Consider the following 71,797-nt stretch of genomic DNA (forward strand, 5'->3'; position numbering starts at 1 on the left):
AGCAGGCCATGTGGCGGCAGGCAGTGGGCTCTGGGAGCAGCCAGTCCCAGGCAGAGACCGCTGCTGGTCCCAGGCAGGGAGACACATGGTGGTCGGGCAGAAGACAGAAACATGGATAGACACGACTTGCAGAGTGAGGTTGAATGTTTATTTAGGGGGTTATGGAGGAGGAAGGGTGAAGGGGGAAAGAGAGAGGGAGAGAGAGAGAGAGAGAGAGAAGAGGAAAAAGAGACAGAAGGGGGGAGGTGGAGAAGTGGGGAGAGAGGCAGAAGCGAAGCTGTCTCTCTGGGAGGAAGATGGAAAAGAGAGAGAGCTCAGGCCGGAAGCTGGAGATCAGCCTGCCTCAGCGGGTGGCGGAGGGAGTGGGCGTGGCTTGTCTCTTAAAGAGACAGAAAACTATAACACTAGCGATCTGGATTTCCATAGCTTCAGAGATGACCTGGGGGGAGGGGTTACTCCTGAGGGAGGAGATGGGTCAGCAAGCTGTTCTTGGGAGATTAGTCTGTGGTTTGAGAAGAAACAGCCGGCAACTCTCTCGGTTGCCAGACACACAGCAGGTTTCTGTAAACACTTACCATCTGGATGAATGTGTGTATAAGTGATGGGCTTTACAAAAAGAGAACTACTTGCCAGCACTTAGAACTGTTTGTAATATTGTGTTCATGTGGGGTACAATGACTTATATTAAACTTAGTTCATCTGGAAAATATTTATAAAGACCAATTAGTGACTTTCCCCTATGTATTCCGTATCTGCTATACTTTTATGAGTATTTAAATGTTTGAGGAAACCTTTGAAGACTTATCATTTTGGCAATTTGATTTCAAGTGTGATCTGTATCAGAGACTGGAAATCTACATTAATATCTGATATACTTACTTATCCGATTTTATATACACACACACACATCATCTGAATTTGCATTCGTCGGGGAGACATTGTTAAATAGTGTCACGCCTGGCAGTGGGCATGCTGGGTAGTTCCTTTAAAAATGAAGTTCTCAAGCACAGAGGTCATAACCACACAACTACAAACATCTGGAAGAAAAACCAAGCCAAACAGAGATTTTCCACATCACCAGTTTTAATACAGGGTAGGCAAAATTAATTAAAAGCCTCTCAGGACCGTCTAGCATCTCACCGTGGAACCATGGTGACAAATCCATGGTCCCGAATCTTCAGAATTCTGCCAACTAACTAACTCTATATTTAAATTTGTGAGGACTTTTAATAATTATCAAGTGTTTCTTAAATTGCTTAGTTTTTTTTTAAATTACAGACTTGATTCTTTAATCAGTTTGCTTGTTCTTTCTACTCTGGTTTTATATGAGTGACGGGCGTGTCCAGTCATTGTGGTACCCCTTTGTCTTGGCTGTCATGAATGCTTGGTTCCCAGAATTCAAGGTGGAAGTGTGATCCTGTAAATAATATTATGCTGATGCTATCTGGATTTTGGATCTTCGTGACTTAGTCATGATGGAGCCATCCATGGTTTAGATTAGTGGGGTTATCTAAGGAGTGATTTATAACAAGACCATGAGATGCCCCTCGTCCAATGTGTCCTTTCAGCTTTGGACATTCTCTCTCTCTCTCTCTCTCTCTCTCTCTCTCTCTCTCTCTCTCTCTCTCTCTTTCTCTCTCTCTCTCACACACACACACACACACAACTGTCTCTCTCACACACACTGTAAGAAATTTCTCTATAAATTATTTTGTTATAGCAGCGGAGAACGAAGTTGCTTTTGTTTCTCCTGGGTGACATGGGAAGTGCAGGTGGTAACTGGGGGAGCACAGGTTCTGGGGATGAAGGCAAGGTCATCAATTTGTGCACTTTCACTATACTATAGAATGTTAAATACATTCCTGGTGTTGGCCTGCTTGTCGCAAATGTTTGCTGGCCCAGCCATGCTGTCCCCATCTTCTGCCATACCAGTGTTCCCTTAGGACGCTGGCTATGGACTCACCATCCCTAGACTGGGGCAGGGCCCCAGGTCAGCCACTCTGGGTCATTGCCCCCTCCAAGGGGCTTTACCAACTTACTGTGTACCGCGTGTGAATAATATCTCACACCATTTTCCTCTATGTCTGCTTTTCAGGGTTGTCAGCCTTTAACCACTTCACAGCCCGAGCCTTAGCGTTGCACCCTGGGTACTTACAGTTGATACCGTCTGAAAGCATCCCCAGGGCAGGGGAGAGCTTTCTTCAGAGGTGCTGGGGTAGGGTGGGAATAGAGGCTCGTGTCTGTTCCTCCATGCTGAGATGCTGGAAGAAGCAGGGTTGGAGGAATTTTTTTTTTTTTTTTTTTCCGAGACAGGGTTTCTCTGTGGTTTTGGAGCCTGTCCTGGAACTAGCTCTGTAGACCAGGCTGGTCTCGAACTCACAGAGAATGAGTTTATAAGAAGCGTGACCATAAGCTGAGTCACAATGCAGTCCCCAGCACACTTACAGAGAAGCGTCCCTCATTCATCACTGTCCTGGTATCGCTGGACACGCTGCAGAGCGAGAGCTTGTCACTGACTTCTTACAAGTCACGGGGAAGGTGGAGGCTTTGTGCGACTCTTGAGACAGAATGAAGTTTGATTTCTGTCATTGTGGTAAACCAACTTCAGGTAGGAAAGTGTTTAGTTTAGCTTATAGATCACAGTCCATCAAAGAGGGATATCAAGGCAGAGGCTTGAAGCAGAAACCGTGGAGGAACGCTGCTTACTGGCTGGTTTCCTGGCTCACATCCAGCTACTTCTCTTATACAGCCAGGGCTGCCTGACTAGAGATGATACCGCCCAAGGGGAGCTGGGCCCTCTTACATCGGTTATCAAGAAAACGCCCCGCAGACATGCCACAGGTCAGTCTGATGGAGGCGACTCCTCAGTAGAGACCCAGATAACGGGCTAAGACTCAGGAAGTGTGTTCTGCAGACAGAGTGACACTGAATGACACTCTTTTTCCTGTTACAGGACAGGCTCGGGCTATGGGAGTCAAAGAAGACTCAAACGTGGGTGGGGGCTGAGATCACGTGACTCCTCGTCCTCTTTCTGGGCAAGACCTTCTGTTTCTTAGCAAGTTGGGCCACCTGGTCGGGATAAAGCACTTGGTTAGGATAGCCACAGTCAGCAGCTGCACTTGCTAAAACCTGCCCTGTCGGCCCTAAAGCTGGGGAGGGGCCACAGATGTTTGGAGGCTCAGAGAAAGACTTGCGGGAGGCCACGCCCACTCGAGCAGAGTGACAGCTTTACCAGGAGGGATCAGAAGTACTCTGATAATGCTAGTCTTCCCTGAGATCTGCTCTCTCTGTCTCCGATTCTTTCTTTGTCTCCGTCTCTCTCTGTCTCTGTCTTCCCCTCTCCTTTCCTGCTTTGGCTCTGACTTTTGTCAACTCTCTAAGTCTTTCTTCTTATTTTTGTTTTTTTTTTCCGCATTTTTTTTTTTTAAATAAGAATGTAGATTGCTAAACTGGGCAGTGGTGACCACCTTTAATCCCAGCACTCCGGAGGCAGAGGCGGGTGGACCTCTGAGTTAGAGAGCGAATTCTGTGACAGCCAGAACTACACAAAGAAACCCTGTCTTGTAAAAACTAAAAACCAAACCAAAAAAAAAAAAAAAAAAAAAAACCAACAAAAAACAGCCAAACAAGCAAAAGAATGTAGATTCATGGGGTTGGATGGCCCAGGGGTTTCCAGCACATACGCACATAGAGTCTTACAGAGGTTCCCAGTGCCCACATAGGCCTTTAACTCCAGCTCCGGGGAATCCAATACCCCTGGCTTCTGTGGGCTCCTGCACTCACATGCACACACCCCCCCCACACACACACTTAAAAGTTATTGATAAATCTTTTTTTCAAGGAAGGAAGAGCTGGAGAGAGGGCTCAGCTGTTGGGAGCACTAGCTGCCCTCACAGAGGACCTGGGTTGGGTTCCTGGTCTCACATCTCACAACCGGCTTCAGTCTCCAGGGGATCTGACAGGGTCTTCTGGCCTCCACAGGCACCGGGCATGCTGTTGGTGCACATACATACATACAGGCAAAACACAAAATAAAATTTTTAAAAATTAAAAGAAATGTAGATACTGAGTTTGAGAGAGTCCAGTTTTGTTTTGTTTGTTTTGTTTTTGTTTTTCTCTCTTTTTTCCCCCCATATCTTCTCTCTGGAGATGAAGTTGGTAAAAAGAAAAGGCCAGCGAGCCACTGGCTGCTCACTTGTACAGCATTGATTTCTGTGGGTGTCTGTACCCCCTGGCACCTACAGGGCAGTTAATCCACTGTGAGTCCCTCCCCCGCTTGCTTTTCTTGTTTTGTTTTTCTCTTGAGGTGTAAAAAAAATGGAATAATTTATAAAGCAAAAGCAACAGGAAGAAGGGAAGATCCCAGCTCCAATTCCATGCCTCAGCGGTGAGCACTGGCATGGCTTCAGCCAGGGGGTGTACATAACTGATGGAATTTGCCTTACTGATGGACAATGCGGCTTTCTTGCTCTTGTCGCAGAAGGAACGTTTGTGCACACACGTCCTTATGCATTGGCAGCCGCGGGTGCTGTGGGTTAGGTCCTAGTTGTAAGAAATGCGTCTGGATCGTAAGGCATGAGCGTGTGAATTTTTCTTAGTAAGAGCAGGTTGCTCTCCCTTAAAGTTGTCGGATTCAGGATTGCCGCGTTCCCATGTGTGCACGCCTCCCTGCCCCTAGCACTTGATGTCAGTCCTTTCTTGGTTCCACCTTGGTGCTGTCCGAGGTTTTATCTTGGGCTAAAACACAGCTTCTCTCCCATGATTGCTATGGTTTGGGAGGCTTTGCTGTATTTACAGCTTTTTTTCCTCCTTTCCCTTTGCAGCTCGCCTGACAGAATCTTTTGGTGATTCACACAATGAATTTACTTATTTATTATTTAGCAGAAGTCGTTATGGTTGTAGATGTTAACCTTTACCGGCCGCCAGTGCTGTCTTGTAGCCAGCTCTCTCAGCAGCGCCTTTAACTACCTCTCATTTGAAGAATTAGGTTTTCCAGGTTGCTTCTGATGCTCAAAAAGGCTTTCTATAACCAAAGGTTGTAGAAGCATACCATTGTCCCCCTGCTACTTTTTTTGCACTTAAAATTTTGCTTCTCCGGTCCAATAGAGATGCTTTCATTGGTATGTGAATTTGAAATCCAGTTTTGTTTTATTTTTTTTTCTTAATGAACAGCCATTTTCCTTTTTCCAAAAGACATTCCCTTCCCACGTTTTCATGAACACTAAATTACTACTTATCTCTCTAGAGCTCTTTTCAACATTATATTTTTTCTGTATTTTCCCCCACTATTTCTATTCCAGGAATGCAGCTTTCATTCTGTGATTTTCTAGACTCTTTAGTACAGCTCCTATCATCTCATCGCTGATCATGTCTCTTTGTACCCATGTGATGTTCTCCGGTGACTTCTGCGTACGCGTTGTCAATTAAACCTGTTGGCTCTAATGGAGGCTTGAAATGTTCCAGGCAAAATGCAGGGCAGATGCAGTCGTTTATATTATTCCTTTAAAAACGGCGGCGGCGTGGGTGTGTGGACAAACACAGGATAGACGAGACGCAAAAGGAAGAGACGGACGCGAGGCTCCCACGTGGGTGCGCTTTAATGGGGAGAGGGGAACACAGTAAGGGGTGGGACGTGCAGACACACAAGGGTAGGGGGAAAAAGGGCCAAGAGAGAGGCCAAGAGGGCAAAGCCTCGTGGACCTTCGCTTTTAACGGGGGGCGCAAGGTTATCTGGGAGGAATGGCCTTCACCTGGGCGCGGCCAGCGCGCACACAGGTGACGGTAATCCAGGAGAAGTCTGGGAGCTGTAGTTTCCAAGGAATAACAGTTTAAATACATGGCTCACTCTCCCAGGTGAACTCGAGGAGAAGCTGCTCCCAGAAGGAGAGAGCTAAACAGAGGGTCAAGGTGAGGCGACGGGGACAATAAGCAACGGGAAGACAGTCAAGCCGCAACCCCAGCGCTAGGTGTAGAAGATACGCTTTCTGCTAATGAAATGTACTCCAAATAGTCAGTTCGCCTTCTGTTCCAGCCAATGCCCTGATGACCCAGGGTACCAGTTTCAAAACAATGGCAGGTACAGGGTGATGATTATGAGAAAGGGCCTGATGGATGTGTCGTAGAATACTCCTTTACACTGTGTTAAGATGTGTCTGCTCTAGAATAATCCTTCTGCACACTCTGAAGACGTGCTGCTCTCATTGTTACTAAAAAGCTGATTGGCTGATGGCTAGGCAGGATTTTCAGGGCAGTGAGAATGCTCGGGAGCTGGGGAGCTGAGGAAAGAAGGGCAGAGTAAGAGGAGATGCCATGAGACGCAGAGCGAGTGGGATGGGATGTGTGAGGTAAACAAGCCTCCGGGTAGCACATAGATGAATAGAAGCGGGTGAATTTAAGTTACAAGAGCTAGCTAAAAATAAGCCTAAGCTATCGGCTGGGCTTTTATAATTAATATTAGGTCTCTGTGTGGTTATTTGGGGGAGAGGCTGATGGGACAGAGCTGGTCAGTAGTCTAGACAGAAAAGTCCACCTACATGTGTCATGTGACTGGTTTAATGAAGAGCTGAATGGCTAATAGCTGGGCAGAAAGAAGTTAGGCAGGACTTCTGGGGGTAGCGAGGTGTCAGGAAAGGGGAAGTCACCAACTGGATGGAGAGGGAGCAAGGGAGCAAGACATTCAGGAGGACAGGTAAAAGTCATAAGTCCCATGACAACACATAGATGAATAGAAATGGGTTAATTTAAGTTACAAGAGCTAGTGGGGTAAGCCTAAACTATAGGATGAACTTTTATAATTAATAAGTCTTTGTGTCATTTTTTCTTTTTGTAAGCTGGCAGCCCAAAGAAAACATCTATTACATGGATGTTCGTTAGACTGTATAAATAATGAACTACTGGCCTTAGTCCTAAGCATCAAGACACCAATGATATCTGAGGGAACAGCAAATTTGTTGTTCAATCACATGAGAAATATGGCTGTATCATTATTTCAGTGAGCCTACAAAATAGTGGATTTTAAACAGCACACATAGAGGGCCTGAAACAGCTGAGTAAGGGAATTGAACTAAATTGGTTTATACAGAGAGATAATTTTAATTTTTTGAAGATTTGTTTTCATTTTATTTGAATGAGTGTCTACATGTATGTATGTACTCCATGTGTATGCAGTGCCTGTAGCGGCCAGAAGAGGGCGTTGGATCCGCCAAAATTGCAGTTACAGATGGTTGTGAGCTGCCATGTGAGCCATCTCTCCAGCTCCTAAGAGATGATTTTAAAACGAGGCCCTGAAGCCTCGGTCTTGCTCCTCAGTGATGCTTCAGTCAACGTCACAAACTATGAGGGAAATTAGCTGTGCTGGCTTCTTTTTCATACGTGGCTGTCCCTCAACACAAGCTGAAATGTCAGATAGTGTTGAAAGGCTTAGTAAAGGTCACCAGGTTTTATAGCTTTTAAAAAATATTTTTCCTTGAGATTTTCTAACGACTCCTGAATCTGCTTTTGTTCCAGAAAGCCCCGCAGCATCGCCCTCCTGAGAAGCCTTTTGCAGCTGCCTTGCACTTTCTCAGGGCTCTTCTCTGTTCCCATGGCAGCTTTCTCTCCACCCCCTTATTGCCTCCCTGGTGCCATGCATTCCAGCTGTGCACGCCTGGGTTTCTGCTCTTTTTGTTATTTCCAAAGGGCTTTAAAACACCACAGCTGGTTTTGCCACGCTGTCTTGTTTCACGGTTCTCCTGAAATTCCCAGATCATCTTCTCCTTTGCCCTCCTTGATCCGCACATACTCATAGCAAGTTTGTTATTCGAAATGTTTTTCCTGCATTCTGTAGTTCCCCAAGTGACGTAGTTGCTCTTTCTTCCACTTCCAACCTCTCAGAGGACTGTGTTGTTCTGTGGTCAATGTTTTCTTGCCTCCTGTAGATTCTCATTAATGCCTTGCAATGTGACCTGGCTTCATTCCACCACAACCGATAAAAATCTTTCCACAGAGTCACCAAAGGAGCTAACCTCTAGATCAGCTACACTTTATCAACAAGTGTGATCATGCCTTTTTGTTTGTTTGTTTGTCTAATTTTGTTTTTTTTTTTGGGTTTTTTCATTGTTCCCTTCTAAGCTGCAAAAACCCTTCATCCTAGGATTCCTGGTCCTTCTCTGTGTTTTATTTATTTACTTATTGTTTCCCATCTGTCAAAGTCAGGGGTTTTATTGACATGATATAAACACCAAGACCAAAAAGGTGTTTTGTTTTGTTTTGTTTTGTTTTGTTTTGTTTTTTGCTTACAACTCTCAGATCATGTCACTGAGGGAAGTCAGGTCAGGAACTCATGCAGGGCATGAACTGGAGGCAGGAGCTGATGCAGAGGCCGTGGAGGGGTGCTGCTTACTGGCTTGCTCCTCACAGCTTGCTCAGCCTGCTTTCTTATACAGTCCAGGACCACCTTCCCATGGGTGTTACCACCCACAGTGGGTTGGGGCCTCTCACATCAATCATTAATCAAAAGATGCCCCCACTGACTTGGCCACAGGCCAATCTTATGGAGGCATTTTCCCAAGTGAGAGTCTCTCTTCTCAGAAGACTTTAGTGTGGGCCAAGTTGGTGGAAAAAGAAACCCGCTCACTGTCTCTCATCCCATCCATCTTCTCAGATGAAGACACAGACCAGCATTTAACCCTTGGCTTTTAGTTGTTTCTCATTTTCTACCCTCATTTCATCCTGTATCTTGGAGTCAAAATTTCTGGTTCTTCAGTCTCTACCTTGAGCTTTGATTGTATATCTCAATGGGTATCCTTGACAAACACTCGCCAGGCAGTGGTGGCACACACCTTTAGTCCCAACACTCGGGAGGCAGAGGCAGGCAGATCTCTGTGAGCTCAAGGCCAGCCTGGTCTACAAGAGCTAGTTCCAGGACAGGCTCCAAAGCTACAGAGAAACCTTGTCTTGGAAAACAAAACCCAACAAGCAAACAAAAAAGACAAACACTCAACACCCTACTTAACATTGAATTCATCTTTTTCTATATAAACCATACTTTATGTACTTAAGTATAGTTGTGGGTCTGTCTTTTTTTATCTTCAGTTAAGCAGTTCTTAGTCTTCTATTCTCTCCAGACGTCCATATTCAGGTGATATTCCTCAGTGTCTCTCCCTTCTTCATTTTTGCGTTTTTTTTACCAAGTGAGGCACGAGGCTTTCTTAATCTGTTGTCCAGGTTACTATGGCTTCTTTCCAGATGATCTTTTAGACTCGGGTATCGTCTTTTTCAGCTAACTCTGTAACCCACTGCCAAATTAATTGACTGGCTACTTAAAATTGTTGTCTCTATTAGAAAACTCAAAGCAGGGCAATTTCTCTCGTCTCTTAACTTCTCGGTGTCATTAACAAATTAAAGAACTTATTTTAGACTTGGTCCTGATTCTCTATTGACTTTAAGAACAGGGATGCATCTGCCTTAATGATGAGCGCCTCCTGGTCGCATGACTTACCACTGACTCTGTGAGCTTGCTGCTGTGGACAGAAATGCATTCCCATGGAGGGTGAAGGTCTGTGATTGGTGAACTGGGAACTTGTGAGGATGACATCTTGTTAGAATCAAGACAAAAAGCCTTATGTTCCCTTGGCTGTAGGGCCCCTGCCGTCCCAGGTCTGAGGAGACTGGCTGAAGGAATGGGGATGGTGGAGAAGCAGATGGTCAGGCTGTTGACCAGGTTTTCCAGTTTCACGTGTGTGCTGTGTGATGTGTACGTGTGCATCAGGCAATCACCCTCCATCGCTCTCCCACCTTATTATTCATTAAGACAGGGCTTCTCAATAAAGCCCAGGGATTTGCGCAGTCTTCCTATCAGCTTGTTCCGGCTGTAATTACAGGCAGGCCATGATGCCCATGTGGCATTTATGTGGGGCTTTTGGGGATTCAAACTCGGGTCCTTGCACTTGTAGAACAAGCCGTTTAACCACAGAGCCACCTCTCCATCCCCCTACTGACCTCAGTTTGCCTGTTGAAAATAATCTCATCACCATGACCAAAATCAATGAGCAAAATTTACTGCGTCTTTTCCTTTGCTGTGGTTGTAACATTTTCTTTATATTCAAAGAAGAGTAATAGTCTCTTGCAGCATTTCAAAATGCAAGGTATTTGAAGTCTCCATGTTACAAAATTAAAATAAAGTATGATTGTATCTCCATTTTGTCATTCTTGTCTCCTAAGCAGAAAAAAAAACACCCCATCTTAGCCTGGATTTCTGTGCTTCTCTGATTGATTGACTGATTGATTAATTGATTGATGGATTTGCTTCCTGTTTTCCTTCACCCACCAATCTCCCCAAACATGAGAAGGAACATAGGAGTCTTTACTCATACTATGGGAGTTCAGAACTTAATAGGCACAAGAATAAACTCAATAGACAGGAAATTCTGGAAATCAAGGGTTGGAGAGATGACTCAGCAGCTGTGGGTGCTTGTTGCTCTTACAGAGGACTCAGGTTCAGTTTCCAGCACCCACATGGCTAATAGCCAGCTGGAACTGTGGCTCCAGGGGGTGTGGTGCCATCTTCTGGCCTCTGTGGGTAGCGACACATGTGGTGTACATACATACATGCAGGCAAACACATCCATGAAATAAAAATAAATCTGAAAAAAAAATCTTTAAAAGAAAATTCTGGAAATCAAGATTAATTACCACAGAATGGCATTTGTTTGGTTGAATTAACTGTGCTGTGGAAGCCCCGCTATCAAGTTTGGTAGCCTCGGGGTTCATCTATGTATATTCATAGACCACATGTCTCCCTTGCTGATGAGTTTCAAATGGGAAGCTTTTAATCACCGCTATGAGAGAATTTCCCTTTTCTTATATTGCTGGTAAAAGCTTTCTTTTTCTTTTTAAACCAAACACAAACAATAGATGGAGTCTGCTCTGAGCAAGCAGACTAAACTTCAGCCCCAACTGTTTTCCTCAAGACTCATGAAGCCGTGGGTCTGGATGCTGCCGGAAGACCTGTGCTGCTTCAGCATCGGGTGGGAGGGGGTGAGTGGGAAGGCAGTAAGTTATCTTTTTTAATTGCTCAGGTGTCATTGTTTGTTCATGTCACATTTATTGAGATATCAAAATGCCACACTGAACAGATTAGCAGCGTCTTTGTTCCTGTCGGGCAACTGCATCTCACTAAGCACGGACGCTAGCTGGGGTTGAGAATATTCCATCGAATACGGGAATGCATTTACAGTAGCATCTCAGCTGTAACACTTCAGCTTCCTCTGACTTTCGGTTTGTATGGATTTCCGAGACCATAGCTCTCAGGGTGCTTGTACTCTGCCAGGATGTTACTCATCCCTCTGTGGGCGGGTGGCAGAGGCTGAGTTGTAACTTACTGAAGCCGAGGGTGGGATCCTTTGTTTTTCTGGGCTTCCCATTATGAACCCACCTTCGCGCACATTTTTCCTTTGAGTTTTATGATGCTCCGTCACAAACACATGTTCACAAATCACATGTATGCATATGTATATGATGCATGTATACATACATACAGAGAGGCATAATAGAGACTATGGCTTGGAACTTCTGTGAAAAGGGCTTTGCGAGAACTGGGAACACTGTGCTGTCTCGATTTCATTCTAGGCATGGGGATGGGTGGGGTAACTTTGCCTCCACAGTGTGCATGTAGGGGGGCTAGAGGTCTCCCACCCAGCATTCCTGCACAGGGACCCCACTTGCTAAGTCAGGACGGGAAGCTGAAACGTGGATAGTCATAAGAAAGATGACAACGGATAATAAATGGGATTCGGTGCAGTGGCAGTTGAAATCTGAATGGTTTCGAGTTTTCTTTTTCTTTCAGAAAACAAACCACTGCTACAAATTCACCAGAGAATTCAGTGGGGTCTACTTAAGAAACTGATGATATAAAGGGTTAAAAGATAACGAAGAGAGGGGAGGAGAAGGGAGAGGGAAGGGAAGGAGAGGGGAGGAGAAACAGAAGTCCTATTCGACCCATAAATCTAAGACCCACTGTGTGTTTTTGAAGGCTTCCCAGGTTGGAGTCCGAGGCCGGGCCAACTCTTGCCTTCTCGGATGGGATGGGGGGAACTCCCGCAACAGAAGAGACCGCCAGAACTCTCTCAGACTCAGCAAAGTTCCAACGTGAATTCCCCACCCGGCGTTCCCACTACCTTCAGACACCAGCAACACTTTCTAGGGATGTCATCTGGAAGCTTCCCCAGGGTAGAAAACTCAGAATGGGAGCGATGGGAAAGCAGGTGTTTCCCCTGTGATTCTAAACGCCGTGGAAAGTTGGGCAGTCGCCTCTGTTCGCCATGAACACCAGTCCCAGAAAGGCAAAGGGAGTGGGCATGGGCGAGTGGGCGACGTGGGAGCATCCCAGGTTGAAGGATATGGGATTGTAGGATGCAGGATGTGGGATATGGGATGTGCGATGCGCTGCTTCCGGAGATGGGTGCAGCAGGTGCCTATTCTCCGACGTTCCCGAGGACACCAGCGGTGCTCTCTCTGGCACCCTGGCTGTCTGAGCCCCTGCCCACCCCCGCCCGTACCAGACCTGGGGGGCGGCGCCTGCTCAGGGTAATCATTGTCCGCCGGGCGGGGGGAGCGGGGGTGGGTACCGCGGGGGGCGGGCAGCGGGGCGCGAGCATAAAGGGGCGCGGCGCGGTGCCCTCCCGTCTCCCTCAGCATGCCAGCCCGCGCCCCTCCTCGCCGCCTGCCGCGGCTGCTGCTGCTCCGTCTGCTGTCGCTGCATTTGCTGCTGCTCGCACTGCGCGCCCGTTGCCTGAGCGCTGAGCCGGGTCAGGGCGCGCAGACCTGGGCTCGCTTTGCGCGCCCTCCCGCCCCTGAGGCCGCCGGCCTCCTCCACGACACCTTCCCCGACGGCTTCCTCTGGGCGGTGGGCAGCGCCGCCTACCAGACCGAGGGCGGCTGGCGACAGCACGGTAAAGGCGCGTCCATTTGGGACACGTTCACCCATCACCCCCAGGTCACCCCGGGCGATTCCCCGATCGCCGTGGCGCCGTCGGGTGCTCCGTCGCCTCCTCTGCCCTCCACTGGAGATGTGGCCAGTGACAGTTACAACAACGTCTACCGCGACACGGAGGGGCTGCGAGAGCTGGGGGTCACCCACTACCGCTTCTCCATCTCGTGGGCGCGCGTGTTCCCCAATGGCACCGCGGGTACTCCCAACCGCGAGGGGCTACGCTACTATCGGCGGCTGCTGGAGCGGCTGCGGGAGCTGGGCGTGCAGCCGGTGGTCACTCTGTACCACTGGGATCTGCCGCAGAGCCTGCAGGACGCCTATGGCGGCTGGGCCAATAGAGCCCTGGTTGACCACTTCAGGGATTATGCCGAGCTCTGCTTTCGCCACTTCGGTGGCCAGGTCAAATACTGGATCACCATTGATAACCCGTACGTGGTGGCCTGGCACGGGTACGCCACCGGGCGCCTGGCCCCGGGTGTGCGGGACGGCTCCAGGCTCGGGTACCTGGTTGCGCACAACCTACTTCTGGTGAGTGCGAGGGGACCAGGCAGGGGGCGACCTTGGGGGGGACAGAGGGCCTCAGAAGTGCCAGGGCCACTTTCAGGAAGCCACACTTGAACCTCATTACGGGGTCTCAAAGGACTTGCACCTCGTAGGGGGACACCCCTCAGCAGCTCCGGGCTCCCCTTTAGAAGTGGAGTTAGAACCTGGAGGGAAATCCCGCGGTACGCACGGCACGCGCGGTGGGGCCCTTAGATAAGGGCACAGGACTCTGTCTAGTGAGGAAAGGAGCAAGCACCTTTCCTTGGATGTTCAGCGAAGTTGCTAGAGGTAAGGGCGGGGAAGATTTATTAGAAGTATCTGCGGGGACAGAATGAAGAGGGTGGGTGAAAGTAACAAGTTTGTCTACAAGCTGTAGACAGGCATTGCAACCCGCTAGAACTCCGTGTTAATCCAGTAAAACCCGTCTTGCTAGAGGCACAAGGTTACTTTGCATATAGTGCAAAGGTGTCAAAACCTCATCCCTAAGCTGTTTGCGATTAAGCTGTGTTTAGAGGTCCCGGCTGAGGCAGGATAGGATAGGGAACTGACCTGTCTCCACCATCAGTGGTTACCATCGAACTGAAGACTCCCTTTACACACTGCAGGCTGAGCATAAAAACACGGGGCCGACTACAGCATGTGGCTTCACCAACATCTGTGTGCCACAATGCTGTCTCTAGTTGAAGGGATTCCTCATGGACAGAGGAGTTACCAGGTTTCGCTAGTGGTTCTGAATACCTTGAAGATAAAGGCTAGCTCTAAACACTTTTTAACCAGACGGGCACTTCAACCTGTTAAGCTACAGCGTCCGGCCTGTTCTAAACACTTTTAGTTGAAGCCTTAGACAGTTGAGGCAGAGTAGTGCTCGCCTGTTGCGTCGACTCCCTGCCATCAGCCGCTGGTAATGTGATCTGGGCTAAAGGGAACTGTATATCAGCTTCACAAAATCTGAGTTTGCAGTGGTCTTGGTGTCATGTAGGTGTGTATCTGTTCACACTGGCACTTTTAGAATCGTGACTCCTAAGTGTTGTCAAGGGAACCAACAAGCCCTGAAACAAATCGGCTCAGTGAACAGATTCGTCTAGAAAAACTGGGGATGGGGGGTGCTATACCACTTTTTGAAGACAAAAACAAATTATCAGTTCCAACTAGAAACAGATTAGGGTCCACTATTTAAATCATGCAAATTCTAGGGTTTTTTTTTTTTTGTTTGTTTTTGAGTACAGTTAATAAACTCCGTGTCTACGGAAGTGGGCAACTGTTATTCTGGTGGTTAGCTGCCATTTACAGCATGAAGGATGGCTCGGACACTCTCTCCTGCTCCCTGTCAGTCCCGGGTTTAACTTTACAGTTGTATTCTTGAGGAATTACACAAAAATGCTGCCAAACACTAACTGTCCTTTGCAGAAACGAGGTGGACTTTGTAGCCGTGAGAAATTAGTAACCGGCCAGCACGCGGCTCATTTTTGCTGATGCCACACATGGAACCCCAGTGGCTGTAAAATATTAATTTTACTTTTAAAAAATGCCTTTGGGTTTAGAATTTAGTCGTCCCGCTACCTTATTTAGAAGTGAGGGGTCGCGAATGAATGACAAATTTTTAGATTATTTTATTGAGCTTTGGGTGCCGTTTCTCCGTGCTTGTGTGATGGGGGAGGGAGAGCTTCATTTTATCCGAAAAAATCTAAAGGTGCAGGATTTTGGTAATGAGATCTTTTGGTTTAGACACTGACGGTTTTGGGAAGAGTTAGAGGCCCCCGAGCCCTTGGAGTATTAATTTGTTTTTTAATGTGGAATGCTGGGGAAGGATCCCGTGAGCCAACATCTCTCCCCTGTGCTTCCGCTAGTCTTCAGGTGGGCTTTGGAGACTATGGCGGTGGATGGAATCTCCACTTTATAGGGATTGCAGAACCACTTGCTGATGAGTTAGTTGAAGAGCCTGAGTCTGAGCAAACTTCCTGCAAGTTTGGAGGCCCTGCTCACAGTGGGGGTCTCTATAAATTCTTTGGCAGCTTCCTGGTGTGAACTTGGACTTTGGCTATTGTGTGGGATGGGATGAAGGAAGGCGCTCCTTGCAGAGCATGGAGCTGGCTACTTTGCTCATCAGAGTTCTACAACAGAATATGCCTTTTTCCTCTGGCTGGCAGTTAGACATCTCAGTTTTTATGATTCTCCTGAGGTACATTTCTTGATACCACACCCCCCCCCCACCGCCAAAGTCTGTTGCTGGGGAGTCTAACCTGAGGGTGCCTCGGAGATTTGGTTATGCCTATGAATTTCTGGGAGGTCCAGAACCAGGTTGAAGGTATGTTTAGCTCCACCTCTCCTCATTTAGAGGGGATCTCTTAGGCGCATCAAAGGTCACACACATCTTGACTGGGCTACCACATCTTGTTTCTGAACCATTGCTCTTGCTTTCTGGAATCAACTCCTAAGCTCAGGTTTTCAGACCCGTCTCATGGCTTCTATTGCTGTGACGATCGAAACCCCTGACCCATAGCAACTCGGAGTGGAAAGGGTTTTGGTTTTGTTCAGCTTGTAACTTGTAGTCTGTCATTCAGGGAAATCAGGGCAGGAATCTAGAGGCAGGAGCTGATGCAGAGGTCATGGAGGGGTGCTGCTTACTGGCTTTTTCCTCGTGGCTGCTCAGCCTGCTTTCTGATAGCACCCAGGATCACCTGCCCAGGAATGGCACTACCTACAGAGGGCTGAGCCCTCCTGTACCCATCACCAAATAAGAAATGCCCCATAGGCTTGTGTACGACCTGACCTTACAGAGGCATTTTCTCAGTTGGGGTATCCTCTTAGATGACTCTAGCTTGTGCCAAAAAATCAGCCATCACACCCATTCTTCCCTGTGTCTTTTCTTGGTATCCTGGGCATTCCTTTTGTCTTTAGAGTGCCTTCTTCATGTGCCTGGGTCCAGAGCTCTGTCTTGTAGCCTCCCATTGGGAAGCCCTCCATGTGAGTCTTGGGACCCCCAACCCCTGCGATCCCGAGCTGCCAGATTCAGTCTCCAGCTGGGACCTTTCTGAGCATCTGGCCCTGATAGTTTTGTCCACTTAGCTAGTAGGCAAGGCAAGGCAGGTCACAAGCAACATGCCCCAGATCAAACTCCCTTTTCCCCATCTGTCTTAATTACAATTTCTATCGCTGCAAAGAAACACTATAACCATAGCAACTCTTATAAAAAAAAAACCACATTTCATTATGATGGCTCACTTACAGTTTAGAAGTCCATTATCATCGTGGTAGGGAGGATAGTGGTGTGCAGGCAGACATGACGCTGGAGAAGGAGTTGAGAGTCCTTCATCTTGCAGGCAACAGGAAGTCAACTGAGATACTGAGTAGCATTCCAAGCATAGGAAACCTCAAAGCCCACCCACCACTGTGACACACTTCCTCCAACAAGGCCACACCCACTACAACAAAGCCACACCTCTTAATAGTGCCACTCCCTGTGAGGTTATGGGGACCAGTTACATTCAAACGGCCACAGCATCTCTGTTGTGATACTCTGCTCTTCTAGTTGGTCAGGCGCCAATTCTAACTCTTCCCTTTTCCCTCCCTTGCTCTTTCTGTCCCTCCCCCTTCTTCTGGGAGTGGATTCAGAGCCTTGAATTTGCTAGACAAGCACTGTACCCCACATACCAACATAGATAGAGTTGTATCTATAGTATGATTGGGGCTCAGGCTACCCTTGGGCTTTGCCTCGGTAATGCCCTGGTTTAATCCCTTGCTTCCTGCCATGTGGCCCTGATGGATGTATTCTGAAGGAGCTCCATTGTGTGTGAAGAGTACAAATCCCTGCTTGCTACAGTCCTACCTACTCCCTAAGAACCACTTTGCATGCTCCTTTGGCCTCTCACTTGAATGTCATTTCTTCCTTCCTTGGAATTCCATGATTCTCCGGTGTCTCTTAGCACAGTTTAGTTCCCTACCCCACCCCATTAGCTGGTCAATTTCTTAAGCAAGGAAACCTTGTTCCTTCCATCTGCTTCTTTCTTAAGTGTTGACCGAGGGCTGGAGAGATGGCTCTGTGGGTAAGAGTGCTTACTGCCCTTCCGGAGGACCAGGGTTCAGTTCCCAGCACCCCCAGGAAAGCTCATAACGGCCTGTAACTCCAGTTCTAGGTGATCCAAAGCCCTCTTATGGCCTCTGTGGGCTCCTGCATGCCGATCATTCACATAAACTTGGTAAGATCACACACAAATAAATGGAAAATAAATCTAAAAAAAAAAAACCACCCCAAACCAAAAACCAACCTAATTTTCTCTTGGTGGGTACCAAGTTGCATCCCAGCTGCCCAGTGGCTTAACTCTGCTTTTATTACTTCACTCTTGGGGAGCTGCTCCTTGTGTCCGGGTGTCTATCTGCCTAGCCATCTTCTGGTGGGATGGGGGAACCACCCATCTGGCAGGTAAAATCTGGCACTCAGGAGTGAACTGCTGAAGGTCATTGCCATGTGGCTCCACTGTAACCACTTTCATTTAGAAGTTGTCAGAATTCTCTCTACTGCACCATGAAGATGTTTCCAGAATGGGGTGAGTGGTGAAGTCTGCGTGAACCTGAGTGAATACTGGAGAAAACTTTGTCATATAGTTCAATTTTCATCCCCTAGTAATTAATGTGCATGCATTCACATGACACACAACATGCATGCATTCAAATGACACACAATGTGCATGCATTCAAATGACACACAACGTGCATGCATTCACATGACACACAACATGCATGCATTCAAATGACACACAATGTGCATGCATTCAAATGACACACAATGTGCATGCATTCATATGACACACAAGACACATGCATTCAAATGACACACAACCTGCATGCATTCAAATGACACAAAACGTGCATGCATTCACATGACACACGATGTGTACTTTCAAGCCACACTTCAGGAATTTCCTTCTTATTAAAATGCCTTTAAAAGTATCAGCCGGGTTGAAGGTTAATATATTTTATAGAACATGGCTGAATTCCGTGTGCATTTAATCAGAAACAGTTAAACTGCGTCTCAAGGCACTTGAGTCTCTCTGCATACCTGATTGAACACAATGTTCTCTGGAGGCTAAAGTCAAGTCTAAGATAAAGAACTAGTGAAATAATTTTTGAATCATACAAGTGTTCTTAAAATGTCAATTGTGGGGTTGTGGAGATGGCTTAGTGGTTGAGAGCACACACTGCTCTTGCAGAACCTCAATTGGTTTGGTTTCCAGCGCCCACAATGGGTGACTCACAACTCCTTGCGACTCCAGCTCCAGAGGGGTCCAATGCTTCCAGCCTCCTCAGGCACAGGCGCAGGCGATAACCCCCACTCCCACATATACATAAGTAGAACATAGTGGAAACAAATCGTTAAAATCTCGGTTGTTTTGAGGTAAAGAGAAAGAGGAAATGTAAACTGCTAAGAGCTTAAATAATGTCAGTGTCCATTTTGGGGGGCACAGTGAGCACTTGGCCGCCTTAGCAGAACCGCAGTTAGCTAAACTGTAGTCAGCCATGGCTTCTGGACCCTCAAGACCTAAGTCAACCCATCGTCTCTAAAAATACCATTGTTCTGTACCATACTTTTCATGATTCACTTGTGGGAAAGGTGCTTTATTTCCCTGAATACCATTCTCGAAGCATTTAGGTGAAGGGTGGGAATAGAATGCATGCCTGCTGGGAGGAGGCGAGGCAGAGAGCAGGAGCAGCAGTACCCATAATTACCGCATGCTCTGAGACCTGCATCCTCTGCAGAAAGCCCCAGGAGTTACAACGCACACTTCCATGGGCCACAGTGAGCTTTTATGTGTTCCCGTGCTGTGCTGGTGCTTTTGGCACGACGTTAGTTAGTGCTGCGTCTTGGGATACATACAGTCTTACTCACTTCTAAAGACCTAATGCTGTCGACACAATTTGTGAGTCAGAAGAGACAGACAGACTGCTCACGCTTGTGATTCCTTGAGACAATCTGTATGTAATATTTCTATTTTTTTTGAGATTTATTTTATGTGTATGAGCGTTTTGCCTGCGTGTATGCTTGTGACCACGTGCATGTGTCCTGCTGTCAGAGGTCGGAAGAGGGTCTCAGATCACCTGGAACTGGAGTCATGGATGGATGTGAGTTACCACGCGGGCGCTAGGAATCAAGCCTGGATCCTGTGCAAGAGCAGCAAGTTCTCTCTTGAGCCATCTCTCCAGCCCCTCACTTAACTTCTTGGGACGTAAACCACTTAACAGAATGAAGTCATTTTCGAGGTTATTTTAATAGGATTTCACCAAAGACGTCTCTGGATCTTTGAAATACTCTATTTTCATATAAAATGTATTAGCAGGTGTCTTGTTGGTCCTAGTCTGGCGGACACAATGTGCCGTAAGGGCTACAGAAAATAACATAAGTATTTAGTGAGGTGTGTGGTCAGACTCTGACACGATTGTTTGACATGCGGCTGTCAGAATAGCATCCATGAGCGAGCACCACTGTGGCCTAATAGATACTTTTCAAGCTGAGAGCAGTGAGGGACATAGACTTTAAATGTGGCGACCCTATCAAATTTATTTCCATGGCAGGAAGTGCCTTGTTGGTTTCTAAGCAGAATGGTAGAATGGGGAAGGGTCTGGGAAATCCATGTCAACCTTCCTCCCCCTAACGTCTGCAGGATAGTCAATGGACCTCTGAAGTTGCCTCTGAGTTTCTTTCATCTTTTGTTTTGAATTGACATCTGCTGTCACAGAACCCAGTCCCTGGTTGTCTGTTTACCTTCCTAAATGAATAAAATAAATCATGTCTGCATAGGGCAGCTGCTCTTGGGGAATGCTTGTTGTCCTCCAAAACTGGGGTTGAGTTGATTGCTGCTGTAGTAGGTGAAGCCTGGTGGGGGGCTGTGGCCGGGGGAGTGGGTGAGGCACCTGAAGATTGGATCTGTTGTGAAAGAGCGCTTGACCTCCGCTTGCTGTCTTTCCTGGTACGGTCTCTGCCACATGGCACCCTTTTTCTCATGATGCGCTGGGAATGTTGTATGCAGCTCCTTGATCGTGGCCTTTTTAGTCTTCTGAACTGTGAGAAGTTGCTTTTCTTTAAAAGAATGACCTAGACCATGATAGTGTTATAGCAACGGAAAATAAGCAGAGGAATAGCTTTCTAAATATTTGAAAAGGCCAGTGTGTGCTTCCTAAGTGTTTCCTCAGTGTGCTAAAAAGTCTGCTTCAAGATGCTGGGATCCCCTCCCCCCTACCTCCCCTCTCCACAATTAGGAACTTTTCCCCAGAGCTTCCAGCAGTAGCAGGAAGGGGTGGGGCTGAATTCAAGAGCACACGTGTAAACGCTGGATGGGCCTCTCCATTGACTGACCCATTAGCAAGACACGGAGGCACAGAGACAGGAAAATAGACAAAAAGACGGTTTGCATGGTCTGGCTCCACCCTTACCCAGAGTGCTTCACGAGAGGAGGTGATGGATGTGGGCGACAGGGCATGGAATCAGAACAGGCTCCCTCAGAGAACACTGACTCGTGGCACCATGTGCATTTATAGCTCTTTCTGTGGACCTATGGCTCTTTCTGTGGGCTGGTACCTCTTGCCTCAGTGGGCAAGAGGCCATTGTAGAGCCTTTGGGGACACTATCCCCACCCCTGGTTCCACTTCTCTCTGAATCCCAACCGCAGGCCCTCTCCCTTCAACCCTTTCTCCACTGGCTGTTCCAAATTCTGCCACAATGCTGTGTGCTTCTGCTCTATACCCCTGGAAGGCTTGCTTGCCTTTTAGTGTGTGCTCTGGTGTGCACATCCCGAAGCCAACAGCATGACTCTTTCTTACTGTTTGATGAGCATGGGAGATTCCCGGTCTAACTATGTAACGTGGGGTCGTGGGGGAAGTGCAGGTAGACGGGAGGCTTCGCACCTCTTGCTGAATGCCTGACAGAGGACAACAGGCTCCTTTTTCTTTCACTCTGGGAGGGGCTGGGTGCAGTGTGGCAGGGGTTTTAAAGTGACCCAAGAGGGACAAGGGAATACTCCTGTACTCCTGTCCTTCCTCACTTACAGAGGATTAGGGAGATGCAACAGCTGTCAGGCAGTCACACTAGAACCCTCAAGGCCTTAGGAGAAATAAGTACTGATGACAGTAAGGACACCAAGGGAGACAGGCCAGTTTTGACAGGTAGGAGGGGAGTAGTTAGGGAAAACTATACAGGGGAGATCAAGGGCTGCCAGGTTCTCTGTGGAGGCTGCTTTGAGCTTTCGGGACCAGGCTGTATCTGTTGGGTGGGAACTACTCAGTAGCAACGAGAAGAGCCCCAGGAGAGCCCCAGAAGGTCGTCAGATGACCCCAGCTGAGCTCCCAGAACACTGCTTGTACCTAAGCAGCGCGCGAGTCCTATGTGGGCGGGGTGTGCCAGACACACCAAGTAGACAGCAGGCAGTGGAGGCCTGCGAGGCAGCCCCTCACTGCCAAAGGCAACGGTTCACTTGAGGCTCAATATTTGGAAACCATGGGTGGGAAAGGACCAGAAGCTGGAGGGATGGGGCCTGAGGATCTTCAAGGTGTCTTGCCATATTTGCCTGGCAGAGCTGAGCAGGGGTCCAGATGCCCACAGCTTTCTGTTCTGGTAGTTTTAGTTGACGCCTCACTGAGACATTCACTCTAGACAGCTAAAATCCTCTCAGGCTCTTCAGTCCCCACGCGCTGCTGTTAAGCCCGGCTGTGCCTGTTGTCTCCTGTGGGAATTTATCTTTGAATTCACAATCTTACTAAATGCCATCGAGACAGAGCTTCCCATAGGTGGAAACATGCTTTTTGTTGTTGTTGTTTGTTTGATTGTTTTTGTTTAATTGGAAACATTAGAAATGTAGGAACATTTCTGGAGCAGTATAAGGAATAGTGCTATATGGATTTGGTGGAATATTCTTAGCTGGCTGTTGAGACAGTGACATTTGATCAGAATGCCGCCCGTGGTCCACTGTGAGAAGGAAAGAGATGGCGGCTCTCCCACAATATTTTCTGCATCTCTGCCGTAGAGATGTGCATGAATAGTGCTGGGCCCTTCACAGTTCTCTGTCTGGGGTGTTCTTCCTTTTCCCAGGAACCCCTCCTGGCACACAGATCCAAGAATAGAGTAGGTCTTTCCGTCTGTCCCCTCTAAATACTGTACTCCCCACTGTTTGGTTCTGGTGAGCTGACGCAAACCTGCATACTCAGGAAGAGAGATTCTCAGCTGAAGAACTGTATCCTTCGGATTGGCCTGTGGCATGTCTGTGGGGCATCTCCTTGATTGCTAATTGAGATAGGAGGGCCAGCCCACTCTGGGCAGCACCATCCCTATGCAGCTGGTCCTGGGCTGTAGAAGGAAGGTATCTGAGTGAGCCAGGGATGGGGGAGGGGAAGAGAGAGGGGAAGGCAGTGGGAGTGTAAAGTCAGTAAGCAGTGTTCCTTTGTGGTCTCTGCTTCAGCTCCTGCCTTGACTTCCCTCCATGTCAGACTGTAACCTATCAGCCAAACACACTTTTCCTTCCCCAAGTCGCTTTTGGTCCGTGTCTTATCACAGCAACAGAGAAGGGGACAAGGACAGTTTCTGAGAAAATATCAACGTGTTGAAATGGTTTGCTTCTCCCCAGCAGGTCTCTAGCTAGAAGGGAGGGTCCATTCAGATGGTGGGTGTGGAGAGAGTGAGGTGTGCCCTAAGGTGTCCCTGCAGCCTGCCCTGGAGCCTGCCTATCGCTGCCCAAGCTCTCAGGAGTTTCCTCTCATGAGTGTCCCACGAGCCAGCTCCCAAATAATGACATGGAGACTTATTATGAACTGTGAAAGCTTGGCCTATAGCTTAGGCTTGCTCCTAACTAGCTCTTAAAACTTAAATTAATTCATTTATGTTAATCTATATTCTATCACGTGGCATTACTTCTCATCCATCTTGTATTCCTGTTTCCTCCTGTGCACCTAAATTCTCCTCCTCTTCCTTTCTTTTCCTGGAAATCCCATCTATCCCTCCTGCCTAGCTATTGGCTGTCCAGCTTTTTATTACACCAATCACAGCAAATACATCATCACACAGTGCACAAATATCTCACAACACACAAGGCCCATGGGCTCAGACTTAGGATTTGCCATGACTAATGGGACGGTGTAAATGTGATGGGAACAAAGGCTTATGACTGTGTATGCAAGAGAACTCCCCCCAGGGGTTTTCTCTCTGGACTGTGAGGTGCCATCCATTAAGGTCAGCTTCTGGACTGTGAGGTGCCGTCCGTTAAGGTCAGCTTCTGGACTGTGAGGTGCCGTCCGTTAAGGTCAGCTTCTGGAAGGTGAGGTGCCATTGTGTCAATTGCAGTGGCTTATTCATTTTATTTCTGGTCACTTCTCCGAGAATTTCATGCAGTATATTTTGATCATGTTCATGCTTCTCCCAAACCCTTCCTGGAGCCCCTTTCCAAATCAAACCAACTTTGTGTCCTTTTTTTAATAGTTAAAAACATTATAGAAAAACTCATCAAGTCCAATGTGTGTTGCCCAAATACTCGGTGTGAGCATCCACTGGAGTGTGGTCAACCTCTTAGAGGACGCCCCCCTAAAGAAACCCCATTCTCCTTGTGCTATCAGTATCAGCTGCTGATAGCTCCCGAACTAGGCATGGGCTTCATGCCTTCCTTCTCCTTGCTGGGACTTTTTCTGGCTTGGCCTTGCACAGTTCTTGTGCATGTTGTCCCAACCACTATGAGTTCCTACCTGCAACTGCTCTGTTGTGTTGGGGAAAACACAGCTTCATTGTACTCACCTACCAATCCTTTGTGTGGTCTTGAGCTCCCTCTTTGGAGAGAGTAGCCGCAAGCCAGGTCACTCCTAGGCAAAGTCCTGAAAAGTGTGTATGGTGGTAGATGGGTGGGGCGTGGTTTCAAGTATGCACCTCAGATACATGCACAATGAAGGGGTGGGAAGAAAATATACAAAAACAGAACGAGTGCATTACTCACAGGTTCCAGAGACGTAAGAGCAGGAAGCCGATGCTAGTCTGCAGGTGATGGGGGACCAACTAGAGAGCAGAAAGGGAGAGGAGAGGGAGGTGGGAGCCGAGATAGGAGGCACAGTGTCAGTGAGAGAGCTCTTTATCAAGGCCCCTGGGCATCAGTCCCGAGGCTTCCCTGTGGGAGTCATGGATTGTCTAGTTAAGAAAGCATGAATATAGCACTGTTTGCTTGTGGGTTTATCATGGCCAGCATGTTGGGGAGCTTGGGAATTTGGGTGAGTGGAATGAGACATTACCTACGCAGGGTAGAGAACTTTAATCTAGGCCACAGGTGAAAGGGCATGACTGGGTTTCAAATAACGTGTATCAGATTACAAATGATTACCATGGCAGCAACCGCGATTTACAGCAGGCTTTATGATACTGGGCAATCAAAGCGAATCTGGTTCGCTCCAGCTCCACTGGAAACCCACTGCGTAACAGAAGAGCTTATCGAAAGAAGGGCCTCGCCACACTCAGTCCACAGGAACCAAAGAAAACAAACCTTTGTTATTTTAACCCTCTAAGTCGGAGGCATTGATACTTCACATTATAACAGTAATAGAAAGAACAGGAAACAATGAGGCGATGATTCAAAGGATTGTCCCAGAACTGAGGACAGGAGAGTCCACATTGATGTGCTGTCTTAGGGTGGGCATTGCAGAACATACTGATGCAGTGTGCCCAAATCCTTCCTGCCAAGGACCCAACCGCCTTTTTACTCAGTGAGTTATAGTCTAGAAAACTGGCTTCCGTTTGGGAGCTGAGCGAGGGGTTAGGACTTTAGGCCATGTGGTTCCCTGTGGAGCCTCTTTCTAATTGTCCAGTGTATTAGTTACCACTGTTGCTGTGGTACAACCCACAGATTCTGGAGGAAATTTACAGCTCCAAGGGGAGAGCCCCATGGGTGAGGGGAGTCTGCCGGCAGGTGACTGCACAGGAAGCTGAGAGGTCACCTCTTCAACCGCAAACACGAAGCGGAGAGAAAACTGGAAGTGAAGTGAAGATCTCCTTCTCAAAGGTCACCCCTAGTGACACCCTTCCTCCTGCAAGGCCCCACCCTCTAGAGGTCACACCAGTCTCTCTCAAAAGTCCACCAACTGGGGACCGAGTGTTTAACCATGAGCCTGTGGGGGACATTCTCACTCAAAGCCACTCCCATATCTGGCTTCTGGAAACTTAGCAGTGGTTCCTGGGATCTCAGTATTCCAGGGGCTCATCCTGTCCTGGGGATTCCAACCCTGGTTCTATGGCCCTTCTCCATCAGCCTGGCCGGAAGAGGAGCACCCGCACTTCTGAGAGGTGCTTCGTCCTGAAAGCCATATTCCCAATGGCTTTGACAAAGAGTGTGTGTCCCTATTGGGTCTCCTGTAAGATGCACTCCTCCAGTGGGTTGTGTAGCTGGAATAATGTGCTGCTAGCTCCTGAACGCTTGTGTCTCTCAGCTTCTTTTTTCCTTCCTCTGTCCCCACTCCCTGCAGACTCCATGAAGCCTGTGAGAACCTGTGCCTTTCACACCAAACTTGAGCTGTTTGGTAAAGGCTCTTAGTCTCCTCTCACTGGCAGACCTCAACGCCATGCAGAAGGAAGTGGCCGGCTCATCTCTCCTTTCCTTGCTGGGACTGGAATGCCCAAGTCACTACATTTACAATGTGTGTCCCTCAGCAGGTCATTTCCCAGGTTACCCCAGGTGAAATATTCATCAGCGGGGGCTGTGCTAGGGAGCTATCTACCTCGACATATTGCTTGTGCCGGCATTCTTTTCTTCAGGGTGGTGACTTGGCTCTGTAACCCCACCTGTGTTAGTTTGTGTCCTCTGAGAAGCAGATGTCAAGGCAGAGATGAATAAATGGGCAGAAAACCCACCTGGGAAACAGTTATGCATGATAAAGGGGAAGGGGCCAGAGAACGGGAGCCACCCTTTAGCTCTTGATGCAATGTGATATCTGGAAAGGGCAGGAAGGGGTGGGGTGGGGGCTCATGGGAAGGGTCTCAGATGTGTGTGTATGTGTGAATCTAAGAAAGATCTGCCGAGCCAGTGGCGCTTCTTGAGCCAACAGTGCTCGTGGTGGGAGTCTGTGTCTTACTGCAGTGTCTGCATTGCCCCTGACATTTTCTCTCTGTCCTTTGGGAACAGTCAATGATAAGCATGGCCATGGCACAGCTGCAGCAGTGCCCTCAATGAGGTGACAGCTGGTGCCATTGGTCAACTGTGCTCCGTACGGCAGGAGGGCCAGGTGACATATTGTCATGGCCACCACAAAGACCAGTGAGCAGTGCCATCCCAGTGAAAATTATTTCCAGCCAGGCAGTGGTGGTGCACGCCTTTAATCCCAGCACTCAGGAGGCAGGTGGATCTCTGTGAGTTCGAGGACAACCTGGTCTACAGAGTGAGTTCCAGGACTGCCAGGGCTACACCGAGAAATTCCTGTCTCAAAAAGCCAACAGACAGACAGACAGAGATGATAGATGATAGATAGATAGATAGATAGATAGATAGATAGATAGATAGATAGATAGATAGATAGATAATTATTTCCAACCTAGAACTTACTATACTGCCACTTACTCATGAGTATAAAATATGGAAATTCTCTCATAACCACCACACCATCAACCAAAAAATTTTTTTTCCTGTGAGTCCTTTCTCAGGAAGTTTCTGGAGCAGTAGTTCTCAACCTGTCGGTCTCGACCCCCACAGGGGTCACATATCAGATATTTACATTATGATTCATAAAAGTAGCAAAATTACTGTTCTGAAGTAGCAGTGCAATAATTTCGTGGTTGGGGGTCAGCACAACATGAGGAACTGTGTTAAAGGGTTGCGGCATTAGGAAGGTTGAGAGGCACTGGGCTAGAGACGAGCTTCCATGTAAAATCACAGAACAGAAGGCAGGAAGCACGGTGTGCAGAGGCCATGGGTACGCTGGCAAGGTAATGGGGAAGTGCTGGCCCGGGAGGCGAGCTGTGCTGCAGGCCCAGAAGAGCCAGAGCAGAAAGGAGGAGGACTCCTGAACTATGTCTCCAGGTTGGTGTGAGCCAACCGGAGTCTGTGCTGCCGAGATGCTGGGGATGGTAAGATCAGTGAGCCACGGGCACAGAGAAAACCGTGCAAATGAAAAGGCTAGGTGACTGCTAACTTCACAGAAAACAAGACCCGGGAAAAGGGGCTTCATTGCCGCATGGCTCATCTGTGACTAATACTTAGGATGGTGGCATAAGCCTGCCCCGGATGTTAGTGAAACCAAAAGTTTGCAAGGCTAAGTTGTCAGTATACGAGGGCTAAACTGTTAGCATCCATGAAACAGGACGCCGGTGGATCCCGCTACAATAAGAGAGTGTGAGCAGTAAATTCAAACCTAACTGCTGAGCCATCTCGTCAGCCCCACTATTTGACTTTTTAAAGCATAAACATATATCACTGCCATAAAAATGAAAGTGGGTATTTTTTTAATCATCACTTTAAAAATTAATTTGGCTAGTCATAACATTTATAACAGTCCAGCCCATAGAACTCATTTTGAGGCAAGCGTTGGAACATTTCCATGTTTTCAGAATAATGTCTTGTGAATTTCCGTGTCTGCTTACAGTGAAAGAGAAGCATCGCTATGAGTATGCCCTGGAGGACGTGTGAGTCACCTTCTCCAGTAGAGCCCTCCCGTTAGTCAGTGCTCCAAACTTCTATCAGTCCTTGTCATTAAGAAGCAACCATCAAGTTTTTAACCATCGAATGCCTTCAAAATGCTGCTCTTTAAGCAAAATCTATACTATGTTGTGTATGTCCTACTTTTCTTCTTTTTAATCCCAAGCACGTCACACAAAGGTTTAGAAACTTATAGCATCTAGAGATTTAACTATTGTGTTGTTGCTAGATGAACACTACAATACTATCAAATTATTTGAGGCTAATTTACTAGACTAATTCTATTAATCTGTGTTGGCTTCCGATGATCTTTCCTTTGGTTTTTCTCTTTAATTACAGTTTGCTCATGGGTTGTTACTATGAGATTTACATTTGCTTCCCTTTAAAATTAAGACGTTTAGGGCTGGAGAAATGGCTCAGTGGTTAATACGGTTGGTCTTGTGGAGGACCTGAGAGGACACACGTAGCAGTTCACACCAGTTTTCGGGGGATCTGACGCCACCTTCTGGCCTCCTTGGACACTGCATGTACCTGGTGCACATACATACATGCAGGCATACAGCCATACACATATAACTGAAATAAATCTTTTAAAAAGAAAATTGTCATCCTTTAATTGCCCAGTGTTCTGTAATCCTTCAGGGTGTCTGATGGCTCCTGCATGACCCAGTGCCAGTTCTCTGAGGCCACTCTTGGAGTTGATGGATTTGGAGTGGATGCAGATTCCTATAGACTTGCTGTCTTTGGTAACCAGAGAGCACATGCAAAAGGAGGCCAGTCCATAGGAGCACACCAGGCCAGGAAGAACCCAAATGTTTCATTCGTTTTCTTTCTCTTCATGTTTAAAATGTCCCTCTTGTGCCAGGGGAAGACACAATGTGCAAATTTGGCCTCCCTTCTGCCTCTGGTCCCCCAGTCAGCCTTTTAGCCACTCCAAGGGTCCTGCTGTTGCATTTGGGGGTCTTGTTTTCTTCTCCCTGCCTCACCCTGCTTCTCTAGCCACAGAACCAGAGACCTTGGTACAGACAGGCATTTAGTTTCATAAAGCCAATGCATCTTCAAAGAAATCAGGAAGCCAGGTGATAATGGTAAGTGTATTTATTAACACTTTGTCCCTAACAGAGACGGGAAGACACCTTTTCTGCAGGAGTGTTACAATTTCATAGAAAAGATGGAAAAAAAATAGACTTGAAAATATGCATATATTAATGAAGCGGTCAAAGCTGTGGAATCTCTCCCAGGAACCAAGTTCCCTCTCTAGCTGGTACGAGGGCTTCACTTTCCTTCTCCCAAGGTTGAATTCCTGGAGTCGGGATTTATTTCTTTGAGGGCCATTGTTTTAAAAGTCTAGTGGCCAAGGGAGGAGCAAGTTTCTCTCTGGAATATCTTCTCCTGTCAGCATGTCAGCTTAATTCTGTGCTCACTTCTTCACCAAACACATTCTGACCTTCCGTTTAAAACAGCTCAACCTAACAGGAAGTGGAGGTGATAATTTCCAGGCAGGAAATGGGGAGGTGCTTCTGGGAGATCCAGAAACTTGAAACTCACAGGTGCTGCTGGTGAAACTCTACAGAAAGAGTTTCATGGGCTTGATAGCTCAGCTTCTGAAGAGATGACTCATTAGGGCCCACTTTATAAAAAGAAAGCAAACAAACCTCTCGACCACTCTGGATGACAGTGATTCCCGAAAATGCAGGAAAATTGGAGAGTTCTGTGAACCCCCCAGCTAGAAGCCAGTTCTTTCTTTGCTATGACAGGTCCACGCTGTGAAGCCAAGAGGCTCAGGTGCTGTTAAAACCCCTGGGTAAACGTTTGAAAATTAACCTGAGCAAAGGCCAAGGACATCAGCAGCTTTTCCTTTTAGTGATAAAGATAGTCTTTGGCAATTATTTTTGATCACAAAGGCAGGTTGTAAGGAACACTTCTCCTGGGTCTGGACGGGGCGAGATTGCCTGTGTCTGGGGCTGAGGCCTCGGGGCAGACCTGCCTGGCCAGTCTTATTCTCTGATCCTTCAGGGGTGCCATTTGCCACGGGTAATGGAAGTGAAAAGCCCTGGAGGTGGGCATCACCTTCGGGAAGATGGTGATCCAGAAGATGCTTCCGGAGAGCAAGGGAAATGCTGCTGGTAGGGGTACATGCAATGTCTCCTCTGCGGAGATAGAAGTAAAGAGGTTCAAACCACATCATAGCAATGGAAGAATAAAGACTCTGGTGTGCGCCACCAAACAGTGCCCCCCCCAACAGAACCAAACCAAACATCTCTGAAAAATTAGCTCCCCTCTTTGACACACCAGGTCTTTTTGTTCCTCCCCCTCCTCCCTTAGCCCCCGTCCTCCCCTTCCTCTTCTTTCTCCCTCTTTTCCTTTCCTTCTTCCTCCTCCTCTTCCTCCTTCTTTTCCTTTTTCTCCTCCTATTCCTCCTTCTCCTCTTTCTCACCTACTTCCTCTCCTCCTCCTCCTCTTTTTTCTCCCCTTCCTCCCCCCTCCTCCCTTTTCCTTCTCTTCCCCCTTCTCCTCCTCCTTTCCCTCCTCCTCTTTGAAGTGCCCACTGCATTCTAATGCATTTTGATGTGTTTGTTGATGCCTGTCACTCCCCTTGCTGACAGAACACAGAAGGCCCCAGAAGCGGTGCCACTGTCATCATACGCACTGTATCATGTCTACTTCAGTGGCCAGAGCCGGCAAGGCCACACTCGGGGTGAGTCACAGCCTGTGGCCTGAGTAGCATTCCGCCACAAACAGGTCAATGAGAAGAGGGTGGGAGGGCGGATGGACTGATGTGTACTAGCTACAAATCCATAAGGCACATTACATTTTTCTGTAATCTTTACCCTGTCTGTTGACGGAGAAATGCATCCACCTGTCATTCTTCCCTGTTGAGTTGACGTGTTCTTGCCTGTAAGTGGAAGCGAGCAATTTAAAAAGTCAGGGAGCTTTCCAGAGGACCACCAGGAAGGCTCAGGGAGAGCGGGGCTGCTCTGCTGTCTGATTCAAAGCAGAAGAACCTGGTGAGAAAGGAGAGCGCTCAGAAAGCAGAGGTGGCAGTTATGGGAGAAAAAGCACTTGCCTCTGTTGCTGAAAGCCAAAAGGAGTTGTTTGGTGAGGGTATTCCAGAATGATTGTGACAGATGTTGATGGACAGGAGAGGTCCTGCTTGACAGAAGGACTGTGGGAGGCCTCTGCTGACCTTGAGGCGGCACCTGTCTCCGAGCTCACAGTCTTGTCTCTGTTCCGCATCTAACCGTGCGCCTCCCTCCCTGTTCCTTCACGGTTCTCTGCCATTAGAAAAATAGAGGCACAACCTGGAATATTGGCACTCTCCCATGTCTCCAGTCACGACAGTGGGCTTGCCGTCTCGCCCAGTGACAGATCTGGCTGTGAGCTGGGCTATTTTATTAACGATCTAACATCAGGGATTTGGGAGTGGTTTATTTTAGGTTATTTATTTTTATGTATGTGGATTTTGACAGCTTGTATGTATGTCTGTGCACCACATACATGTACTACCTGAGGAGACCAGGTGAGGGCGCTGTGAGCACTAGGACAGGAGTCACAGATGGTTGGGAGCCACCATGTGGGTGCTGGGAACAGAACCCAAGTCCTCCACAAGATGGCTTAACCACAATGCCACCTCTCCAAGTCCTAGAAGAATTTTTGTAGCAATGTTATTTAGTATCAGGTAGAATGATTTAGTGATTGTTGTCAAGTTCTGCATAGATAAATACTGAGGCACAAAGCTTAATCTGAAATTTACTGATGTGTTTGTCTAGTGTGAGCTATGATTTTTTCCCATTCTTTGAATATATATATATGCGTGTGTGTATGATATATACATGCATAGATACATATATGTATATGGTATATATGTATATAATATATATGTCTGTCTGTCCTGTGTAGACCAGGCTGGCCTCAAAATCAGAGATCTGTTTGCCTCTTCCTCCTGAGTGCTGGCATTAATGGTGTGTTCTACTATACATGGCTTCCTTTGAAGAATTTTGAAGCCAGTGAAAAAGACCTTTTACTTACCCCACTCAGCAAAACCAAGACAAGACCATCTCAGGTGACAAAACTCCGAAGCTACAGCTTGATTAGAAACCCTGCCCTGGCTTTCATTCTGGTGCATTGCTAGAGCACTTTAGCTGAGTGTGAAAATGAGGACTAAACATGTAAATATATGCAAATGTATGCATGTGAGGAAGCTGGGCTGGCATCCACTGAAGGAAAAGCTGGGCTTGATGAGGATATGGAACTGAGGAAGAGCTTCAAGGGCCTGACTTCAGGGTGTTGCTCCCCCGTTTCAGCAGCGTGAAACACTGCTTTTCTTCTTCTCTTGCAAACAGACACACTTGTACACCACATACATGCATGCACGCACAGACACACCCACGCACCTACACACTGCTCCTTAGTAATTACTGTGGAAATGCCAGGACTGGTGCACAGGGGGATTAGGTGCGGAGCAAAGTCACACTGGTCCCAGACAGTAACATCCTGCACCAGGCCGCTGAAGCCCGATGATGCTTGCTGGAGCCGACCCTGCCTCCTGGTCGATGCTGGCTGGTGGGCGCGGGAACAATGTGCTTTCCATCCTGTGCTTCGAGCCACCTCTCAGAAGTCCCACAGCTGTCACCTTAGTCAGCACTGTAGTAGTGTCTATGTTTTGGGGGACAATGCATCCCAGCCTCCAGCTGTTCCCACTGTTTCCTGCAGCAGATGATTTGAGCACTGAGACTTTGACCACCATCCCGGATCTTCAGCTCATCTCTAGGTACTCCTGTCCAACCCACTTCACTTCACATTCAGAACTTTTTATGCCAAGTGTGGTGGCGCACACCAGCGCTCGGGAGGCAGAGGCAGGTGAATCTCTGTGAGTTTCAAACCAGCATGGTCTGCTTTGTGAGTTCCAGGACAGCCAGGGCTACATACTGAGAGCCTGTGTCCAAACAAGCAAACAAACAAAACCCAACATTTTTAAATTTATAAGCAAGCGACCACCTTTTCATATCCTGCTCCCATAGTCTCTATTGTAAACTTACTTTCTAAAAGTCATAAACTGTTAGTCATTCATGCTAACTACGTGGGTAGCGTTGTTTTTGCAGCAAACCAGGCACATTCTTAGACCGGCGCCTTCCGTCTATGGTTTCTGATCGTGCTATTAAACAGACGGTGCTGGAGAGATGTTTGCTTCCTTCACGTCTTTCCTAAAAGGCGGCTCCGGCTTGAGAAGAGAGCGCAGTTGCTTGAGTTAAACGCTGTGATCTTACGTTTCTTTTGTAGAGGTCCAGGTGATTTGGTGAAACAAAACCCAGTCAAAAAGAACAATTCCATCAAGGAGACCACTTGGCAGACAATAACCAGGAATCGCTAGAGCAGTGGTTCTCAACCTTCCTAACACGGTGCTCTTCTAATACAGTTCCTCATGTTGTGGTGACTCCGGCCATAACATTATCTCATTGCTACTCCATAGCCATAGTTTTGCTACTGTTATGAATCACAATATAAACATCTGATATGCAGGATATCTGATATGAGACCCCCAAAGGAGTCGCAACCCCACCAGGTTAAGAACGCCTGCCCCACACCTTCCAGCATTAATAATTTAGGAACTCTGAGAACAAAATAAGTATTTCTAGCTATACTATTTTTCCGGCATTAGAAGGTTGAAATGTACGCAACTGTCCTGTTTTCACATTTGGGGGCGTGAGGGATGCCCGAAAGATGCAGGAAGAGGAGATCACCGAATCAATAATTCCTGAATGCAAGGATTTAATTACTCGAACGATCCACGGCTTCCAACTAGTGAGAAACTGAAAACAGCCAGACAGTCAGGATAGATGAGTATCCGTGCAGAGAAGCAGAGCAGTGGGGAGTTTGCAGTGGAAATTCTGCAAGCTTGGAAATCCAGGACTTTAAGATATTTTGTTTCTCATGTGATGAGCAATATGTACAGAAAAATCAGAGAAATAGGAAAGCATTTGAAATGTCTGTGGTCCTCCAGGAGAGATGATAGATAGCAATCGTGCCCTTGGTACAAGTCCTTGAAAATGCTGGGCTAGGTGGTTTGGTTTTGTTTTGTTTTTGGTCACCTTGACACATTAGCGTCATCTGATAACATACCCTCATAAGATTGGTATCCTCTTGGTTAAGGGTTTATGTGGGAGGGTCCAGTCCATGGTCAGCAGTGTTCCCCTGGGCAAGTGCTGCTGGCGTGTATAACGAGGCAGATGGAATAAGCCAGGGGTGGGGACAAGCCAGTAAGCAACGTTCCTCTGCGGTCTCTGCTTAAGCTCCTGCTTGAGTTACTGCCCTGAGGTCCCTTAGCGATGGGTGGGGTGTAACCCGTATGAGCTGAAAGAAATCCCTTTCCCCACAAGTTGTTTCTGGTCCTGGTCTATGACAGCAACAGAAATCAAACTAAGACACCTGTCCTGTGTGTGCTAGCTCTAACATGTGTGTAATCCCATGAGTTGGCTAACACTCTGCACGATTATCTGTGGGTCAGCATAATTCGGTTAGTTTCTGCCCTGACTTCCCTCGGTGATGGATGGTGGCAGGGATGTGAAGCCAAATAAACCCTTTCCTCCACAAATTGCTTCTGGTCTTGGTGTCTTTATCATAGCCACAAAAAGAAGTGGCTGAACAGGGTCCTCGTTAGAGGGCTGGGTGATGCTGTAGTCAGTAAGGTGCTTGCTTGAGTTTGGTCCATAGAACATACGTGAAAACAAAAAAGTCACAGTTCATGTTCTTGTAACCTCAGTACTGAAGAGACAGAGAGAGGCTGGTCCCGGGGGTCACAGGTTCAGCCACCTTAGAATAGCTGCTGGGTTCCAATGACAGACACTGTCTCAAAAAGACAAGATAGAGAGCCCCTGAGGAATGATACCAGAGGTACACGCACACTACATGTACACTACAACACACTACACATGCACACCACAAACACAGACACATACACATGCCACACACATACACCATACACACCACACAAACCACACACACAGACACACAGCACACATACCATATACACATACATATCACACACATACAAACCACACACACATACATACCACACACATACACCATACACACCACACAAACCACACACACAGACACACAGCACACATACCATATACACACACATCACACACCACACACATGCATACCACACACACCACACACATTCATACCACACACACACCACACATACATTCCACACACACACACCACACATACATACCACACACAGACACACACACATACATACCACACAGACACACAGACACAGACACAGACACACACACACACACACACACGTCCTCAGTCAAGGCAAGGCTAATCACTCCAGGTGCCATGATTTTATTCTGTTTGTCTACCTGAGAGTTAGGTTTGGCTCTGCAACTTTAAGGGGCTCTGTGTGGAGACGGCTGGCGGTTCTGTACATGGAAAACACAGAAGGTTTATTTTGGGGAAATCATTACATGAGTGTTTTATAAGAGACTGATTGAAATTCTGTTAAGGAACCGCAGTTTATAATCCACAGAGTTGTGCTGATACAAATAAGAGGACAATTTGCTCTATAAACATGGGCATTAGGCCAGTCAGCTAGCTTGTGTAACTCACGCAACGCAAAGGTGACCTTGAGAAAGTCCTCAAATGTGCCACTGTTCTTAAAGTTGAGGGGAAGAATGCCAAAGGAGGGGGAGGTGGGAAGAAAGCAAAAACAAAAACCTATGTTTCCCTAAAATGTCTCAATTGTTTGTCTTCTAAGATCCCCCCGGGACGTTAACCACACCACTGCCCTTGGATTCAGAGTGACACACACGGGTAACTGAATTACTTTCTATTTACGGGCCACATTTCAATTCTTTCACTGTTGGTCTCGGTTAATTTAATTAAGATTTTACATTAATTTTCACAGGATTAAATTAATCTTCTAAGAATTATTCCATTTTAATTTTAATTTTTAAATCTGAGGAACAGTCACAACAAAATGACCCACTGAGTGTGGTCCCCAAGGTGTATTAGAACGAGCGCTAGCATCACCTGTGACTTTTTTACCTTTGCCTTCTTCCTCGAGACAGCGACTCTATGTCTTGAAGAGAATTTGAGCACCTTGACTTGGGGCTTCCTTTGTTGTCTGTGATTCCCTTCCTCTCTTACATCCCACGTGTGGCATCCAGCACATCGGCTACGCTGATCCCACATCAGTGATAGCTTCAGGCTGGCCACAACCAGCATCTCCTTGCCCATCACTATATCTCACTTGGACCAGTGGCCCAAAGGGCCGTCCTCTTTTGCCCGGCACCATCATTATTGCAGCAGCTGCCTAACTGGTAGGTTGGGTTCCCTGCTGGCTTCCCATTCTCTACCTCATATCCAGCCATCTTTTGAAAATCATAACACAAATGGCATTGTGACTGCAGTCGAGGGATAAACACATGGTGCTTCTTAGGCAGCAGTCACAGTGGCAGCCACCCACGCAAAGACTGAGTAAGCCTCTCCCCCAGCGGCTGAGTCGAGAAGTCATTCACATCCTGGACTTTGCGACATTTTCACATACACAATGAGATACCTTGGGGTGGAGTGCCAGCTGACACAAGATTCATTCATGTCTTGTGTGCAGTGGTTTCCTCGGGCCAGTTTTTGCAGAGCATCTGCCTTTTGACGGAGAACCCTGCCGTGAAGGCTGATGGGCGTTTTCACCTCTGGTGGTTATACTGGGTCTTAACGAATGTTGAATTTTGGAGCATTTCAGAGTTAGGGTTTGGGGGTTAGGCATAGTTAACCAGTATCAACTTTTTTAATTCTCACAAGGATGGGAATAGAAGATGTCGTTGCTATTCCTGTTTTATATGTTTGGTTGTGAGCCTATCCGTTAATGGCTGAGCCAGCTTTCTAGCCCGCTAACAGAGAAGCCGGTCTGTGGTGACAAGGCTCGGAAGGGTGCAGGATTGGAACCGTCGGAGTCTATTCCCTTAGACGATTGCTCAGCTCTGCCTGGATGCCCTGCTATAATTCCCTGACCCTTGCCCTAGTTAACGTTGGTTACTTTTTATTGGCTGGGCCTCTCCTCAAGTGATGCCCTGCCAGCCCTTCCAGTCTAGCTAACCCCTTCCCCTGCTGGCACCTGCCACCCTCCTTTCTTTGCCATCTCCTCCCTGGTATTTAAGCTCCATGAGAAGATATCAGTCTTTGAACCTCTCAGCAAAGTGCCCAAATGAATGTTAAAACAAAATAACTTAAAAAAGAAAAAAGCTGGGCAGTGGCACACACCTTTAATCCCAGCACTCAGGAGGCAGAGGCAGGTAGATCTCTGTGAGTTGGAGACCGGCCTCTTCTACAGGCTTGTCCAGGACAAGCTGCAAAGCTACAGAGAAACCCTGTCTCGAAAAACCAATAAATAAACAAATATAAAAACAAAATAACAGATTTTTTTAAAGTAATGAATTATCCCTGTTGTCGCAGAGTTGAGTTTATGTTTCAGAGGAAATCATTGTTTCTTGTCACATAAACCTTGGGTAATTTACAACTCTGACTATCTTTATGGCTAGTAGTATACTCACGATCTGTGTCCCTATAAATCTTCAATCTTTTGCTGGCAATCTGATGAGCTTCGGCAACCCCATGTGTGATGGATTATCTCGTTTGTCAACTTAATCCCCCTTGGAAGAGGAGCCTCAGCTGGGGGGGTGGGGGTGCCTCCTTCAGGTTGTCTTGCAGGCATGTCTGTGCGGCCTTTCTTCATTGATGGAAGAGGGCCCAGTGCGTGGTGGGCAGCCCCATCTCTGGGCAGCTAAGCTTGGGTTCTATCAGAAAGCTGGCTCAGCAAGCCAGAAAGTTACTCTGGGATCTCCGCTTTAGACTGTGCCTTGAGGTTCCTGCGTGGGAGCCAAAGGAACCCTTCCCTTCCCCAGCTGCTCTGGTCGGTCTTCTGTCATGGCATCAGAGAAGACACCTGGGACACTGTTCATCCTTGTGACAAACCCCCTGCAGAGAGAGGCACAGAGTCTTAGAACTTCCTCTAACTCCTCACTGGTCCTCACCCTCCATAGGCAGCCATGGTTCTTCTTGCAAATGGCTCACAGGATAGTGTGAGTGTCCTTTGGGTCCCGACTCCTTTGCTCTAGATAACATCTTTTAGGTCAATCTCTAGTGTTGCATGAAAGGGCGGTTCATTTTCTTCTTTGGTGTTTTTTGTTTGTTTAAAGCTAGGGCGTTTTATGAGCTAGTAAATGCTCTAAAACTGAGCTATACCCCAGTGTTCCTGCCTTCTCTCCTCCCCTCCCTCTTCTCCTTTGTAAAGGTTTGGAGACAGGCCTCACTCTACAGCCCAGGCAGGCCTGGACAGTGTGGTGCTTCTGTTTCATCCTCCTGTGTAGCTCTTCCGGTTCTGCCCCTATTCTATGCCTATTAGATTCAGGACGCCAGGGTTCCAAGGCGAGCCGGCGACAGCGAGGAGGACTGACTGTCTTAGTGCTCCAGTCCTACAGGCCACAGCCGTTGTTGCCTTGCTCAACAGTTCAGTTTTTATTCTTGTCTTAGCTTATAGACAGCTGCTTCAGATCATGAGATATTGCTCTCGGTGAAATGGGGGATATTGTTAAGAAAGTCAACATGAGGGATGTAAACAAATTTGCTTCATTGAACGGTTCACTGAACTTGGAAGGTGAATGATGAGGCCATTCTTGGATGCCTGCGCTGAGACAAACCAGAAGAATATCAGAGGAAGAGGAAGAGGGTATTTGGAGTAGCCAGCGGAAGGTCCTCCGGCTCATGCCGTGAGAGGGACGTTGGATCGGTCATTCTGGAAACTACGCAGCGTCAAGCAGCAAGATAAGGGCAGTTGCCCAAATGTGTGTTGGGGGGATAAAAGGCTGACAAACAGCCCTTGTTTTGTAGGAGAATAGGAAGAATTAATCACGGAGTTCAAGGGTAAAGAGGGAATGAAGCCCAGATTAGCTTCAGTGTTAAGTCAAAAAGGAACAAGCAGCATTTTCTGGAAACACGCATTTGGCCGCGTAAAGCAACACTCCAGGGACTCCAGGCCACGCCTTGGTAGCCCAGGTCCTCACAGCTGGGTTTGGTTGTCTCTTGCTCCTGGCTGGTCTCCCGCACTCGCACTTCGAGGAGCCAGCATTGTCTCAGCCCCCTGAAGGATGAGCCAAGATAACTAAGGTTCATCTTTCAATTAATGGTGTTGATTCAGAGGGAAAAACAAGGATTGTGGGAGCACGTCTTAGGATTCTGACGACGGGAGACAAATGAGAAATAGCCGATTGACTCAAACAACTGGAGTCCATTTGGAAACTCCCGGTCTCTTAGGAAAAAACATATAATCCTACTTAGGAATTCCTGGTATGGTCACAGATGGAAGATTTTTTTTTTTTACCAAGCCCCTTAATTTAAAAGTACATAATCCAAAGATAACTTATCAGTAAGCTATTAGCTATTATTATAACACATTCTTATTTTATTAATTTTTCCAGTGTAAACCATAATTATGCACTCAACACAACAGATGTACATTTTTCCATTGGCTACTGAAACATACTGGAAATCTCCCATGTGGCAGTTCTCTGTCGGGCAGCCTTCCATGGGATAGCTGAGCCTCTGCGGTGGGCCCGATGGAAGTCAGGTGTCAGTGGGGCTGGGGGCTCCAGCGGGCCTTGCATATCTCTTCAAAGTCAGGGAGAAACTCACCGTGTTTTTCTTTCCGTAGGCTCATGCCAAAATCTGGCATCTCTACAACACCTCCTTCCGCCCCACTCAGGGAGGCCAGGTGTCCATTGCCTTGAGTTCCCACTGGATCAGTCCTAGAAGAATGACTGACCACAACATCGGAGAGTGCCAGAAGTCTCTCGATTTTGTGCTGGGCTGGTTTGCCAAACCCATATTTATCGACGGGGACTACCCAGAGAGCATGAGGAGCAACCTCTCCTCACTTCTGCCTGCTTTTACTGAGTCCGAGAAGAGGTTTGTCAGGGGAACCGCTGACTTTTTTGCTCTTTCCTTTGGACCAACCTTGAGTTTTCAACTACTGGACCCTCACATGAAGTTCCGACAATTGGAATCTCCCAGCCTGAGGCAGCTCCTGACTTGGATAGATCTGGAATATAACCACCCTCAAATATTTATTGTGGAAAATGGTTGGTTTGTCTCAGGGACTACCAAGAGAGATGATGCCAAATACATGTATTACCTCAAGAAGTTTATAATGGAAACCCTAAAAGGTAGGTTTTCAAGGAAAATTCCCATTTCCTGCCAAAATTCAGCACCCTCTATACATACATATACACACACCACACATCATACACACAGCAGCACATACACACACGCACTACACATCATACACACACCACACCACACACACATACACACCACACATCATACATAATACACACACACCATACATAATACACACACACAACACATCATACACATACAGCATCACACACAGCACCACACACAATACATCATATACACACACACACCACATATCACACACACATATACACACCACACATCATACACATACAGCATCATACACAGCACCACACATAACACATCATATACACACACACATTGCACAGTATATGCATAATATCACACACACCACACACATACCACACACCACACACACACACACACACAACATACACACATACTACACCTACACACACCTTTAAGACTATCTGAAAAATGTAGATATCTAAATTTTGCTGCAATTGGATAATGTGGGCAGTAGCAAGAATGTCCTTATGTAACACTTCTCTCATTTGGGCCCTTCAGAAACTTAAAAATTAATTTTCAAAGTTCCATAAAAGGAATTTTGATAATTTGTTGATGAAACAGCAAAACAGGACTAATAGTTCAAATTGGTCAACTCGCAGTTTTTCTTCTACATCGTTAGGTTATAAAATACAATATTACAAATCTCAGGCTCTCTAGCTCTCAGTACACGTTTTAGTTCATTTGTTTAAGCTGAATAAAATGCTTTTTCTTCAGTGTTTTTATTCTTTGAAACCTCCATACATTTATACAATGTATATTGGTCATTTATAACCACCACTGTCTCCCTCCTTCGATAATAAAGCGCTTTTTAAAGCAAGAAGAATATTGATATGATCTGGGTAAGTTAGAAGGTAGAGAGCTAAAGACTGCAGAAGTGGGTCAGGTATAGTGTATGCGCCTGGCATCCCAAGGCCCTTGGCTCCATCCACAGGGTAGGAATGAAAAGAAGACACAAGTCCCAATGCTTGGTGCCCCGGGTAGGGAGAACAAGATATCCCAGAGCCTCTGGGGTTGGAAACTGTCTACTACTGCGGAGGTAAAACTGTCTATGAAGACACTGATTGGTAGATTTAACTAGATTTGTGAACAGGAAAAAAATTGTTTACCAAACAAGAAGAAATATGCCTGACGTGTTTCTTCCTTTTAATTTTTTTTGAGATTTTATTTATTTTTATTTTATGTGTGTGAATGTTTGCTTGCATGTGTGTATTGCACCACATGCAAGAAGGGGACATCAGATCCCCTGAGACTGGAGACACAGCCATGAGCCACCACGTGGGTGCTGGCAACCAAACCTGGGTCTTCTGGAAGAACAGCCAGTGCTTTTAATCACTGGGCCATCTCTCCAGCCCTTTGCCTTGTTTCTTTAAGTGGAAAAGTCACACAAAACCCCGTGGAGGATGACATTGCTCTTGTCCTCTCTTCCCTCTGCAGCCATCAGGCTGGATGGGGTCGACGTCATTGGGTATACTGCCTGGTCCCTCATGGATGGTTTCGAGTGGCACAGGGGCTACAGCATCCGACGTGGACTCTTCTATGTCGACTTTCTGAGTCAGGACAAGGAGCTGTTGCCGAAGTCTTCGGCCTTGTTCTACCAGAAGCTGATAGAGAACAATGGCTTCCCTCCTTTACCTGAAAACCAACCCTTAGAAGGGACATTTCCTTGTGGCTTTGCTTGGGGAGTTGTTGACAACTACGTTCAAGTAAGTCAGCTAATAAAATCCATCAGCAGTGTCAGTAAGCCTCTTGCCAGTGGGTAGCACATCCTTACCAGGCTCTTGCCGTGGCACAGGGTCTGGACTTTGAGCCAAAGTGGGTTCCCTAGTGAGCAGGTGAAACACAGTCCAGAATGCTTCATTCTTCAAACATCTTCCAATCTTCATTTTGCACTTTTCAGTAGGTCCCAAAATGTAAGATCTGCTAAGACAATATGACGATAAGATGGCTTCCTTTAGTGTTATGGTTGAAATCCCTGTTTAAGAAGTCAAGTTTTTCATAAAGAAGACACAACACAGAAATACAGAGAGCTTCAGGGAAGCTTCTGAGAATGAGCTGTAAATGTCCCAGTTCAGGCTCCTGGGAAACACCTCAAGAGAGCAAAGCAGCGCTTCGGTGGCTTCTTGACAGCACAGGGATGCTCCTAAATGACCTCTTAGTATTGATTATCAACTCTGTAGCTAGTCCTTTTAAATGTTTGCCTTTTCCCCAATTTTAAAGGGACTTGTTTCTTATGGTTTGACTGAATACTTTCTGTATGCACGTTCTGATTGCCTGCTGTATATAAAACCTTGTATGCATTTCCGGGTCGCCCTAGAGATCAAGACAGAAGTTTGGTGTCTGTAGCCAGATCTCGAGATTTAGCACGTTGGAGTCTTTTAGCCGAGTGGTTCTCAACCTTCCTGATACTCTGTGACCCTTTAATACAATCCCTCATGTTGTGGTGACTCCCAGCCATAAAATTATTTTTGTTGCTACTTTATAACTGCAGTCTTGCTACTGTTATGAATTGTAATGTAAGTATCTGTGTTTTCTGGTGGTGGTCTTATCTGTCCTTTCCCTGTGAGAGGGCCAATGCCCCTCCCCCCGCAGGGATCTCTGCCCAGAGGTTGAGAACTGCTCTTCTAGCCACTTCAAGGTCCTACAAGTTGTAGCTTCGGAAGAAACATCTGGAAGAATGCATAGGACCAAGCAGTGGCTTTCTTACTGGAGTAGCTTTTTGCCTTCTAATAGACATCAAAATTCTTTCTTTTGTTGGAAAGCACATAGTGTATCCTTGATCCATTTCTGTCCCTGCTGCTGTACGTGGTCTCTTGGCTTTGAGACTGTGTAGCTCATTCTAGAGGTGATTTTGGACTTAAACCCCCTTTACCCCTAGAAGATAACTGGACAACAACGGCTGGAGCTGCACCTGGAATAGCTCTGCAGAGCTTCTTGTTATGGTCTTGCTTTCCAGCTTGGTGCTATTGGCAGCTATAGGAGAGGTCTGTAGGTCACAGAGGATATGTCCTAGAAGAGGTAGTAGGACCTCTGCCACGTCCTCTTCCTGTTTTTTCCCCACTTAACCATGACACGAGCAGTTTGCCTTACTCTGTGCCCCTCACTGTGGTCCCCAAACAATGAAGTCTGTTGATTATGGACCGGGAGGTCCAAAGTCATGAGCCCTAATCAGCCTTGGCTATTTAACTCAGGTCTCTCAGACTTGCTAGAATTAATGGTATGCTGGCTGGCTGACACCACACGGATGTATGGGGTATGTGTGTAGACAACCATGGCAGTACCATCCTGCTCAGGGTGGGACTTTCTGATCCATATTCCTGTCTCTCCCCCTCAGTACAAGGCCATCTGGAACATCCTACCCTACTTTGTCAGAATCTACAGGGAAGCTTAAGAAGGTTCTAAGATATCAGAAATGGGAATGTTGAAGGAGGACAAGGAGAAGAAACTAGAGGCTTCCCACAGCCCCTGCGTTCTTGCCTTTGTTGGCGCTAGGAATCGATTAGATGGTTCCTGTCTTGGTTGTCTCAGGAGAGGTCCTTCCTGGCCATGTCCCTGCCCTGGAGGTTCATACACACCATCTCTCATAGTGGCTGGAGTCTGGCAAGTGACAAGTTCAGTCATTTGCATTCAGAGAAGACTCTGCCAGGAGGCAGGGCTGTGTGGGGAAGCCACCCTCCTCCCACCCTGTTCCCTGGGGCAGAACTGCATCTTCACTTGAGGACCTGATAAACAGTGAGCGGGGCTAGGCATGCGCTCTATGTTCTTGAAAGGGAAGGGCAGCCCCAATCAGAACCAGAAATGAGGAGAGAATGTCTCTCTTACCTTGGAAACACTGTTTTTATTTATTTTGCAGCGCCTTGCTCCGCTGGGCCCTGTTACTGAGTCACATTCCCCTGCTCTCGTGGCTGGGTCAGGATCTTATCTTAGATCAAACATGCAGTGGCCCCAAACCCCTCTCTCAGGTCGTACTGTCCTTTGAGATTATCCACACTCAGGGTGTCTGCTCCTCTCCACGTTCAAGCCCCACTGTGTCCTCTGTGAACCCCCAACTTAACGTTGCCCTCAATACTGCTGCAGTTTTGAGTGCTCTGGAAGCTCCCTGGTGGAAACAGGGCTACAACCAGCACCCGCTCCTGTCTACCCTGCTGCTGGCTCTCCCCAAGTTGTCAGAGCTCCTCTCAAGACAACTCCCTGGCTGACAAAGACAAAAGGAGTTCTTGGTTCTCTCAGGACGAGCTGAGTGTTTTTTTTGACGAGTAGTGTTCAGCACTTTACGATGTAGAAGTGATTTTTCTTTAGAATATTTTTATTAATTCTTTGACAATTTTATACAGTGTATTTTGGTCATATTTGCTTCCCACTAGCCTCCTAACCTCTTCCCGATCCATCATACTTCCCCAAGCCTAAACTTCACATTCTTCCCCCTGTTGAAATAGGTCTGGACCCTGATTTGTACCCTTGTGACCCTGGCGCAGGATCATCCCTTGGAACATGCTCGGCCTACCAGGAGTTACATCTTTGAAGAAAATTAACTTTCCCTCCCCTGGAAGCCATCATCTACCCATAGCGCCTCAGGAGTGGGAGCTTTTTAAATCTTATGCCGATATGTTGCTTGGCTTGATTCTGGGAAGACAGCCACAGCTGCTGTGGGCTCATGAGCGCAGGGATCCAGTGCAGCTGGCAGATGCTGCTGGTCTCTGACCCTCCCCAACCTCTGCTCTTGTGATCCTTTCTACCCTTCTCAGCTGGTCCCTGAGTTTCCGCATCAAGAAATTTTGCGAAGTGATTTTTAAACCACGAAAGTTTCTCTTTTTCTTCCTTCCTAACTCTCCAAACTCAAGAGCGGAGGCAAACATTTCACCCACATAACTTTTAAAATAACCTAGCTACATAAGACCTGTTAGAAGTTTGCTGGTGGGTGTAGTCACAGGGCGCCTTTGCTTAGACCCAGTGTCCCGGCTCGCCGGTTTGTCGGCTCATTGCCACGGATGCGCTTAGTTCACAGAGGTGAGACACGTTACATACAGCATGGAGCTCTTTGCTGTCCATCCATGAGGAGAAACTTTCATCAGTAGCAAATTAAATACATGTTTGTACCCATCTCCCTCGAATATTTTATATATATAAAATTTTATATATATATTATATACATATATATATATATATACCTAAGTTAATAACTTGCAGTAAGTTAGATTTTTGCCTACACACTCATTTCTTAGTGGCCCATACTTTGGAGAGTGGAGTCCACCACCCGAAATCTTGTCATGGTCTTTCATATTTGTTTTTAGTTAGACTGAATAGAAACTGTTATTCTGGGATGATTCTGGGAGAGAAGTTATGAATTTAGCCCCTTCAGAGCTGAATAAAAATAATCCAAAAAAGTTATCTCAAGCTCTGAAGACTTGAACCGCAGAAGAGCAGGCAAGCGGATATTTTTTCTTGTGGAGCTGAGACTCGGAAGCATTTGTGGGCGTTCAGAGGTGGAAGGGGACCTCTGACTCCTTCCCTCAGCATCGGGAAACGCGGATGGGTGAGCCATGGACCCAATTTCCAGAAAGGCAGTTTCCCTCAGCAGGGTGACTGTTCCTGGCTCTCCTTTGTCAACACCGTGCTGCCCTGGCCCCGCCCGGCCCCGCCCCGCCCCGCCCCGCCCCGCCCCTCGGAGATCAGCTCCTGACACCATCTCCTCCACAGATTCAAGACCAGAGTTCATACTCCCTGCTCTTCTAGACAGGTCAGATCAAGGCTCCTGTCCTCTGAGGATTATTTCTGAGCAAAATCCAGCTTAGGTTGGGTGGCCTGTGTCAGGGGGATTTTCCCTTCTGTGCAAGCCACGAGGTTTTATAATGTTGCTCTCACACTTGGCCTACTTTTCCTAGAGACATTTTCGATTTGGAGGCTTACATATCTCACGGTTATTGTTAATGCTGCTACCAAAGGAAAAAAAAAGAACCAGTTTAGGAAACTCAAAACCTAAAACTACTTAGAAATTACCTTCTGTGTCAATAATACTTCTTTGCAAACTTTCAGACTTCTTAATCATCATTGTGTTATCTAAGATTTTTGTTGTCTCAGGCCCACGAAAGGCAGTGGTTACACATCTCTGGCACCCAGAACAACACAAGTCTCAGTACAGAGCACACTCTTAACAAGCAAGGTTTAACGGCACTTCATTTTTTTGACTTTTTTTTGACTTAAACCACTCATAAAAAATTTTCCTCTCTTCCTATTTTTTTAAACATTTTTTTTTGTTTGTCTCTAAAAAGTAGTCCTAGGGCTGGAGAGATGGTTCAGTGGTTAGGAGCACAGGCTGCTTGTGCAGAGGACTCTGATTTGATTCCCAAAATCTACATGACAGCTTACAACCAGCCTAACTCCAGTTCCAGGGACTCCTATGCCCTCTTCTGACCACTATGGACACTGCATGCATGTGGTGCACAGACACACATGCAGGCAAACACCCATACACCTAAAACAAAAAAATAAGTATGCCTTTAAAAATAAAGAAAGAGCAGTCTCACACCATTAGTGGCGTCTTATAGTAAGAACAAAACATCCATGCAAGTTGCAGGGGTACATACCTGTAATGGCAGCATTCAAGAGGCCGAGGCAGGGGAGACTAGCCTGGGCTACATAAAATTTTTTAATTAAAATAAAATAATGAAAAATTCTCTGCTTGTAATCTACAGACTTCCCACGTATAGAAACCACTAGCGTCTGTTATCTGAAGTGACAAAATCCAGCTTAAAAACATATCTTAATGTAAGAGTTTGAATTAGCAAGAACTACGGGTAATATCCATAGGCATTAAAAAAAGGCGGAGGGGGGGGCAGAGAGTAATGTTTTCTTTCTCGCGAACAACAATTTAAGTGTTCAGCGTGATGAGAACTTAAGTGTGCATCTCTTGCTTGCTAACGTTGTTGAGATTATTGCCTGAGTTTCTTCAGGTCTGCCAGGAAGGTAACAATCGCTTGGCTCTTTGTAGGTGGACACTACTCTTTCTCAGTTTACCGACCCGAACATCTACCTGTGGGATGTACATCGCAGTAAGAGACTTATTAAAGTAGACGGGCTTGTAGCCAAGAAGAGAAAACCCTACTGTGTCGATTTCTCTGCCATCCGGCCTCAGATTGCCTTACTTCGAGAAATGCACGTCACCCACTTTCGCTTCTCCCTGGACTGGGCACTGATCCTGCCTCTGGGTAACCAGACCCAAGTGAATCGCACGGTTCTGCATTTCTACCGCTGTGTGATCAGCGAGCTGGTGCACGCCAACATCACTCCGGTGGTGGCCCTGTGGCAACCAGCAGCCCAGCACCAAGGCCTGCCACATGCACTGGCCAAACACGGGGCCTGGGAGAACCCACACACGGCCCTGGCATTTGCAGACTATGCGAACCTGTGTTTTACAGAGCTGGGCCACCGGGTCAAATTCTGGATCACTGTAAACGAACCCAACACACGGAACATGACCTACCGTGCCGGCCATCACCTCCTGAAAGCGCATGCCTTGGCTTGGCGCCTGTACGACGAGAAGTTTAGGGCGGCTCAGAAAGGCAAAATATCCATTGCCTTGCAGGCCGACTGGATAGAACCGGCCTGCCCTTTCTCTCAAAAGGACAAAGAAGTAGCTGAGAGAGTTTTGGAATTTGATATTGGCTGGCTGGCAGAGCCTATTTTCGGCTCCGGAGACTATCCACGTGTGATGAGAGACTGGTTGAACCAAAAAAACAATTTCCTTTTGCCATATTTCACTGAAGATGAGGCAAAGCTAATCAGAGGTTCCTTTGACTTCCTGGCGTTGAGCCATTACACCACCATCCTCGTGGACTGGGAAAGGGAGGATCCCATAAAATACAACGATTACCTGGAGGTACAGGAGATGACTGACATCACGTGGCTCAACTCTCCCAGTCAGGTGGCTGTGGTGCCTTGGGGGCTGCGCAAGGTGCTCAGCTGGCTGAGATTCAAGTACGGAGAACTCCCCATGTATGTGACAGCCAATGGCATAGACGACGATCCCCACGCCGAGCAGGACGCGCTGAGGATGTACTATGTCGAGAACTACGTGAACGAGGCCCTGAAAGGTAAGCCTTCTTTGCCCCCAGTCCCAGAAATGCCATCACCATCAGAGCGTGTGGTTCCTGTTGAAGAGGGGAACACTGCCGGTCCTCAAGTAGAGCTAAAGACAGCATCTCCCCTGTGGTGGAAAGACCATAGGGGAAAGTGGAGACAGAGTCTCCAGCCCCACTCTGAATTAATAAAGCCTAGCTTCAGATGATCCTCTCTCTCTCTCTCTCCCTCCCTCCTTCCCTCCCTGTCTGCCTGCCTGTCTTTCTTTCTCTCTGTTTCTTTAGATTTTCCTTAAAATTTTTTCTTTCCTATTTTTTTAAATTAATTGTTTTGTGAGCATACACAACAAGGAGCTCCTTACGACATTTTCGATCGCATGGGCGGTGTCGTTGTAGAGTGCTTTTATTCCCTATGTCCTCCATCATCCCCCCCATTTCCCGAGAGTCCCCCTCCTCCTGCAGATTATCCCAGGCTTTCTTATCACATTGAAACCTTTTAAATTGTTTATTTTTGTATGAGTACTGTGTATCATTTATGTCCCCTATTCCCCTTCTAACTCCTTCTGTGTCCCCCACTCCTTCTCAAATTCTGTGACTTCTTCCTTGTTATTGTTTTACAGACACACACACACTACCAAGTTCATTTAATGTTGCTGGTATGTACCTATGTAGGGCTGGTCACTTGGAATTGGATTTATCAGGCGGCTTCTTGGGGAGAGATGGATTCTCCCCCAGTAGCCATTGATTGCCTGCAGCTCTTCATCTAGGGGCGGGGCCTTGTGAGACTTCGCCCATCCAAGTTGGCACGTCGACTAGTGGTGTTATTGTGCAGGTCTTAGCTAAGCAGCCCTATTGTTGAGAATTCATGGGTACAGCTTTCCTGTCGTGTCTAGAACAAATGATCACGGGGTGCTCGACCTCAGTTAATGCATCCACAGGGCAGCGCTTACACCTAAAGCTGTGGGGAAATCACAGAGGAGGGGACGGAAAAACTGTAAGGGCCAGAGTACCGGGACCCCTCTTGCCTCATATATGTACATGTGTGTGTGTGTTCTGCACATGTAAGGAAATTGCTTTCCTTTGTTCCTTTCTCTCCACTACTCTCTTGTTCTCCCAAGAATTTAGATTCTTCCAGGACTCATAATCCAGTAACTGCTTTCATGTCCTCTGTGTGTGTGTGCATCTGTGTGTGTCACACATGAGCCACAAGAGAAAATGTGCGATACTTACCTGAGTCTCAGCTACTTCATTCAACATAACGATCTCTGCAAGTGACCTCCTTTCACGCCTCATGGTTGAACGAAATCCCACCATGCGCATGTGCCACGATTCCTTTATCCTTTACCTGTTGGTAAATACCTCACACTTATTGTGAACGATGCAGCTGCCCCCACAGCCATCTTACCTGCTCGATGTATTAAAAATAAACCAAGCATAGGTTCGGTTGTGCAAAACCAGCTCTGTAGAGTATTTCCATATTGTCTTGATATTTGCCAATTTGTTCTTCTGTAAAGCCTTCTCCAGTGAAATCGGATGAGTCTGAAGTTTATTGAATGGTATTGAGGCTTTTCGTTATCCACCAAAGCGGTGTAAAAAGGCTGAGTGGTGTATAAAATATTCCAGTAAATCCTCTCCTGCCCTTTGTCTCCCTAGCCTACGTGTTGGATGGAATCAACCTTTGCGGCTACTTTGCTTATTCGCTTAGTGATCGGTCGGCTCCGAAGTTTGGCTTTTATCGTTACGCTGCGAATCAGTTCGAGCCCAAACCATCTCTGAGACATTATAGGAAAATTATCGACGACAATGGCTTCCTGGGTTCCGAAACGCAGGGAACGTTTTGTCCAGAGGAATACGCCCTGTGCAGCGAATGCAGCTTTTTTCACACCCGGAAGTCGTTACTCGTCTTCATCGTGTTTCTTGTCTTTGCTTTTGTTATTTCTCTCGCTCTTATTTTTTACTACTCCAAGAAAGGCAGGAGAAATTATATCTAGTGTGAATGCCTTCTGGCCGTTTGCTCTGGGCTCATTAAGCACCCGCCGCACACCCGCCGTCAGCTGCCGGCCATTTGTATCTCTCCGCGTCGTGAGGCCACACTACACACATTTGGATGCCAGAAAGCCTTTTTGTCACAGGTGGCAGAGCTTTTGTAACAGGTATTGGTAACTGTAAAATATTGGTAAGATGAAGAGTACCTGAATTTGCCCTCGTTGGGGTCGATTAGCCAACTGTACTCGCCGCAAGTTCTACAGAACCCCTGTACGGAAGGAAGGAAACATGGCAGCCGTAACAGTGCTAACTGGACCGAAGTTTGAAGAACAACAACGTGAGGAACACAGAGAAAAATGTATCTGTGTCCAGTTTTAAATTTCGCATGTTTTCGGAAGTAGCAATCTCTCAATTGCCTTGTTAATACCTAACAGCTGTGACTTTACCCGCTCCACATTCACAAGGCAACGACGGAAGAATTTATAGCGCGGATGGGCAAGAGACCCTGGGCTAGAGCAGCCCATTTGAGAGCGCTGTTTTTACCAAATGCTGCTAATATTAACTTATGAACATGCTTACAGAGCACATTATGGAGACTTAGATTTTTGTGAATGTTTTTGAGGTGCTCTCTAAACCCCAGGTCCTTGAGGGCTCTCTCTCTTACTGCCTCTCCTTTCAGAGTCTGCATGGTGGAGATTTTTTTTTTTTCTGGTAAATGTTCACAAAAAATAAAGATGAGTCTTGAGCTGCTGGCCTCTTCGGGAAACCGACTGCAGAATGCAGGGCACGGCGGCGGTTCTAGGAAGGAGAAAGGAGGGATTTTTTTTCTGTGTTTTTTTTTTTTTTTTTTTAATGAGCAGCATGAGTGTTTTGATTAAACATCCTTTTGTCTTCGAGCAGACCTTGGAATGAATGAAATGACCTTTCCCACGTGAAGAAAGATGAAACTGTCACCCGATTTGCGAAGAATGACTGTTGCTTTCTGAGAATACGCTGTCAATGCTTCGACACAATAGTTTCCCAACTTCGTAGTAGATGCAAGAGCAATCGGGTGTGAACACACTGGGAACCTGTCTTTGTGGCCACCGAGAGTCACTCTGGGCTTCTGCAACTGTGAATGGGCTTCGAACCTGTCCCACTTGGAGCTCTGACACCGACCACGCTACTGACTTCTATCCAAAGGGCTACCTGGGTCTTCTCCTTCCACGCCCGCTACCCTAAGTCTTACTGAGTCCACAGGGGATGTTCCCTTGCTATACCTGAGTGGTCTTAGAGATACTCTGACACAGACAGGCAAGATAAGCCAGCCAAAGCAGGCATAGTTACCCGTGTTAACACAGGGTCTTACTTCATCTTGTGATATGGTATGGTTTTCCTCATGAACAATCAGCTTTTGCTGTGGTGTTCTTTATACAATTGGACTTGTTATTGAAGTCAAATGCTAAAGAACCAATAGTTTATTTTATGCCTCTATTTTTCTTGATTACAGAGTAATATATATTAATTGTAAAGATTTAAAAGACAAAAACTATATGTGAAGAAAAAGATCTAATATAATACAAGGACACTACTGACAGTTCCTGTGTGTTGTATTTTATGTAGTCAGATCCTATTATACACAGGTACACATCTTCTTTATTCATTTTTATTGAATAACTTTTCTGTCATTAGTCTTCAAGAACAAAATTTTAATAGCTATGGAAAATATTGTTAGAATAGCTGAAAACTGTTTTATTTGTTGAGCTAATTTCAATAATAAATGTCATTTAAAAATAATTTTCTTGCTGCATCATTTACTCTATTCCTTGAATGTAAAGAAAAGTAATTCTGTTCTTGATGAAGCATTATAATCAATCTTTGTGCATCTTTATCTTCTGTCATAACCATGTGCTAGTAGACTGCTAGTGGATTTTTTTTAATGAAATTTTTTGTCAGGCATGGTGACTTGTGCTTATAATAATCTAGTATGTGAAAAGCCAGAAAGCCTGAGGTGGGAGGATGATTGGGAGCTCATGGCCAGCCTGGGTTACAGAGTAAGACTCCGTGTTTTAAAAAAATGTAATAAACTTACCAGGCAGTAATAGCTCACACCTTTAATCCAGCACTTGGGAGGCAGAGGCAGGTGGATCTCTGTGAGTTCGAGGCCAGCCTGGTCTACAAGGCCAGTTCCAGGACAGCTAGGACTGTTTCATGGAGAAATCTTGTCTCAAAAAATCTGAAAAATAGTGTAATAAAATAAAAAGTATTAAGTTAGCTAAGGCACCTAAGAAGTTACCAGAGCGATTGGGACGTTCAGACAGCCACAGGGGGTGAGTCCTGAGAGAAAGACACAGACAGAAAGCCAAAGAGGAAACAAAGAGAATGGCGAAGGGCCTAGGAAGAGTTTCAGACGAGTTTAGGAAGGACACGTGAAAACCCTTCAGCTGAATGGGGGCTTCATGAGAACTTTGCGTCCAGTAGAACCTCACAGAAGGTCAAGCACTAGCCAGATGGAGGGGGCAGGGAGCCTCTCAGACCTGGGGGCTCAGAAGTGGGAGCATGGGGAGGCAGAGGCGGACTAGGGAGTGGGGTTTTCTGGCCAGCAGGCCTGCCTTCTTTTTCTACTGTGATGCCTAATATTTCAAACTAGGCAACTGATAAAGAACAGAATTTAATTAGCTCAAAGGTCGGCCAGGAAATGCAATGCCAAAGTCCTGGCATGTGGTACAGGCCTCTTGCTGTACAACACAGTGACAAGACAGAGCTGGTCTGTCAACACTTACCTCCTTCATCATGGGGACCCCATCTTCCTGATCCATAAAATCCAAATGACCTCTAAAGACTAAGTGTCATTAATGTGACTTTGGGAATTAAGAGTTCAATCCATGAGTACCTAGGGAGCCGCTCAACATAGTAGGGGTGATAAACCAACCCACCCTCCCTCTCCAACCTATAAAATAGTTTACATGTAACTCCCAGCTAGGCTAAACTATGGTGAAACTATCTTTTAAAGGTCTATATGTGGATTTCTGCTTTTCTATTTGTTGTGATTAAATCCCTGACCAGAAACAACTGGAAGGAGCATTTATTTTGGCTTTAGGCTCAAAGAGACAAAGTCCATTGGGGCAGGTAGAACAGCAGCAAGGTGTGAGCCAGACTGCAGCTGTCATGGGGGTGGGGACAGAGGACAAGACTTAGGGCCAGGTTATTCAGACTCAAGGCTTGCCCCAGTAACCCACTTCAATCTCCTAATGTTTCCAAAACCTCTCAAAACAGCACCTATGGAGGGAGAACTTTTACCTCCAAATCATTACATTCTGCCCATGGCTCCAATATGCTCATGGCCAGTGTGTGGCACAAAATGCATTCATTTCAAAGTCCCCTTGTCCTTTTATAGTTTCTGAGATTTTATTTGTTTTTATTTTGTGTGTAGGAGCATTTTGCCTGCGTTTGTCTGTTACCATGTGCATGTGGTGCCCATGAAGGCCAGAAGAGGGCGTCAGATCTGGAACTGGAGTTACAGATGGTTGTCAGTCACTATGTGGATGCTGGGAACTGAACCCAGGTCCTCTAGAAAAGCAGCCTGTGCTCTTAACCACTGAACCATCTCTCCTCCAGCCTCCCGTTAGCTTTAATAGTCCCAACACTGAGCAAAAGTCCAAGTGTTAGACTAAGGAAATAGCCTCTCTTCTAAAGCTGTTTTTTGGGGATAGGGGGTGGGGAGGGGGTGTTATTCAATCACAATGATGAAAAACTTAAAATACACTCAGATATAATTTCTCTAGACTAATTCCACTTACTCTCAACATGTTTCAGATTTGTTGATAACTCAATATTTAGAGCATAATATTATAAACACAAAGTCTGTTGTTGTCAAAATGATTGATCCTAAGGCATTAGTTATTTTATCTGTGACTTTGCATAGATATGTTCATAGATAGACTCCCTTAGTAAAAGTGAAAAGAAAACTCAGTTCTTACATTTACTTTATGATACTAAATTATTTTGTTATATTATTTTGTTTAATTATACAAATGTTTTATTGGTAGAATGCTGAAGACCCTTCTGCAGGAAATGCTCCTATATTTGTTATTGTACCATCTACTCTTTTGAAACATTCTAAGGACACAGGCATAACATTACAGTTTGTATTTTTGTTATTTAGTTGATAAATAGTTACAGCCTCATTCATTTTCCATGTACTTCCAAAACCTTTAGTGGAGTTTCTGAGTTTAGTGCAATCTTTCAACATGTCTATTTTATGGTAAAAACAATTTAACAGTAAATGACCTTATGTATTTTGTATAAATTATTTTCAATAGAAACACTCCCCCCTTCCCCTTAATAAATTACTATGATTGATAAGTCTGGAAAATTCCATTTCCCTCGGCTGTACTGTCTATCTAAACTCAGCCTTAGCACAATGTCGCCTACGGCACTTCATGCTGTTTGGGTCACCAACTGCAAGCAAGCAAGCCAAAGCTTTGGCTAGTCACGTCCAAGTTACTAGCTGGCCAAGGGTACAGTGTTCAAGGCCATGGTGCTATGTTTAGGACGCGAGGGCTTTATAGCCTGTTGCGCTTTAAATTGCGGGATATCACAAATCTCTGATAAATAGTCCCAAGGCTTCAAATAGAAATGTTTCAATAGACAGGGTGAGGTGGGGTGGGGGGTAGGGGAACAGGAATGGAGATGGGGTGATGGGGGTGGGGGGATGCGATTGGGGGTGGGAGTGGGGCAGAAATGCTAAGCCGGAAAGGAGACAATGGACCTAAAATTAGAGAAAGATTGACGGGAAGATGAATGCATAGACGAGATGGTGACTGAAGCCGCTTTTGTTGTTACTGGTACCATGATAAGATGGCTTTAATTAATCCCTGCCTGTCATCGGCTTACCATCCCACTGTCACAAGCAGAGTGCAGATTAGTCATCCTGTCAGAGTGGAAGTCGAGGCGCACGGTTCCAGTACACACGACGCCACCATGATTCACGCGGAGAAGGACAGGGACTGAGCAGGAAAGCGGTTGAGGGGTCTGCTCTGGGGCATCCTGGTGAAGCGGCACCTGCAGGTTACAGAGTCTGTGTGTGAGTCAAGATGCACATGACTTTGAGTGGCAGCACACACGGGCTGGCAGGATGGCTGGCAAGGGGCCTGTCTGAGTAATTCTGGCAGCTTGTTCTCTAAGACCTGTGGGGTTCTATGGAAGACGGACAAGAACCGACTCAGTGGGTGTAAGAAGGAGAGGAAGGTAGAGTACAGACAAATCTGTAAGGGAGATTTTCAAGTGCATCCAGGAAGTCAGCATGAGCTTTCCCGTGTGTGTGTGTGTGTGTGTGTGTGTGTGTGTGTGTGTGTGTGTGTGTGTGAGAGAGAGAGAGAGAGAGAGAGAGAGAGAGAGAGAGAGAGAGAGAGGCTTTCCCCCTAGTGATGGCTTGACTCTCAAACCTTGTACTTGTTGCTCGTGATCATGCTCTGCTATTTACTGAGCTAAATCCCCAACCACAAAGTTTTTGCTGTTTTCTGTCCGAGACAAGGTCTTACGTAGCCTAGATTAGTCTTAAACCACTATATAGCAGAGGTTGGCCTTGATCCTCCTGTCTGTGTTTTCCATGAACTGGGATTACAGGCAAAGACTGACCCACCTGGTATCTGTGGTGCTGGGGACTGGAGGTTCTTGCTTTCTAAGGAAGCTCACTGTCAATTGAGCCAAAAACCCAGCCCCAGGAAACCACTCTTGAAAAGAAAGGATTCTATCAGCTCCTATGCATGGGAATTGAGAGCTTGGGGTGTAGAAGGATCATGCTCTTATGTAGTAGAGGCAGTCCCAAATCAGACAGTGATCTTGGAGTTGCTAGCTCTGCTTGCAAGTTTGCATTATAACCTGGAGTAAAACACCCTGTCTTGAAAAACTGAAAAAACAAAAACACATATGAGTTACTTGGACATGGTAGTTTGAATGAGAAATGGGCCCAAGTTCAGGCATTTGGACACTTGGTCCCCAGTTGGTGGCACTGCTTTGAGGGACGTTTAGGAGGCGTGATCTTGCTGGCAGAAGTTTGTTACTAGAGGTAGGCTTTGGGAGTTTAAAAGGCTGCACACTTCCAGTTCACAGGCTCTGTTTCACACCTGCAATTAAGGTGTGCACTCTCAGCTGCCTGTTCCTGCTGCCATGCCTGCCACCTGATGCCATGCCTAATCACGATGATGGATTCGTCTTCCTCTGGAACCGTAAGCCAGAATAAACTCTTCCCTAAGTTGCTGTGGAAGTTGGAATGCCATTGCCTCCATAAGCTCATAGGAAGTGGCACTATTGGGAGGTGTGTCTTTGTTGGAGTAGGTATGGTCTTGTTGGAGGAAGTATGTCACCGTGGAGGTGGGCTCTGAGGTCTCATATTTGCTCAAGCCACACCCAGTATCTCAGCTCAATTCCTGTTGCCTGTGGGATCAATATGTAGCTCCTTCTCCACTCTCAGCTCCTTCTCCAGCACCATGTCGGCCTGCATGCCACCATGTCCCATCATGATAATGGACTGAACCTCTTAGCTGTAAGTCTCCTGAGTAAATGTTTTCCTTTATAAGAGTTGCCATGGTCATGGTGTCTCTTTACAGCGAAGGAAACCCTTAAGGCAGTCGCTTTTGGTCATTGGTGTTTTATCATAGCAACAGAAGAAAACAAAAACCTGGCTCTAACAGGCATGGTGTGTATCTCCTAGGCTGTTTATCTAGCTGCGGCTACTGGCTGTGGTCGGAAATGTTAGTTTTGTTTCCCCTCCAAGCACCTCTCTTTCCCTGATTGATCTGCCACACCTGGAGCTGCTTCGCTGTAAAATTTGACAGATTACTTTCACGGCAGTGGTTTCTGTTTTTGTTTTTAGCACCCTGCCCTTCATTCCATGCTTACAGCAGTTTCTCTCTTTGGATCCTGTGGTTAGACCTTTTCAATCCTCTCTGACTGGTTTCCTGGGTGCCAGAGGTCATTTCTGTCTTTGATGACTTTAGGGAGCAGACCTCACTACATAAAGTGTCTTCTGTCCCTCCGGCCTGTTCATCTGGAAACCTCACAAAAAGCCCGACTGGGACTTGCCTGGTAGACCTTTTCCCATTAGATAAGGCTCTTCAAAACAAGATCTTGATCCTATTTGCCATGCTACTCGGTAGGAGGTTTATTAAACACTCAATAAACATATCTTATATAAATGAATGCCTAACAAGCAGACAGGTAGTTCTTTAATCACAGGTCAGGTAACTGCTTTTCCTCCCTTCTCCAGACTACCTAGGGCCCAGTAATTACTGGCACTTTGCCAATTGGACATCTCGTTAACCATATTTATTCTGGTAATGGTACTCGTGGTGACCATCTCCAGTCTGTGAAACATCTTTAGTTTCTATCTCAGTCATTTAAAAATGATCATGTTAGGATATTTACTTCATTTTAACAGATCATCATGAACTACAGCTTTTTTTTTGAGAATTAAAATACAATTAAAATCACCATAGCAACACACTGACCTTAATTAGTTCATTCAGTAAATGATTAGCACCTAATTGCTGTGTGCCTACCTTAGCTAATTTGGATGTATCTGAAAAGCTTTGATCATCAGCAGATAAAGGTTTGCTGTAATTAATACGCAGTGGGATAGTTGGTCATCTCAGTAGACATTCATTTAATTCCTAGCACCCACATGGTAGTTCACTCCCACCTGGACACCCAGTTCCAGGGAATCTGATGACCTCGGGCACCATGGGCACCAGGTGCATACTTGGTACACAGTCGTGCATACAGGCAAAATACTTATAAACAAAATAAAAACAGTAATACAATAAAACAGTGATGTACTGGATAGCTTTTTATCACGTAGGCTAGAGTCATCTGGGAGGCGGGAACCTCAGTAGAGAAAATGTCTCCCTCAGACTGGTCTATTGGTGTAGGAGGTCCTTCTATCTATGTGTTGCCTTTATTGGTTAATGAATAAAGAAACTGGCTTGACCTGATAGGGCAGAACTTAGGTGGGTGGGGCAAACTAAGTTGAATGCCAGACAGAGATGGTAAAGATCCTATCGTGTGTTGGTTGCCCACTCTACTGTGGGGACACATACAGAAGATGTGAGCCTGTTCCACCTGGTCTGAAGGTCAGAGAGTTTGAGCTAATTTTTGCTCTTTCAAAGTGGTTGACAACAGGTCCAAGTACAAGATATCCTGACCTAGGATGTGGTTACTTGGTGTTTTGGACATTAAGATGGCTGATAGAGGTAGATCTGCTCCATCCTGACCAAAGGTCAGAGAATTCAAGCATATTCCTATGCTCCTTCATTTAAAACAGGAAGTTTGACGTAGGGAGTGACTGCCCACAGGGTGCTTGGTCTAGGGTGTATTCACTGCATATCCTGTCCCAAGCATCAAATACCTTTACTCAGGATATGGTTGATGTCTCAAGTATTCAAGCAAGTAACTGTTCTGATTGTCCTTTGTGTCATGTTAAAACAGTCCTTTGCCTTCTTCTCCCGGCTTTTGTATTGGGGTATAAAAGTGTATGGAAAATAAACGCAGGTGAATCCAGCATTTAGCATTCACTGATCTGTCCTCCTGGTACTATCCTATGTCTCCGCATTTCGTTCATATCTCTGTTCCTTCTACCTAACGTTTCTAATCTTCACACCCCTACCCTGGAATGTACGAACCCACTGTGGCTAGGACTGTGGCAGAAGTCACCTCGGAAGGTGATTTAAGAGGCTCTACCAGCACCTTTGGGCTTTCTTTGTCACCAAAAACCACAAAAAAAAAGTAAAAAAAAAAAAAAAAAAAAAAAAAAAAAAAAAAAAAAAAAAGAATACATAGCAAAATAATGTCATAGGAATACATGTGATATTTATATCAGCATTATTCATAGTTGAATAATAGTCCCCATAAAGAAATAATTCAATCGATTTTTAACACATAGTATCTTCAGCCATTAAAAAAAATTAATCACAATCAAACCAGTTAGTCAGGAATTCTTTGGAGCATTACTGCCATGTGGGTGATGGGAATTGAACCAGGGTCCTCTGGAAGAGCAGTCAGTGCCCTTGACCATTGAGCTACTTTTCTAGCCCTAATAAAGATTAAGACTGGAGAAACGGCTCAGCCATTTTTTTAGCATACTGTAAGAAGAAAGAGAAGTTGGCAGAAAAGAAGGAAGGAGATGGGGGATAGAGACAGAGAGAAAGGAGGTGCCGTATCTGAACCTTGTTCCAGATGAATTGTTCCCTAGCAGGTGGTATCCTGTTGGGAGGCTATGGGACCCAGCTGGTAGAGTGTCTCCAGGTGGGTCCCTCTGAAGGTTGTACCGAGTCCCATTGGCTCCGACTCCACTCGCTGTTCAGTTGGGTCGCCTGTTGTCATGGGCACAATCTCCACCGTGTCCTCCTGCCATCATGTTCTTTCTCAGACCTGTAGTTCTGATAAGGTGATACAGGTCTGATACAGCGACTATCTTATTGGGTATTACTATTGCTGTGGTGAAGCACCGTGGCCAAAATAACTTGGGGAGAAAAGGGTTTATTTGGCTTACATATCCCAAGTCACTGTCTGTTGAGGGAAGTCAGGACAGGCATGGCAAGAACCTGGAGGCAGGTGCTGACGTAGAGGTCATGGAGGGGTACAGGAGCTGATGTAGAGGTTAGGGAGGGGAGCCGCTTACCCGCCTGCTTCCTATGGTTTGTTCAGTCACTGCTTTCCTACAGAACCCAGGACCACCAGGACCGCCAGCCCAGGGGTGGTCCCACCACAGTGGGTTGGGCCCTCCCCCATTGGTCACTAATTAAGAAAATTCCCTCAATGTTTGTCTGCTTCAGCCTGGTCTCACGGAGGCATTTTCTCATTTGAGGTTCCCTCCTTCTCTCCTCTCAGATGACTATAGTAGATGTCATGTTGACGCAAAACTAGCCAGCACAGTTACAGACACACACACACACACACACACACTCCTCAGAAGCCATAAAGCAGAGTAAATCCTTCCTGTCCTGAGTCCTCTGTCAAGTAGGTATTCTGAAAGTAACTAATTCAGAAGGGAAGGAGACAAACAGATGCTGTCCAATAGTTTTCTCCAGATTGAAATATTCCATCCTGCAGGGAACTCCTTAAGCAGGAAGGTACACAACTCAAAATAGCTTCAGGAAGTCCCTGAAACTGACCAGATTCACTAGGCCCCTCCCCACCAGAGTAAGCCGTAAAGGATGAGGATCCATCCAAGACTAGTGAAACACAGCAACCTAAAAGACTCACAGAGAAGCCGAGCCACATAGAAGACATAGACACACAAAGCTGCAAAAACAAAAAAATATTCTTGAGAACAGATCAACCTCCTGGAAGAAGCAGAGACCAGCAGAGCAGCTTGAAAGAGGTTTAGACCAACTGAGGCACCCAGAAAGGACACTGTCCAACCTGTTGTGTGCCTGCAGGCTGTGCAGTGTGCTCCGGGTTCCCAGCTTTTGTGAATCACCACCAATGCAGACATGGACCTTGGTGATGCAGCGGTCTTTGGGTCATTTATGCTCCTGTAAGTAACCCCTCACCCATATTGCTGTAAGGAACCCCAGGAAAACTCACTGGGGAGGAGGAGGAGGAGGAAGAGGAGGAGGGAGGGAGAAACAAATTCTTAAAAGTCAGCACGTGTGGTGTGGCCTTCATTTGCATTCTCTTCTTGTAATAGAAGAAGCAGAATAAAACCTCGCTGGCCAAGGCAAGCTTCCCTTCTTTTGCCTTCCCTGGCCTTTCCTTCCTCATGGTTCTGGTAGCTGTTACCTGTCAGCAATTATTTTCCACCTGACATGCTATGCTGGGAGAGTCTGTTCATCTGTCCTTCCTTCCTTCCTTCCTTCCTTCCTTCCTTCCTTCCTTCCTTCCTTCCTTTTCTTTTTCATTTTCCCACCCTATTAAACAAACATAGGCGCTCTGAATTTCTTTATGGCGTCGTTTGTCAGGCTGCACTCTTGCCGCAGAAAGAAAAAAATCATGTGATCATTTTACTGAGCTTGGCACTTTAATGCACCAGCCAACTTTTTCTTTTTTTACTACCTCCATATTTTAAAATATTCTAATTCCATGAAAAAAAAAGTGATCTTTGGTAGCCACAATTCTCCCAGGCTTGACACACTGGGAGGAGAAGCAGGACTCTATGACATGCGAAAGAGTGGGACCAAGTCTTCAAAACTCTGCTGAGTCCTGTTCCCGTGGCGGTGAAAGGATGCCTGTGGTGGAGCTGGCCTTCTGCAAGCTACTTCAACCAGTTTTCTAGCTACCCTCCATCCTCAGGCTTGTCTCCTGTGAGGCCATTTCCTCCCCACAAAGGGCCACTATTGGAGAGATGGTTCAGTGACTAAGCACTTTATTGCTCTTGCAGATGGACCTGGCTTGGTTCCTAGCACACCCAACTGCCTGGAACTCTAGTTCCAGGGGATCTGATGCCCCCTTCTGGCCTCTGTGGGACCCTGCATGCATGCGGCACACATATACTCAGGCAAACACTCATATACATAAAATAAAAATAATAAATCTTTGTATTTCTTCGAGACAGGGTTTCTCTGTGTAGCCTTGCTGACCTGGAACTCGCCCTGTAGACTAGGCTGGTTTCGAACTCACAGAGATCTGCCTGCCTCTGTCTCCTGAGTGCTGGGATTGAAGGCGTGTGCTACCACCACCTGGCAAAATAATAAATCTTTTTTTTTTTTTTTAATCTTAGGAACTTTGAAAACCCACCTAATTTTTTTTATTGGTACATCACTTCTTATCTTTGTTGACGATTTATCTTTATTGGCAAGTGCGCATTTTACATTAACTAACACTTAAGGTAAATGCCCCCTTTAAATGACTCCTTTCAAAGCTAAATGTGCCAGATGGGTCTTAGAGATCACTGCGTTTGCTTCCAGGGAAAATGCTTGAGAACTAATCTTTTATAATTTGACCTTGAAAAGAAAACGCACGCGTGCAAGTGTGCGTACACACACACACACACACACACACACACACACACACACACACACGGGCTTTTGTGAGGGTCCTGCCTGTTTAGAAACTGTACTTAGCACGCTGCCAAGAGCAGCTGTGCTCCCACAGAGGTTGGTGATTATGGGAAAGTAATTTTTAGAATGGCCACGTTAAACAACAGCGAGAAAAGACTCCCTGGTGAATTTTGTCACTTCGTGTGACCTTCCTTAATCTAAATTTCTGAGGTGTTAATGTACCAATCAGAACAGCTCTGGAGGCCTAATTTGCATAATGACGCCTGAGCGCTTTGGAGACTACTGGAGTGTGAGGTCAGTTGTGTCCCAGGGATTCAGCAGGCAGCTTCCGTGCCCTTGGATGCCCACTCTTGAAGAAGACTCTACCTCCACGTAGGGCTTTTATTTTTGAACATGCGCAGTCCTGCAAACATCCGCTCTAGTTGAAAATGATTGCTGTTTATCATTATGTATGACCTTCCTGCGGTGCTGCCGACCAAGCCCTGCCTTCTAAGGGGTTTGCTCGTGACTGAGGGAAGCCTTGTGGGAGGGTTGGAGGAGGCGGTGCTCTCCGGAACCCAGAAGCCCTACCTATTGGGGGGGGGGGAGGCCCCTTTATCGTTCATCTTTCTTTTCTCTAACGCCTTCTCCCTAACTCTCTAGTCTGTGGCTCTGCCCTGAGGTGACGTGGAAACCGGTTCTGGAATGTGGACTCACACTGCCTCTCTCTGGAGGGAAACATTCCCTGATGGTTGCTGTGAGGAACACAGACCCTATTAGGTGGGGTGTGGGGGTGCTTGATGCCTCCTGGTCCTCGGGCAGCCATTGCCGGGCTCCCTCACAGCGTTCACCTCCGAGCTGTTCTTCCCTCTGCTCTGTCCACCCTCGCTGCTTCCAGAAACAACTTCCAGCTGTCCTGACGTGGAAGTCGTTCTGCATGTCACTGTGACAGCGTCATTCTGCCTGGTCCATGTTGTACCTCTCAAGGTGTCCCAGTATCCCAGTTCTAGTCAGTTGGAGAGGAAAATGGGTTTTCGCAATTCCTCTTCCTTAATTAAGGTAGGAGCCTTAAGAGGAAGACCGCATGCAGAGAGGCCAACTCCAAGCCCAGGCAGAACCCGAGGAGCAAAACGAGGTTGGACTCATTGTGCTTCACCGGGCACTTCTTGGTACAACCTTGCCAGTGGCCACAGTCTCTGACCATCTGTAACAGTGAAGTGTAAAACACTTACAGCGCACCCAATGTTTTTTTTTATTTTTATTTATTTATTTATTAAAGATTTCTGTCTCTTCCCCACCGCCGCCTCCGCTTTCCCTCCCCCTCCCCCAATCAAGTCCCCCTCCCTCATCAGCCCAAAGAGCAATCAGGGTTCCCTGCCCTGTGGGAAGTCCAAGGACCACCCACCTCCATCCAGGTCTAGTAAGGTGAGCATCCACGAAACTGCCTAGGCTCCCACGAAACCAATAGGTACAGTAGGATCAAAAACCCATTGCCATTGTTCTTGAGGTCTCAGTAGTCCTCATTGTCCGCTATGTTCAGCGAGAGAGCGGTTTTAACCCAGGCTTTTTCAGACCCAGGCCAGCTGGCCTTGGTGAGTTCCCGATAGAACATCCGCCTTGTCTCAGTGTATGGGTGCACCCCTCGCGGTCCTGAGTTCCTTGCTTGTGCTCTCTCTCCTTCTGCTCCTGATTTGGACCTTGAGATTTCAGTCCGCGCACCCAATGTTTTAAAAACGCACAAACACACACATGCACACTCACACGGTGTACAGACATTCACCCAAGCATACACATACACGTCAAGTAAACATTAAAAAAGGTTAAAACCGCACATGATGTTGAGATAACAGCTCGCACCCACTAACGCGGGCGCCTCTCCAAAAGTGACGATGATACATGTTGCCGTTGATGAGGGCAATGAGAAACCAGAATCCTCAGGCTTAGCTGGCAGGAGCCTAAAAGAGCACCGTGACTTTGGAAATTAGCTGGGTGATTGGTTAAAAGCACCAAGCACGAATGAATCGCCTGACTTTGCAAATCCTGGCTGAGAACCTTACCAGAAATTCAGTTCCACCCGGGCAACTCCTTCTTGGGCTTTTCTACCAGATTCTAATGTTAAATGCAAGTTAGCAGCCTGGCCTGAAGGGGGAGCATTAAATAACAGCTGTTGAGTTTTGACGTCAACATGCCCTAGGGTCTGGCTGCTCAGAGTCTTTGCCACCGAGAGGCCAGAGTCCTGCCTGGAGGGCTCTGAAGGGGTCACAGGATGAGACCCATTCTGGGCTGATGGCTCCTCTTTCTCCAGTCAGGCGATGTGTGCCCCACCCTTCCTAACTCATCCTGAGACCGTGGGCGCCGGCACGTGGTACAGCTGTGCAGGATGGTGGCACAGTTTTAAGATGGCAAGAGTCACAGCTCATACAAACCAGAAGTCCTTTGCTGCTTCTTTGCTTTCCACTGACGTGATCAGAGCTGCCCCCTCTCTTCTCTTTATCCTGTACTAAATTGTTTCTAACAATCCCATGTATTGTTTTCATGTTGTGCTGAGCCCTGTACATTAGCATAGTCTTGTCACTTTCTGCCTGGCGGCCTCCCACTGCCACACCCTTAATGGCCACCTTTGAACTTGTGCTTGGGGATTTTATCTTGTTACAAAGAAGCAAGAAGTGGCAGGAGACCCAGAAATGCTGAATTCTCAGTTGCCTCTCCATCAGTCTCTCCCGCTAGGAGTTGAGAAGTACCCAGGAGCAATTGGGAACCCAATAGCGATGCCATTGGCAGCTGTTCAGATATGGGCTGTAGAAAAAGTCAGGTGTTGTGGGGTCCCACTCTGAGTCCCAATCTTAAGACTAGCCACACCCAGACATGCCACCACGTGGAACTTGGAGGGGGAGGGGCTGTGTCCTCCAGAATCCACTTGCCTGCAGGCTGAGGTACATAATGATCAATTTTCTCTCAGCTGCCCACACCCCTACCTCTTCCTAAAACCTGAATTCATCAGGGAGCTGGCTATGCAGGTCTCAGTCAGCAGTGTCTCTTTATGGAGATTATGTGCACATTATACTTAGTGTTCTGTTCTGTAGGAGACTTGGGCTCCTGTCTCAGCAAGAAAACTCCAAGACGTTTACTCGGGATGGTCGCCATGGCTCCTCTGGAGAGCAGCTTGCCGTCTCCATGAGGCAGCAGAACAAAGATTCAATTGCTGGGGTTTCTGTCCTGGGTGGGTAATTTTAGGAGAGGTTTTTCGGTGCCTCAATTTATTCTTTAAAAGGCAATGAGAGCTAGGATTGGATTAATGCATAAATTATGTATATGCCTAAACTATACAGATGTGGAGATGATAGTGGATTTAGTACGTCTGCCGTGGGCGTGTACAGGCAATTGTGGTCAGTTTTCCTTCACGGGGCCAAAACTTTCAGCCACAGGGGCACTTCCTACTTGCGGTGCCTACAAAGTCACCTTGAACAACCTATTTTTCAATCTTTGCCTAACGTCTTGACTCCGGAATGTGGGAACTGGAGACACTGTTTGTTTAACACTCCCAAATCCTTGAACCGGAATTACGGCGTGTTCTTCTGCCTTCCCTGGGAAAGCAAGGCCCCCACCCCTTCCTAGTGAGTTCCACAGCACAGAAGCCCTGTCCAGTGAGTCACTGTGTGTCCATGTCCCCTGCTGGGTGTCTGCTTTGCCTCAAGCTGAGCACAGAACGGTAACTAGTTTGCCAGGCCCCCCGTAGACCTTGAGGAAAATCAAAACAGTTTCTCAGCCTTCGGAGTCTTCGCCCTGCGGCTGACACCTGCGTGCCATTGAGAGGCTACAGAGCGGGTTTCTATTCCTTCAGCCAGTACCCTGGTCTAAACACCGCGGGGTTTATCCCAGAACTCCTCAGAACTGACAGAAAGCTGGGAATCGGCCACTTCCAAGCTGCTGTGGGGTTGAGTGTCCTGCTGGCACGGAAATAGGCTTGCCCTTGGTCTAACTCTGGTCAGAACAACTGGACAGAGTTGGGCTCCACAAGCCTGAGACAAAGCAGACTCGTGGAGTGTTTTACGCACCCTAGGCCTTCCCAGAGCAAAGGAGGTCAAGGAGATGAGTGACCTTGATCTGAAGGAGAAACACGTGGGAGGTTAGGGGACCGTGCTTCTGGGTGTGGTTCTGGCTTCTAGGTGTGTTTTGGAGGCTCTAGCCCTAATGAATGAACGATTTAACTCAGTGATGGACTCGGCGATTGGACGGACTATTGAGCATCAGTGGAACTGTGGAAGGCGGGTCCTGGCTGAAGTTGGGGAGTGCCCTTTGAGTTGAGTTAACCCTGACCTCCTCCTGCTATGCGTCCACTCCACCCAGAGGTGAGTGGCTCAGTCACCCCAGTCTGGGCATGACAGACTGAAAACTTTTAAGCCAAAAATAAAAACAATAAAAAACCCTCCTCCCGTTCGATCGAGGCCAGCCTGGTCTAGAAGAGCTAGTTCCAGGACAGGAACCAAAAGCCATGGAGAAGAGAAAGAAAAAAAGAGAGAGAGAGAGAGAGAGAGAGAGAGAGAGAGAGAGAGAGAGAGAGAGAGAGAGAGAGAGAGAGAGAGAGAGAGACCCCTCCTCCGCACAGGTTATTTCTGGCAGCTCCTTAATAGGGATGATAAAATTAACACACGAAGACAGGTCAGGTGGGACTGGGCATCCAGGAAGTGCTCTTCTGATGTCAAGGCAGACACTCTCCTGTCCTGGAGTGTTCTGGAAAAAGGACAGCTCCACGGAAGGAGGAGTTCCGGGGTGTGTAGGGTAGGGCCACAGAAATGTTCCTGCGCAACCCAGATAGCATTGAAGACAAGGTCGTTTTATGTTTGGCTGTGATTTCAGGTTTCTCTTCCTCCTGAAAATAGCTCGTAGTTACCTGCAGATGCCAGAAACCCAAATTGCAGGAGACAAAGCCTCTGATTTCCTGCGAAGGGGGAGAAAAAAAAAAAAAAGGCTTAATTATGCAAATGAGTAGTGGAGCAGCTCATTCATATTAAAATGTCATCAGTCAGCTTCCCGGCTCGACCGCCCTGGATTGGTACTGACTGGGGTGCGGAAAGCATTCTAGATCAGAGGGACTGGTGGCTGGGAAGAGGGACCTCAGAAGAACAGCCTCCACCGGACTGTCCACGGACGTGTTGGTGGGGCATTTTCTTGATTGCTGATTGATATAGAGAGGGCCCAGCCATTGTGGGAGGCCCTGTCCCTTGGCTGTCTGAGCACGCCAGAAGGAGCCAGCCAGTAAACGGAGTCCCTCTGTTCTCTGCTGCCTTGAGTTCCTGCCTTGGCTTACCTGGATGACGGGCTGTAAACTGTGAGGTGAATTAAACCCTTTTCTCCTGAAGTAGCTTTTGATCACACTATCCATCACGGCAACAGAGAGCCTCCAGAGACACTCCAGAGAAACCTGTCCGACCTCGCTGAAAACGCGGGATCCCAGACTGGCCAGGCAGGCAAGCCACGCAGGCAAGCCACGCCCATGTGCACCACCCACTTCCCAGGGCCCTCGAGGGGCTGCTGCTTTAATTACGCCTGTGGGAAACAATGTGCTGTTTCCTGTGAGATAAACCAGATTTGGGGAAATGAGTCAATGCTGGCCTATTGTGTGATTATCTACATCAGGTGAGCCACACCCCTCTGATAAATAGGTCTTCTCCAGAGGTGAACTGGTGAACTCTAGGCCTCATATTCTGAAGACGGGGGTGTACTTGGGCCTGAGATCCACGTGGGCTTGGGTTCCCTTGGGCTCCTTCCCTCCAACTGCTGATGACCACTGAGGTCAGTGGTGAGACAGGGCAGGCTGTGAGCAGCACCCTAGTTCAGTTTGGGGCTTCTGAGCAAATATGAGTTCTATCCCATATGGTGTGTTTGTCTTCTCCCAGCTCGTCGAGCCTTGTAGCCATGTCACTGTCTTCCTTCCCCCTTCATCCAGCCGGGCTAGCCAGTTACCTGGAACAAAGCCGCTATGCCTTAAGCCTTACTCAAGTGATGGGAGGAATAATTATCCCTTCGCAGAGATAATATACTCCTCCTTCCCAGGAAGCTTGGCCTCAGTGGACTGCTTATAGAACTGCTGTTTCTGTTACGCCTCAGCTTGTGTGAGTACTCACTCAGAAAAATGTAATCTCCACACATACTGGGCAAACCTGGACACTTGCATTCCTCACTCTTTCTCCAAGGCTCCTTCCCTCGCCTGTGGCTGCCTGCTGATTGCAGAAGGTCAAAAGGTGTGGTTTTCTTTTTCCTCAGCCTCCTTTAGGCTATGCTGAGATTTACAGCTTGATTGGGGTGTTTTTTGTTGTAATTCTAATTAAATTGTTCTTGAGCTTCCTTCTGAGTCCTTTTTTAAGCTCTTTTATAAATGAGACTAAGAACCCAAGAGGAGACCCCCATTTTCCTGGTCCCTTGTGTTGTCTCAGGTGGAACAGTCCCACGTCCCAACGTTTCAGGTAAGAGAAGGAAACATCCAAGCTGGTCAGCGGGAAATGTGTGTTTGAGTTCTGAGAGGTCTGAATTAAAAACAGTCAGGGCTTGTTCTTTGGTCATTAGACAGATTAATTTCCTGTTAAGGTCTGGGGGAGGTGCCTGCTGACATCTTCGTGACTTAGCTTGCTTTCTGATTGGCTGGAGGACAAGGACAGTTTTCAGGAGCAGCCATTTTCCTGAACTGCTGTACGTCTTTTGTGTTCCCCCACAAGGGGATGGGTACTCGGCACATTGATTAAATGCCAGCTCTCATTCATGTAATCTTAGCAATTTTAGAGCAACAAAGGATGAGTGCTGAGGTAACAGGCACGCTGAAGAGGTCTTTACCACACCCCCTCCTGTCCTGTCTGGAACTGGAACTTTCCACTGCCTGTTTCTTTCCTCCGTTTTTATCTCATTAATTATTTTTATTGCTTCTCGGTCACTTCCTCATTAGACAAAGTGCCGGTTAGATTTTATTTTTGTTCCATCATAGTTTTTACTTTTTGTCAACTTGCCACAAGCTAGGGTCATCTGCAGGAGGGAACTCAATTGAGAATCTGCCTCCATCAGGCTGGCTTGTAGGCAAGTCTGTGGGGACATTTTCTTGATCAGTGATTGATGTGGGATTGCTCATGTTATGATTTTCGACTCTTCAAGAGATAAGCCACACCTTCCCTCCCCCATCCGCTGAGGCAGACTGATCTTCGGCTTCCGGCCTGAGCTAGCTCTCTTTCCTTCTTTCTCTTGGAGAGGCAGCTTCGCTTCTGCCCCTCTCCCCGGCCCCCCCCCCCCTTCTCTCTCTGTCCTCTTCCTGCTCGGGACCCACAGAAAAAATCATAACAGCTCAGTCCACTGTGGGTGGTGCCATTCCCCGAGTTGGTGGTCCTGGGTACTATAAAAAAGCAGGATGAGCAAGCCATGAAAAGCAAACGAGTGAGCAGTGTTTTCTTCTCCATGACCTCTGATTCAGTTCCTGCCTCCAGGTTCCTGCCCTGACTTCCCCTGATGATGGGCTACCATGTGGGACTTTGAGCCAGATGAACCCTCTCTTTCCCAAGTTCTTGTTGGTCGTGGTGTTAATCACAGTAGTGAAATTAAATAATATAGACAGTACATTTTCTAAGGTGTTTGGTGGGTCACATGCTTTGCATGGATAGTTCCCAGTGGATGGACTAACTCAAGGCTCCTGTTTGTTTACAGCAAGTTTCCCCATATTTGAAAATTTTAGAAACAACCACAGTTGGCTTTTTGGAATAGCAGCTAATTCTCTATTCTTTGCACTACTGGGTTGTGTTGAAGTTGTCAAAACTCAAACGGGGAGGAAGTTAGGAGAGCCAGGCTGCTGGCGTGGACTTTAAATGTGTAACAGGCACTTGTGACCGAGGGAGCCTGGGGCTGGTTTGGGCTTTGATATGCTTATAGGCAGCACAGGGAGCCATATGTCTCCTCTGCTTTTTGAATCTGAGGGGAGGTGACATTCTCCGTCAGAGTTTTCATTTTATGACACTTGGCGCCATTATTCGTGGTCACATACCTGATTCGTTTGGACCAACAAATGACTCATGCATCAGAACATTCTTTACACGGGGTGTGTGTGTGTGTGTGAGTGAGTGTGTGAGTGAGTTAGGGGTCCTTGGAGTTTGGATCAGATAAGAGAGTTAGAGTTATTGATGCATAACTAAAAGAAGGGATTTTTAAGACCTTGGGTAAAAGCACTTGAGACCCATGTGGTAGGAGAGAAGTGACTTGTGCAAATTAGCTTCTGACCTCCACAAGGGGTGTATGTGTACGAGCATGCGTAGTAGTGAAGAAGCGTACGCATACACATACACACTCTCTTCCTCACTTTAAGTAAATAAATACAGGTAATTTTTTAAAAGAAGCAGATATATAAGTATATGTGATGGGGGGATATCAGGAAAGGTCGCGGAAGGAATGTCTGAACAGGACCTTAAGGAATACATGGGAATGAGTGACCGTCAAGGTGCACAGGTCAGCTTGACGTCACAGAGACATGAAGGAGTGGTATGGTTACGACTACAGCACTAAGTGCATGGACAGGGAAGGAAGGAATTATTGGCCCTCTGCACATGAGCCAAATGTCATCTCTCCAGCCTTGCATGCTGGTCATGCTCCTGAATTTCAGACCTGTTCAGGGGCAGAACGAATAAGGTGTGTGTGTTTCTGATATATTTCTATATGACTAAAGTAATTACATTTCATTGTCAAGTTATTATGCAGGTAATATCAGACATTATATAAGTATACATTTTGGGTTTATATTATGATATTAATTCCAGGCACTATGGAGGCTGAAAAGATCCCACAATTCATGATATGCAGGCTGGAGACATAGGTTGCCGGTGTTGGGACTCAGCCCAAGTCTGAAGTGTTGATGGAGGCTGCAACATACCTGTAACTTGAAGATAAAAGCTGTCTAGTGTTATGCCCAAATCTGTGAAATCCCCCAAAAGCCAACAAGGAGACCGAGTCCCATATGTAAAAGCAAAGAGCCTTTATTTTAAGCAAGTTTGCAAACTCGGTCTCTCCGCATGGAATAAATGGAGAGCCCCAGCTCAATTAGAATAGGGTTTTATAGTTGTAAATGTGAGGGTAAGGGGTTGCTGAGGTTTTAGGACCCCTGATTGGCTGACATTTGTCTAGGGGTGGCCTGGTGAGTGTGTGCTGGCAGGTGGTCGTATCTATAGCAGTTAGAGTGTTAGGCATTTCCTTTGAGTGGTCTGTTCTTGGGTGGAGGTCAGGTAATCTCAGCTTATAGTTCAGGCCTCCACTTAAATTTATCGAAGGCCAGAGTCCTACTCTGGCAGGTGATAATGGTTGGAAGTAAAGAACTTC

General features: G+C 46.8%; 1 protein-coding gene across 1 annotated transcript; it reads left to right on the plus strand.

The window, feature by feature from the left end:
• The first annotated feature begins 12,673 nt into the window (after window positions 1-12,673).
• Window positions 12,674-51,331, plus strand: Kl (klotho). Its single transcript, XM_050161845.1, has 5 exons — window positions 12,674-13,498; window positions 39,872-40,382; window positions 41,878-42,146; window positions 47,429-48,530; window positions 50,169-51,331. Exons 1-5 carry the CDS (start codon window positions 12,674-12,676, stop codon window positions 50,504-50,506), a joined length of 3,045 nt encoding a protein of 1,014 aa, XP_050017802.1. The 3' UTR covers window positions 50,507-51,331.
• The last annotated feature ends 20,466 nt before the right edge of the window (window positions 51,332-71,797 follow it).

The sequence above is a fragment of the Alexandromys fortis genome, unplaced genomic scaffold (genome assembly GCF_014885135.2).
Source record: "Alexandromys fortis isolate MF-2015 unplaced genomic scaffold, M_Fortis_MF-2015_v1.1 scaffold_118, whole genome shotgun sequence".
Taxonomy (NCBI): Eukaryota; Metazoa; Chordata; class Mammalia; order Rodentia; family Cricetidae; genus Alexandromys; species Alexandromys fortis.

What these genes read in the sequence shown, in the direction of transcription:
- Kl (XM_050161845.1), top strand. Translation starts at nt 12,674, where the DNA reads ATGCCAGCCCGCGCCCCTCCTCGCCGCCTGCCGCGGCTGCTGCTGCTC. An exon ending in TTGCGCACAACCTACTTCTG is followed by an intron (nt 13,499 to 39,871) that starts GTGAGTGCGAGG and finishes TTCTTTCCGTAG; the next exon opens with GCTCATGCCAAAATCTGGCA. An exon ending in TTGTTGACAACTACGTTCAA is followed by an intron (nt 42,147 to 47,428) that starts GTAAGTCAGCTA and finishes GGCTCTTTGTAG; the next exon opens with GTGGACACTACTCTTTCTCA.